This window comes from Euleptes europaea, chromosome 12 (assembly GCF_029931775.1).
Source record: "Euleptes europaea isolate rEulEur1 chromosome 12, rEulEur1.hap1, whole genome shotgun sequence".
NCBI classification, from domain to species: Eukaryota; Metazoa; Chordata; class Lepidosauria; order Squamata; family Sphaerodactylidae; genus Euleptes; species Euleptes europaea.
In genome coordinates this window covers 63,541,407-63,613,495 of record NC_079323.1, presented here as the reverse complement: position 1 = coordinate 63,613,495, position 72,089 = coordinate 63,541,407, and the positions used below count along the sequence as shown (strand labels likewise).

Genomic DNA, 72,089 nt, shown 5'->3' with positions numbered 1-72,089 from the left:
TCAACAGGGCTTTCTCCCAGGTAAGTGTTCTTAGGATTGCAGCCTTTGTCATGCTCTGTGGACATTTTAGTCTGCTGCTTAAAACCTATTGTAACATAACTTCCAATATATTAAATTAATATTGCAAAAATGCTTTAGGGATCTGAAAGAATGACCTTCTCCCCACTGTTTTGTGTAGTTGCATTGCTGTAGCTGGCTGCTTAGTGGGCTTGCCTGTCTGGTACCTGTCCAAACCACTGGAATTTGTGACATACCCCCACTTGGTTGGGTGGAACCTGAAGGAAACCGGTTTGCAGTTTATGTTTGTCCAGACAAAGAGGATTGGGTTTTACCCCTGGATAGCAAGAGATAGGCCTTTTCCGCATGCACAGCTTACCACAGAATTTCCACATGGTCAACCTGCGAGGCTTGGAATCACATTCCATGATGTAGCTCCGCATGCCTCCTTTTGCAACACTGTTTTCTGTTTTCCTGTTCACTTCTAAATCAGTTTTATCCTTATAAAGAAAATAAAAATAAAAAAAATAAAAAAAATAAATCAGTTTTATCCTGTCTGCACTGGTTTTCCAAAAAGCAATGTTTTCTGTTGGGGGGCATCATGTCATTCGTGACATTGTGGATGATCACGCTGGATGCTCCCCCTTCCCCCTAATTTTTGTGTGTTTTTGCACACATGCTGTGCCGCTGATGCGCATGACCATTCAAGGAGAAAGACACTATTTGAGAAGTGGCAAATCCCTGTGTTTAAGTTGCTGCCTACAGAAACACGTTCCCATTTATCGAGACCATTCTAACCCACTGTGATTGGTCCCAGGGAGTCCACAAGGTGATTCCAACAATGTCCTGGGAAGGCCGCTTCTCTTGTGTACATGTGTCTCATCTGCCATTTTGCATTTGGAAAAGTTTGTACTCAAATTGGATGCCCCAAACTGAAGTACAATCCACCATTGGGCACATCTGCACCCCCCCCTCAAAACAACTAGAAGCCCAGTGTGTTCATCTACTTTGCTTTGCACTCAAGCACCATCGAACTATCAAACTATTGCCAACCTTACAATGCACCCTTATTAATTTAGTTCTCTTTGTGTCAAGAGTCCATGTGCTTGACTTCAGCATAAGAGCCATGGACTGCAGTAACCTTTACTCCCAAAGAAGAGCTGGGTCATGATTCAAACTGTGCTCCCTTCACATGTCCAGACTGTGGCAATTGTTTTTGTCTTCCCACCCTCTTGTGGCAAGATTAAAAGCCCCTGTTCAAACAGATTGCAAAGTTCGAGGCCGTGGAGCCTTTCTTTTTCTGCCGGCGCCAGTTTTGTAAATGCTTTAAGGAACAAATAGAACTGGGGATAGGGAGGAGAAATGGTGACATTGTATGTGTGTGGAGGGCTCTGGAAATTCACACCTTGCCATCCACACAGAGAACAAACAAACGTACAGTCTTTTCAGGAAGAAGGTTTAGCGGGGAAAAGCAGTGAAGCAGGGGAAGATGGATAACTAATACCCTCCACATTGTCACACAAACAGCTTCCTGTATGCAGGCACAACTTTTCAAAAAAGTTCGACTAAAATAGTCTGTATTTCTTTTGGGACTTTTAAGCCTGAGTATACATGGGTCAAACCTAGGGATGCCAGCCTCCAGGTGGAACCTGGGGATCCCCCGGAATACCAGCTCATCCCTAGATTACAGAGATCAGTTCCCCTGGAGAAAAATGATGCTTTGGAGGGTGGACTATGGCATTGTACCCTACTGAGGTCCTTGTCCTTCCCAGGCTCCATCCCCAAATCTCCAGGAGTTTCCCAACCTGGATCTGACTACCATACCCCCCTCCCATCGCCCACCAGTGGCTGGGGGGACCTTGCAACTCTAGTCAAACTTGGCACCATATTCCCAGAAATGGAAACAAGCAAAGAACATTTAAATAATACACTTATATTTAGAATAGGGATAACATAAAGAAAAGTGGAGAGATGAAGACAATTTAAAATTAAGCAATTGGTCCAGCAGAATATCATATACACTCAGAAGAAGCTCATACACAATCTAGTCCTATCTAAAGATACCTTTTTGTGAGGGGATGCTTTCTGAATGAGAAATAAAAAGGTTTGCCTGACTAACAAGAATAAAGGGGAGGCTATGATCTAGGATTCCTTGAAGATCACGGGGGCGAGGGGGGGGGAGAGACAGATGGTCCTTGAGCAACACAGGGTCCTGGTTATGTTCATCGCTGAGTCTTAAGGGTGGCCAAACCAAACTACTGAGCAAAAGAGCAGTTTTTATACTTTTTATCTGTTAGACAATTGGGGGTTTGAATTTGGGAGGGAAAATTCAGTTTTTGCTGGTTCCTTTAAGGGGCTGCTGAGAAGCTGGCAGGGTGTGTGGGGAACTTGATTGAATTAAAAGGACTAGTTTGGGTGGTGGTAGAAACTGACCTACTTAATGAGCTGCCTCTCTGGGGGACTTCAGTGGCCATTTCCCCTTGTGTAATACACCAGAGGTACAAGATTCTAAGGGTAGAGGGGCCTCCTGGGTATGCTCTCCTGGGGGGGGGGGGTGTCTTCCGGGCAACAACATAATGACTGAGCACATGAGGAGGAAGGATAGCAGACATGAAGGTGGTGGCCCCACCCCTGCATACTCACCAAGGTCTCTGCATAGTGTGAACTTGCAGAGGAAGTGTCTGCGAGTATCCTTCCTCCTCCATGACCAGGGATGTTGGTTTCTTAATGTTGCTGATCACAAGGAGGGAGAATACACATGAACACTCCCTCCATATGTAGGCACTGTGCTCATGAGCTGGCGATCGTGTGGAGGCCACACGCTTGTGCCCACTCTCCCTCTCTGTGTGTTCAGTCAACATGTAGAGGGCTTGTGTGGAAGCCGCCATCCATGCTGCAAGCTGGGAGACAAACTGCACCTAAATGTCCATATGGAAACAGCCACATATTCATAAAGTCCAGGCCATTTAGGACTTCAATGGTAATTACCACCTAAAATTTACCTAAGCATTTAAGTGTCAACCTGTACAACTACAATGATTGATTCAATTACTGTTCCCTCTGGGCCATTCTTCCTAAAAAGGTTCCCCAAATTCTGCACCATCTGCAGCCTCCAAATCCTCTTCAAGGACAGCCCGTTACATCAGTCCAAAGTGAAGGTAACTGAAGCGGGATGTGGTAAAATCTGAGTCCATGAGTGGGATTGCAGCTGCTTTAACATCCAAAGCAGGCAAAGAGCAGATGTGGAATCAAACAAGAAGGTCAGAAGGACCTCATCGAGCCTGAGAACCTGATCTTCCAGGGGCAGGGTGACTGTGACCTCCTCTAGAACAGGCAAACCCACTGTCCCCAGGTCCCTGACTATGGGCTTGATCAAGGCCCAGAGGCATGATGATCTAAGCAAACAGGCGTAGGTAAATGTAAAAAGTCAAGATAAGGAAATGTTATCTTCGAAAAATTGTTCATTATGAACTTGCAATTTGTGAGCACCTCAGAAGTCACATAGAGATGTCAGGACCAGATTACAGAGATATTCTGAGAGTAGCTTTAAAAGAGTTTTGAGGGTGGCTGAATATCGAGGGTGGCATAACCCCAACTTTACCACATGGCCAGTCATTATAGAACAGCTGCCTGTGTGGATACAGCTGCTACACCATAAGATTATAAATGGCCTTCTAAAGCACTTGACCATCAGAAGCCTCTTTAAACCTCAGTGTTACTGAATACTTTGCAGCGGCTCTATAACAATCAGGAACATGATGCCGGGGAAATATAATGCCGGCACCAGGATGTGCAAATGGTAAAATCTCTTGAAGAAAGAGTTTCAACAAGGAAGTGTTTTGTTCTGAGTAGCTCTGATTTTTCAAGAGAAAGTTCACATATAAATCCTCCTGACAGGATTGTTGTGTACTTTCTAGGCCACATGACAGACTTGTTCAAATAATTGTCTTTCTACCATGGCACCTGAAAAAAGGTTTTTATTCAGAGCAAGGAAAAGGACATAATTATAGAAACTACTTTAGAAAATACATTTTCTAAAATATAATTGAATCAAACTCCCCTGATTTTATTCAGTAACCCAATTTTTAAAAACGATATCAACTATTAAGTAGCCAAAACCCCAAAGCCTGGGTGAAACAATGTAGAAGCCAGTGAGGGTTTGTGCGTCTCTTTGTTTGTTGTGCGTATCTTTGTTAAGGAGAAATCGGTTTGCTTGGCTGCCTTCAAGGGACAGCAAAACCAGTGCCTAATAACACAGGTCTTGTGCAGAATTACACAATTTCAGGAGATAACTCTGCATAGGATTGCACTATAGTCACTTTCCCTACTGAGAAATAAACATGTTTGATTTAATCCCTGTAGAGAAGATACATCTACTTTTGCTCTCTTTTCCATACCCAGATGGCATGAGCAGTTTTGGTATAAACGTGTAATGTCCTCCTTATTGTCCCACCTCTGCCCGCTACCATTGTTTATGCTTTTGTGACTTATGAATGCACTGCCAGTTGTCCAGTTGTCAAAGGGCAGATAAAACATACACATCCAACATGGATAGGGTTGCCAACCTCCAGGTGGTGGCTGGAGATCTCCTGCTATTACAACTGATCGCCAGGCCACAGAGATCAGTTCCCCTGGAGAAAAGGGCCACTTTGGAAGGTGAACTGTATGGCATTGAAGTCCCTCCCTTCTCCATACCTGACCCTTCTCATGCTCCACCCTACACATCTCCAGGAATTTCCCAACCTGGAGCTGGAAACCCTAAACAATGGGATGAGGAAAACATATCCTACCCCCAGCTCCCTCCTACACTTTTGCCTTTGTTTAGCAATTTACCATGGGGATGAAAGCCAAGATTTTATGAGCACACAGACTTCCAACCAGTCATGTCAATGGTATGACCTCACCAGCTAGGGCTGCCAACCTCCAGGTACTAGCTGGAGATCTCCTGCTATTACAACTGATCTTCCTGGGAGAGTACAACCCCATCTGGGAGGGAAGGCAGCAAATAAGGTTTTGCAAATAATCACCACAACAGAGGAGGATCTAAAATGATCTCTGACTTAGCCTGAGTTTTTCTCTACTACTATTCTAGCCACTTTCTATTCCCCAGTTCTTCAGGGAACAGGATTGTGATGTCTCTTTACATGTGGGAAAGGACATTTAGGCTTAATCTAGTATCCATGTGGCTTCCTAGTAGGGAGATGGGGGGGAGTACTTACAGTAGGGGTGACCTTTTCCCCATCCTAGCCACTTCCACAAGGATTATTTGTTCCAAGTTTGATGCTGTTGGCTTTCCCCCCACCTCACCACAGCATTGTGGTGTATTCGTCTGCCTCGTGGGGTTTCCCTGACCTTTATCCAATCTTTTCCAACCTGCTTTGCTGCAAAGTTTTTGGAAAGATGACTGCAAAGCCTGGATGGCTGCCCTGTGGGTGGGAAAGTTTGGATTTTCCCAGCCCCACCTACACAACAGCCATTTCCCTGCCCCTGTCCTCATTGTAGCCATTCCTCCACTACCACCCGGGGGGGGGCTTTGTTTTTGTTTTAATCAGCTTTTCAATATTGTTATAATGATATAACAGCATGTGTATGAGGGTCTCAGAATTTTCAGCTTTCATTTTTAAAAAGTAAGTTTTTTGTCCCTTTTGTTGTGAAGTTATAAGGGTAAAGGCATATATCGCCAACAAAAGGGGCTAGAGACTTAAAAAAAATGAAAGATGGAAGTTCAGAGAATCTGATTCACAGATTATTATACTGGTATAATGATACTTAATTGATGATTAAAAATACACTGAAAATGCACTGGTGGCATGGTGTATGTGTATGTGTGGGAGGAGGCCACTGCTGGGGGACTTAGGCAGGGAAACTATGGGGAAACCTGACATGCGGGGCTGCATTGTTGCTGAGCTGTATTGGTAGCTACAGCAGCAATGAGGAAACTATACAAGCTTCTCTCCATATGGAAACCCCCCACATCTACTCATTACTCTGCTGATTTGTAACAACTGTTTTAATTATTGGTCACTAGGATACCTTGTCTTACAGAATTAAAATGTTTGTGTGGAGTTAACAGCCAGTCATAAAATGGCTTGCTTTATCAGAAGCCAGATTTACTTGGGCTGCTGTGGTCACAAATGTAATCAAACAACCTGTTCAACTGGATCTACAGCTGCGTAGATTTAATGTGATGCAGACCTGGTAGGAGAAACTGACCTCAAGAGAACAGAATTCCAACCACAGGCTATATGCATGTATTGGAACTAAATAAAGATTCCTTAAATCTTAAGCCTTTCCAATATGAAAACACACACACACGGGGAATGACTGTAAGTACTAAAGAGATGTTTTTGATAAACTTTCTAACCACTTCATTAATAGTTATCCATTACTGGTAGCTGTTGCTATAATTAGATTATCTATTTCAGCCTTGGTTTTAGCTAGCTGTTTGTGGCATCTCTCTTTCATTGAACTGAAAACAAAGGAACAAACATTTCCGGTGTTCCTTGTATCCTCAATCAGTTCTCAAGATCTCAATCATACTGAAAAGTCCTAGCAGAACATTAAAAAATTAGAGGAGGAAACATACAATATATACAATTATCCATACAATTCATACAATAACACCAAGTTTAACAAAATCCAATATTTCCATTTTCATTGATACTTTTGGTTTGATTTTGTCCCAGTATGTGATGAAGGAGGACCAAACTTGAGTGAATTTACTTAGTGAATCTCTGTCACCTTCCCAAATATTTCTGTATTCAGAGATTTCCCCCATAAAATCATTTATCATACTTTCATTAGCCATTTGTGTGTTTCAGGTGCAAAGCATTTTTGAATTGACATTTTAGGTAGCATTTCTCTAGTTATTTCTACATCTGGAAAGGGGGGGGGGGAGGCAAGGCAAAGAAAAGTTTGCTGTTCTGTAAAATTAGGTTGCATCTAATTTTGGACAGGGTTGCTACTTATATTTTGGTCAGGGTTGTATGCATTAACTGTGCCGCATCTGACAGAAATTCACCATGCAGCTTTTACCATCATAGAATCATAGAATTATAGAGTTGGAAGGGACCACCAGGGTCATCTAGTCCAACCCCCTGCACAATGCAGGACATTCACAACTATCTCCCCCCACCCAGTGACCAGAAGATGGCCAAGATGCCTTCCCTCTCATCATCTGCCTAAGGTCACAGAATCAGCATTGCTGACAGATGGCCATCTAGCCTCTGCTTAAAAACCTCCAGGGAAGGAGAGCTAACCCCCTCCCGAGGAAGCCTGTTCCACCGAGGAACTGCTCCAACTGTTAGAAAATTCTTCCTAATGTCAAGATGGAAACTGTTTTGATTTAATTTCAACCCGTTGGTTCTGGTCAGACCTCCTGGGGCAACAGAAAACAACTCGGCACCATCCTCTATAAGACAGCCTTTCAAGTACTTGAAGATGGTTATCATATCCCCTCTCAGTCTTCTCTTCAGGCTAAACATATCCAGCTCCTTCAACCTTTCCTCATAGGACTTGGTCTCCAGACCCAGCATGATCCTTGTTGCCCTCCTCTGGACATGTTCCAGATTGTCTACATCTTTCTTAAACTGTGGTGCCCAAAACTGAACACAGTACTCTAGGTGAGGTCTAACCAGAGCAGAGTAAAGCGATATCATCACGTCACATGATCTGGACACGATACTTCTGTTGATGCAGCCCAAGACCACATTTGCCTTTTTAGCTACCGCATCACACTGCTGACTCATGTTCAGTGTTTGGTCTACTAAGACCCCAAGATCCTTTTCACACACACTACTGCTCAGACAAGTCTCCCCCATCCTATAATTATGCATTTGATTTTTCCTACCTAAATGCAGAACTTTACATTTGTCTTTGTTGAAGTGCATTTTATTAGTTTTAGCCCAATTCTCCAGCCTGTCAAGATCATCCTGTATCTTGGCTCTGTCTTCTACCGAATTTGCTACCCCTCCTAATTTAGTATCATCTGCAAATTTAATAAGCATCCCCTCTATTCCATCCAAATAATTTATAAAGATGTTGAACAACACAGGGCCCAGGACAGATCCCTGAGGAACTCCACTAGTCACTTCTCTCCAAGTGGATGAGGAACCATTAACTAGCACCCTTTGGGTCCGATCTGTCAACCAGTTACAGATCCACCTAACAGTAATAGGATCTAAACCACGTTTTCCTAATTTGTCCACAAGAATACTTTGTGGAACTTGAGGCTCAGGGATGCGCTGTTGGTCAGCAAGATGCTCTTTATTTCATTCATCCTTATAATAACACTGAGGCTAGAACAAAAGGATTTTATTCAAGCGCAATCTTAAAGGTACTTTCCTAAGAGTAAGCCCCACTGAGTAGACTTGCATAGGATTTTGTGGTGTAGACTCTGAAAAATCTCTTGTACCTTTAAGAGATTTTGGTAAATGGGACAACAGCTTGAAGAAGTGAAACTTTCTCATCTGAGTGATGGGGAAAGCCAAAACACATCTGCCAATCCTTGGTATGATGTTTGCAAAATAGGAAGAATAATGACAGTCTTGTAAAGATAAATAAAGAACATTTTTCTGATCAAAAGTACTATATAAACCACACACAGTACTTACTGGATATGAGATATTTATCTTAAAAAAAATGGAAAGAGGATGCTCCTGTTCTATACAGCTGAGACTTTCCACAAACACCAAAAATTACGTGCTGTCAGCTTTGTCTTCCTGTATGCATCACACACTATTTTAGCAACTCTTCCTTGATAGTAAATATACACTCATTCATATAAACAACTGTGTTCATGGATAATTACTATGCATACTCATCCTTGCATCCCATTGTTTGAATGTTACAGACATCTGCTATTCATTACAGTAGTTTTTGAGAAAGAATGGTGCAAGTCCAAATGGTTAGAGTAATTGCTCTCATTTTATTTATTTATTTATTTATTTAATTTGGATTTATAGCCTGCCCTCATTCCCAGCCAAGGCAGGTAACAACCTTTTAATACATAAAATCATATAAATAATTAAAACCAGTTATTAAAACATCGTATTAAAACTGTAACAAGAAGGCCTTAAAACAACTCATATACCCCATGCAACCGGGTTTTGGCAGGTCAACCCCCACAGATACCCAAGTGGGGGGATGGATGGGGAGGCCCTTAACAATGGGAAAACTTGCAGCTGCCCTCAGAGGAGCCTACAGGAGAATTGTTACTGCCTTGGAAGATACAAGTTCCATTTAATTATAATAGCTAATAATCATTGATAGACTTTCCCTATGAGTTTGTTTAAACCCATTTTAAAGCGCTCTAATCGTCCAGTCCTGAAGGGGGGGTGAATGCCCATAGGAGCTGGCATGACCCCTATGCCGGCATCCGTGCCTCTTGCCCTGTGCAAACTGGCACAGAAGCTGATGTAGGGCTGGCCCCCCTGGACCACAACAGCAGCGCGGCACTCAGATGCCGGCATGGCCACCCACTGGCATTTGCCCAGAGTATCTCCTCATGCCAGCATCCTGAGAGGAGTTCCGGGGATGTTCATGGGGATGGTTTGCCAGTGCCTTCCTCAGTCATCTTCCCTTTACCCCCAGCAAGCTGGGTATTCATTTTACTGACCTCGGAAGGATGGAAGGCTGAGTCGACCTCGAGCTGGCTACTTGAAACCAATTTCCGCTGGGATCGAACTCAGTTGTGAGCAGAGCTTGGACTGCAGTACTGCAGTACTGACCACTCTGCGCCACGGGGCTAGAGTTGGAAGAATTGTCACAATTAAGGAACAGAACGGCAATGGCTGGGGTTGGCTGGGTGGCACCAAGGGCAGTGTGGGCTCCATGCCATGCGACAAGGGCTGGGGGGCAGCAGCAAGGGTGAGCGTGGCAGGGGCAGCAGAGATGCCTTCCTACCCCCTGCCACCAAAGTCTCTGGCAGCAAGCTGCGGTGTTGTTGTTGTTTTCTATTATGGTGCTGTCTTAACGAAAAAACACTTAAAAAGTAATGAATTAAGCGAGATATCATTAAAGCAAAATCATAAAACAAAACAAAAAATGCTACGGTTCCCTGCCAGTAACTTCCCTCCCCATGGCCACCACCGCTGCTGCAAGCCTGCACATACATTACCAGCCTCCCTGCCCTCTGGAAGGGCTTGGATGAAGGCGAGACAAGCAAGAATGGGCAGGGGAAGAGAAACACTGGAGCTTCTTCTATTCATGGATTTCGACACATTTTGCCTCATGGTGATTCTGGGGAAAAGTTTAAAATCACAACAAAAGAGGTCCCTAGAAATGTGGGGCATGTGCGTGGTGACCACAGGGTGACCCCTGAGGGACAGAAAATCCATGAATAACTCAAATGAAGCCCCAGGGCAGTTCCACAGGGAATGAGCAGATAATAACTACACACTGAGAATATTGCCATAGAGCTATCCACCATGACCCCAAGTCTCTGCCAGTTCACATGTCAGCAGCATATATGTAAGGTTAGGATTTCTTGTCCCAGTGTACACCGCTTTACAATTACGTACACTGATCCTGCCTGTAGCCTGAGACTTTCAGGGTAGGCCTTCTATATGTGACAACACTACAGCAAGGAAGACTGCTAAGCAATGTGAGAGGATCTTCTCCAGCACACACCCCAGCTTTGGAACTCCCTGCCCCTGGAGACCCAGCTGGCCCTCTCACTGATCCACTTTCCAGATGGCCTTCACCAGGGATTAAGCCCTTCCCAACTGAGGCTGTCATACTTTGGACATATTATGAGAAGAGTCACTGGAAAAGACAATCATGCTAGGAAAAGTTGAAGGCAGCAGGAAAAGAGGAAGACCCAACAAGAGATGGATTAACTCTATAAAGGAAGCCATGGCCCTCAATTTGCAAGATCTGAGCGAGGCTGTCAAAGGTAGGACATTTTGGAGGACATTGATTCACAGGGTTGCCATGAGTTGGAAACGACTTGACGGCACTTAACACACAACTGATTGCTTTATCCCAGGTTTTTGTGGTTTAATTGGCTTGGGGGTTTAGTAGGTTTTTAGTGTGGGTTTCTTAAATACAATAAGTGTTTTTATTGCTGCTGTTTTAAGTTTTAAGCCATTGATATATTCATGGTTTTAATTTTATTTCTGATGTAAACTGCCCTGAGTAAATATTTTTCTTGTAGAAGGGCAGGTCTTAGCTTCAGCCTTTTGAATTACTAATGGCAAACAGGCTATGTTTCTGTTTATACTTACATGAGAATAAGCCCCATTGAACTCAACAGAATTAAAAATGAAAATGCAGAGAATTGTTTACTGTCACAGGTAAGTGTAGGGAATGGTGACTTGTAACATTTAAACAAATTATGTATGAAAGAAGCTAAAACATTTTTCTTCTCTAGGGTAGTGTCAATTATAGAATTCTGACAGTACCCTAGAGATTAGGAAATCTTTCCATCCTTCTAAGAACCTGAACCTCTTCTTTGTGAGTCCTAAAGCAGAATTGAGAAGACTTGAAGGGTTCTAGTTATTTCTGAAAAGTAAAATAGATGAGGAAATTGAAATGGTTCTGTTTTGTATAAAGGGGGGGGGAATAAAGGCATGACTGAGGCAAACATCATGGAGTAATAATTCCATATCTAAGCTTGCTAATACTCTTTTAAATATTTGGTTTAACTTAAGGGGAGGGATTGTGGTTCAGTGGTAGAGATTCTGTTCGGCATGCAGAAAGTCCCAGGTTCAATCCCAGACATCTCAAGTTAAAATGAGCAAGTGGTAAGGAATGTGAACCAGGAGCCCCGTGGTGCAGAGTGGTAAGCTGCAGTATTGCAGACCAAAGCTCTGCTCATGATCTGAGTTCGATCCCAACAGAAGTTGGTTTCAGGTAGCCAGTTCAAGGTTGACTCAGCCTTCCATCCTTCCGAGGTCGGTGAAATGAGTACCCAGCTTGCTGGGGGGTAAAGGGAAGATGACTGGGGAAGGCACTGGCAAACCACCCCGTAAACAAAGTCTGCCTAGTAAACGTCGAGATGTGACATCACCCCATGGGTCAGGAAAGACCCGGTGCTTGCACAGGGGACCTTTACCTTTTTAAGTAATGTGAAAGACTTCCACCTGAGATCTTGGAGAGCTGTTGCCTGACAGCTCATTCCTGAGGGGGAGGGAGCTGCGCCGGGGGCGAGTGGGGAGGAACAATGGTGCAGCAAGGCCGCCTCCTAAGTTGTTTGGTGTGGCGCAGAATGGCAAGGAAAATAGCAAAAAAGCACAAAATAAACAGGTGGTGCAGGATGGTGTGGGAGTGCTGGGGCGATGGGCAAGGAGGCAGGCATGTGGGGGTGGGCCACTGGCGAGGTAGGGAGGAATGTGGGTTTGGGCAGAGGTTGTGGGCATGTACACATGGCCATTTGCCCTGCCCCCACTCCAGAGAGTTTTGTGGGAAGGGAGGGGCGGGCTGTCGGGGCCAGCGGAGGATTTGGGCAGCAGGCTCCAGACAGTAGTCCTCCCGGGACCGACCAGGAGGCTGCATGGGAGTGATCTCAGCAGGTGGGGGGGGCAGCCTCTCTGGGCCACTCACTCCAAGCCACTATGTGCCCCTGACTCACCAGCCACCACTGCCCAAAGCTTGCAGGTGACAGCGGGGTTGTGGGGCATGGGTGCACAACCAACGGGTTAGCGTCGGGCTCATGGGGGTGTGGAGGGGGGCTGTGGGGGGCAGGGACCACCGTGTGTGTCAGGACATCCAGGGCTCCCAGCACCCGTGCCTGCGCCTCTGGATCAGTCCAAGCATTGTGACCAGGTGGCCCCTGGAGGCAGCTACATCAGCGGCCAAGGTCTCCATCCACAAGTCAGCCTGCTCGGGTCATTTCCCGCCACTCACAGTGGGCCTCCAGCCACTCCCTCTCAATAGTGGCCCATATGGAGGAGAAGGTTGGTGGGATGGGATGAGCTGGTCTGGGACCCCACACCCGGGATCCAGGGGCTGGCTCAGCCTCCCCTTCACTGACAGGAGGGTTGGGCCCAAGGCAGGAGGGGCTGGCTGTCAGCTCTTCTCATGGGTGGTGGTGGTGAGGCCCTCTCGGTGGCCATCAATCCATCAATCAACCTTTATTGGCATATACTCAGAGACGTAGCACAAACAGTGCACAATATTCTCGGTCCATACATTTTCAATTTAAATATAGTTAAAACTTTGGTCCTAGTTTTGACAACTTCCATCAGAAATTCCGCCACCTTTGAAGTGACTTCAGGAATAGAATCATTCAATAAAAACCGGCATACTGAGGATTCTTGGCTAGATTTCATTTTATCAGTCAAGGGTAGAATTGTGTTTTTTTTTAATGTTATTTGCTTAAATGCTGATTCCCTTGTTGCTTGGCACTGAAGGCTGACACTCCGGAAGTAAATTAGTTAGATTTAACACTGAAATGCTTCAAGGAAAGTGTTAGTATAAATGTGATAGAAGCACATCCAATGGTAATTTTAGTAACAAATGAGCAGTTAGATAGTAGCATAAATACATACATTGTTTCTATTAGTGACAAAATAGGACCTTTAAAAATGGGGAGTTGTAATATTAGATGGAACAGTACTGAAATCTTTGGCAATTATGGTAAACAGCCTTTTCTTCAGCAGTTGTAAAGAGATCTGCACCAAAACTTACATGATTATAATGGCACTGGAAAGAAAATTTCTGTAAAACACCTGTTTCAAGAGTTTAGAATTAGCAAAATGGTATCAGTCTAGTTTAACTGGTTTGCTGATCATACTACGGGCACTTCCCACCAGCCTGTCTGCATCAGTCCAAAATCAGGCCACAGAACTGATAACGGTTATAGAGTAACAAGTGTGGACTGTCCGTAGTGATGACTTCCTGCTTTAACATGGTAATTCTGGGTCAAGAAGATACTTGTAATTCTAATTTTTCTGGCTGTGCACTACCGTATACATAATTGGGAACCTATTGGTGGCTGCCTGGTAGACTCCAACAAGAGTGCTCATATGGTGTGGAGGTTTGAGTGTCAAGCTAGAATCTGGGAGACTCAGATTCGAATCCTACTCTGCCATGGAAGCTTTCTGGGTGATCTTGGGCCAGTCACACACAGCCTAACCCACCTCACAGGGTTGTTGTGAGGATAATATGGAGGATAAAAGCACAATGTAAATTGGATTGGGTAAGTTGGTGAGAAAGGTGGGGTATAAAGGAAGCGAAATAAAAACAAGAACATTTATTCTTTCCTTCCGGCAGTGCTCCCGTGCCTTCAGTAACTGCATTACCTGGGGCTCTGGTGTGTGTGTGTGTGTGGGGGGGGGGAGTGGGTATACTTTTCTGGGGTGCATTGCCTGGTATGATCTTATTTGTGTAATTTCAGAAATAAAGCACAAATTTCTCATTTGATTGATGAGATTGTATTGTGGGATCAGTCCATGAGCATGTGATTTTATAAACTAGTGCTGGGCTCAGAGAGATCATACTTGGGCTCTTTATAGAGCAAACAGAAATTTAACAGGGAAAGTTTTTTTTCCCAGTGCACCATGCTGGGAAAGCTTCATGTGCTAAATTTCTATCAATAGCAAATTCAAATTTCTGTTCTATTCATAACCCCGCCAGAAAAAACTGCTAAACCTCTTTGACCTTCATTTTTCACAGTTAACTTCAAAGGATCTAAGGTTGCAATCCCATTCATATTTACCAGGAAGTAAACACCACTAAATTCAGTGTGGCTTATTTCTGAATAAACATGCACATGAATGGGCTGTAAGTTAAGAACAAATACACCCATTTATAATCATCCTGCTTATGCATACGTCACTTAAACCGGAGATGTGATTGTACTTAACCTAACCTAGCCACCACTGTACCACTGAAGTCATTGTGCGCTTATATAAAACTGTATTTATTTATTGTACTGTCTCCCCCCATCCAATTTTATTCCTACAACCAGCCTGTGCAGTAAATTAAGCTGGAGAGATAGTGACTGAATCAAGACTTAGTGTCAGAGAAGGAACAAGGATGGTAGTCATATTTGCTTTACTGCAAATAAATAGAAACATGTGTTTTGTGAATGATACAAAAGGTAAGTCTCCTCTCCTGACATTTCTGGTTGACTTCCTTACCTGTATTTTTCAAATGATCTCACTGTGAACTCCACATCATGTTTAGGAAATGAGATCATATGAATTTCCACACCCATCCATGTGAGAGGGAATACAAAATTAATCAAACAATCCTTGTCACTTTTATGTCCGTAATATGAGTTATGCCTACTGCAAACTCATAACTGCTCAAACAAAAAAACTTGAAAAAAATCAAAAGAAACTTTTTAAATGATAGTAATTTTTTAAATTTTAATTAATCCTTATTATCTATTCTGCCTGAAACCCACGACCTACACAGTGGGGTTCAATCCTACAGCATGTTTATTCAGAAGTACATGCTACTAAACCTATTTGTATTCATTTATTTACTTCATTTATACTGCTTTTCCCCCAATAAGAACCCAAAGCAGCTTCCATCATTCTTCTCTCCTCCATCTTTAACCCTACCTCAAACCTGTGAGGTTGGTGGGGCTGAGAGTATGTATCTTGCCCAACGTCACCCAGCAAGCTTCCATTACTTCACAGTTCCCAGCAGCAGACGGGGACATTAAAAGACCTCTGCTACTGGTTGAGCCAAGCGGCTTTTGCAGTGCTGGCAGCACAGCAGCATCTGCTTGGTTCAGATGAAGGCTGTGATGATGATGGCAATGGGCGTGACAGACTTATGTGTATTTGTAAAGTGCCATCAAGTCGCAGCTGATTTATGGCCACTCCTTCTGGGTTTTTCAAGGCAAGAGACTACCAGAGGTGGTTTGCCGCTGCCTTCCTCAGCACAGTGACCCTGGTCTTCCTTAGTGGTCTCCCATCCAAGTACTAACCCTGCTTAGCTCCTGAGATCGGATGCGATTGGGCTCGCCTGGGCCATCCAGGCCAGACTTTTACAAGGCTTGCAAGTTAATACTGCTAGGCCAATGTTATCAGAGCACCCGAAGCAGCCTTATACCAAATCAAACCACTGGTCCATCAAGGTCAGTATTATCTAAATCACTGGTTCCCAACCTGGGGTCCGTGGACCCCCAGGGGTCCACGAGAACTAAATTAAGGTCCATGAAACAAAGTTATAAACCCATAATAAATTAATATTTTCAATTAAAGGTTCTCTATTATAAAAATATATATTCAAATATTATTCTAAGTTTAATGTTTAACTAACAGTTATGATTAAAGTTTATTTTCAAATTCTCGGAATTTTTATTTTGAACCTTGGGGTCCCTGCACCGAACAAAAAAGTCCTAGTGGTCCCTGGTCAAAAAAAGGTTGGGAACCACTGATCTAAATAGAGACACCGTCCTTCCGTGTTCCTCCTCTGAAGATGCCGGCCACAGCTGGTGGCGAAACGTCAGGAAAGAACACACCGAGACCACGGTCACACAGCCCGGATCCCCTACGAGAACCAATCAGTATTATCTACCCCGACTAGCAGTGGTTTTCCAGAGTCTCAAACAGGGCTTATGCACAAACACACCTATAAAAGCACATTCCAGTCATCCGCTCAAAGCTTTGCTACGATGAACTGATGCGTATTTCAGATACCACCAGCCTCCTTCGGTGGGTACCCGAGCCTCCTACAGCACTCTTGGCAGAACGGAATCCCCCCCTTGCAGATGTTGGGCTGCTCCAAAACCCGTTTACTCAGAGTTCAGCTGGGGGTTTGCCTGGGAAGCTGCTTGCAGGCCTCTTCTTTTGTTGGCCGGGTCAGCCCTGGTTAGTATTTGGATGGGAGACCACCGAGGAAGTCCAGGGTTGCTGTGCAGGGGAAGGCCCTGGCAAACCACCTCTGTTAGGCTCTTGCCATGAAAACCCCAAAACAGGGGTCGCCATAAGTCGGCTGCGACTTGAAGGCACTTTACACACACACACATGAGGAAGGTAGGCGGTCTGGCGAGGCTTCCCGCAAATGGCCCCGCTCGCCCCTCCTCCCTCTCTCGGTCCCTGCAGGTGAGTAAGAGGCGCTTAATCCCGCCTGCCTGCCAGCGGGGTGAAGTGATAAAGGGCGGCGGGAGGCTGGCCGCAGGAAACGGCCTCCTCCTCCCGCTGCCTGCCCGGAGGGAATTGCTTTGGGCTTCCTCCTCTGACCCCGGGGCAGGGCGCAGGAGGCAGCTCCCCGTGCAAGGAAGGCAGGCAGGCGGCGTGGTGCGCCTGGGTTGCGCCGGAGCCCCAACGAGCCGGCTGGCCCCGCCTCGGGTAAGCGCCGCGTCCGGCTTTGGGGGGCCTCGAGCAGCCGAGGGGCTCCCGCCGCCTTTCCCTCCCCTTTGCAGGCGACTGCTGCCCGCTGCGAAGACCCCTCCTCGCTCACCCAGCCGGCTAGGGGCACCCGAGAGGGGAAGCGCAGCGCTCTCGGTGCGAAACGCCGCCTTTCTTGGCACAAGCCGCCCGGTTGCGAACGCGCCCCTCGCCTTGTCGGACTGTTCCCGGGGGTTTCTGCGGAGAGGCGGCCGCTCTGTTGCTGCAGCCGGAGCTCGTTGCCTACCCTCTCTCTTTCTCTGTAGTCGGAAAGGGCAAGGGGCCAGGAGCACCTGAAAGACTCACCAACATGTTTTCTGGCAGGGTGGGAGCTTTCGTGAGCCGCAGCTCCCTTCTTCAGATCTGAAATAGAAAAGGGCCAGAGGCCAGGAGCACCTTCAAGACTCACCAAAATATTTTCTGGCAGGGTAGGAGCTTTCGTGAGCCGCAGGCTCTGGCCCTTTTCTACTAGATCAGATCAAGGTACTTCTTTTTGCAATTTTGCATTTTGTGAGTTTTTGCATTTCGTGAGCTGCGGCTCACAAAAGCTCCAACCCTACCAGAAAATATTTTGGTGAGTCTTTCAGGTGCTCCTGGACTCTGGTCCTTTTCTGCTAGATCAGATCAAGGTACTTCTTTTTGCAATTTTGCATTTTGTGAGCTTTTTGCATTTTGTGAGCTTTGGCTCCCGAAAGCTCCCACCCTGCCAGAAAATATTTTGGTGAGTCTTGGAGGTGCTCCTGGCCTCTTGCCCTTTTCTACTAGATCAGATCAAGGTACTTCTTTTTGCAATTTTGCATTTTGTGAGTTTTTGCATTTCGTGAGCTGCGGCTCACAAAAGCTCCAACCCTACCAGAAAATATTTTGGTGAGTCTTTCAGGTGCTCCTGGACTCTGGTCCTTTTCTGCTAGGTCAGATCAAGGTACTTCTTTTTGCAATTTTGCATTTTGTGAGCTTTTTGCATTTCGTGAGCTGCGGCTCACGAAAGCTCCAACCCTGCCAGAAAATATTTTGGTGAGTTTTGAAGGTGCTCCTGGACTCTGGCCCTTTTCTGCTACTGCAGACAAACACGGCTACCCACTGTGAACTCTCTCTGTGTGTGTTTAAAGGCTACTAGGCAAATGCATAGGAGACAGAGGCATGAGCAGTTCAAGTTGGGCGTTGCGGCCAGAACAACTGCAGTCTTTTCCTCTATAGCTGATCTTAGGTGATGTGGCGTGTCTCGGTATTTTTTCTGTCTGGACTTTCTATTGTGTCGGTAGGAGTTTGATTAGGGCTGTAGTTCTGAAAAGCCGATAGGTCTTTGAACGGTCGGCATATCAAATATTACCTTGGTGGCCTCCAACCGATGGAGGATAGAAATGATCAACCGGGGCTGGTCATGACCTGCACAGGTGTTTGCTTGTGATGGTCTGTTAGGGAATGGTTTGGTGGCTAAACCCACATCAGAGCCAGTACGGACACTCATTTGCTTTTAGTTTGCAGTCAGCGGGTTTGCTAGTGACCAAGAAGAGGGTGGTAGTATCTGTCGGTTTTCAATAACATAAGTAGACTTGACCTTTCAGAGGAGGTTAGTGCCTGGTTCTAAATACAAAGGTTAATGAATGTATAATAAATGGAAATCATATTATTTAAGCTTAAACTACCATGTTCAACTAATTTGAATAATTAGGACTAAATCTATTTTGTGGCAGTAGGGGTATAAGATCTTGGAATGAGGACACAGCCTTGACAGTCATCTCACGAGAGGGGTCTCTTGTGAGATCAAACCCACACCAAGGTGTTGACAAGTAGGAACCAGCAAGGATGGGAGGCACCTCATTTCCCCCTCCTCTACAATTTTCTCTTTCCCTTTCCTGAAAGACCCCATAACCTCTTCGCTTTTCCTTCTCTCCTCCTAGTGTTTCCAGCAGGTGGGATTGGAGATCTCCTGGAATCACAACAGACCTCCCAACTACAGAAATCAGTTCCCCTTTAGGATTGCTAGCTCCAAGTTGGGAAATTCCTGGAGATTTGTTGGTGGAGCTTTAAGAGGATGAGGTTTGGGGAGGGAAGTGACCTCAGCAGGGTATAATGCCATACAGCCCACCCTGCAAAGCTGCCATTTTCTTCAGGGGAACTGATCAGTCAGCTGGATCAGTTCCCCTGGAGGAAATAGCTGCTTTGGAGGGTGCAATCTATGGCATTATACCTCTGACTTTTGTCTTCGGGGTTTCTGGGGGTTTTCCTGTTGTTGTTCTGTCTCTCACAGCTACAGTAAACCTACCATTAAAATTATGGACTGGTCACTTCTTCATCAGAGGTCAAACGGGCAAATTCAGCGGGGGATCAAACACTTTCCCCCCCTCACTGTATGTAAAACACTGGTGTCTGATTTTCAGCGTTTACCCTGTCATGTCTGAGGCTTTGGAGGATGTACACTAGTACTGGGTAGTGGTTGGTGCAGGCAGTGATAAAAATGCTACTGTAAGGCTGCAGTCCTGAGGGGGGCAGTCTGAAGCTCCTTAGGAGTCGGCATGACCCCTCACCGGCATCTGTGCCACTTTACCATGGCTCAAAGTGGCTCCTACACAGGCCCGGTGGCAAACATGCCGGCACTGGGGAGTTGCGGCGCTGGGCTGACCTCCACCAACAGTGCAGCCACGCCGGCAGGGAATTCCCAGAAGGGAAAGCCCACACTGGCATGGGGGGCGTTCCCAGGGTTGGGGCTGACATTAGTCAGCTTCCAGACCCTTTTCAGCCTGTGAATGCCCCTTGCTGCTACTGCATTGCTGTGCCATCTTTTTTGGTGGCACAGCCCTGTTCTTTTCTATGGGGGATTTTTTTGCCTTTTCCATTTCCCCCTTTTAAAATTTTCAAACAGTACAGGAACTTGTTACAAGGTACAGCATTCAGTTCCTTGATCTCCCCTAAAATTGTATATCAACACTAGCACTTCAGAGTCTACTGAGCATGCGTACAGTTCTAATGGGAATGAGGCTTTTGGAATGCACGTGTAAAATCACTTCAAATGTGTTTCCTATTCCAGTTTGTGGAAACTTCTATAATTGTGGTCAGTTCCCGTAGTCATCAGGGGTTGAGATTTGATTGGGGTTTTTTTTCCTCTTTTGTTGGGGGGTATTATTCCTTTCCTAGGGTGTAGAGTATTGGTTGCTGTTACCATCTAATATTGGGTATAATGTGTTTGATAGAAGGAAAGGCTTTTGGTCACACTTACAGATGGAAGTGCCTTTGTACTGTGCTTTGCCCTTTGCTTCTAGGTGAGAATAAGCTCCAGTCCTTCTCCTTATCAAATATATTCTTCCTATTAATATATAATGCTAGGGATTTCTCCTATATCTCCTAGAATAGGAATGATAAAGGTAGAAATATCAATTTTTCTGACTTTAACAAAAAAATGACATAATGATATAACTGGCAGAAATGTATTGCGTGAAGGGTTTGTTTAATTCTACAATTGCACAGTGGGAAGAGGCTTCCCCTGTTGCATATATGCTTATCATGCAGTATATTTGGGAGGGAGGGGGAACTGAGCCCTATGGTATACAAATAATATAAAATGTAAAACTATCCTTTAGATAGCTAGAGGCATATTCCTATGTAAAATAGCTGTGACCGCCAACAGCCTTGCTTTAAATTAAATGCACGATAACATGAAGAGTTTAAGCTTGTAATGCCTAACCAAGTGTATTTATAATAGTTATAAGAATTGGTATTCTGTGGAGTTGAATTATATCCTTCAGTGGTGATATGTGACAATCTAATTGTGGAATTCTAAATTGCGAAGAAACAACACTTGTTTAAACTGTCTGCATATAACTCACATAGTAAAATATTTTATTTGGAGAGGGATGACTTCTCTACCACTGAATGAGATCTGTTGCTTCATACATAAGTCATGCTTCAAACTAGACAAGTGTTCCAAAGATAAGTAATGAAAGTGAAGTCATAGCATAGACAATATAGTTAAGATTGAGTTGGTTAGATGTAGTTCTGGGACTATTGTTCCTGATGGTTAACAGAAAAAAGGGGAAAGGAATGGATCCTCAAGCAATCCTGTGTAACAAGACTAAAGAAAAGGACCCTACACAAGTTCAGTGGATAACAATTAGGGTCCTTTTTTTTAGTCTTGTTACACAGGATTGCTTGAGGATCCATTCCTTTCCCCTTTTTTCTGTTAACCATCAGGAACAATAGATAATTATAAAAACATTAAAAATAAGTCCCGTGGCTTCAAAAGCTCATTTTGTAACCATTAGATTTGAAGGTATAATAATTGTCCATTTTATTTGTTGCCAAATTAAGCTTGTACAGTAATCTTAACTTCAGAGTGAATACACAGACAACAGCTGTATGGTAGCTACCTGAGAAATGGGGGCAAATGTAGACACCCAAGTGGATGGTGGTGGAGATTTTTGGTGAGAAAATAGTGTGCGCCTCGCTTTAGATTGCTGCCATATTCTGATAAGCAAAAGATCTTGAAAAATAATTGGAACTACTAACAATTTATACATGTAGCATCCTTTACAAACCTCAGCTCTTTCTGGTCTTTAGCTTTCCTGACATAGAGCTTAGTACCACTGAGTTACATCAAAGAAATTCTCTGACATAAAAACCACAGAAAACTGAAAAATGTTAGTACAGATTTTTAGATTCACTTTACTGTAATGTATGTTGCCCTATCACATTTTATCACAGTAGTTTTTTGGCCGTGTATTCAGTCATAGTCAAAGGATAGTATAATTTTGGGAAATGCTTTCCTTCTGGAGCCATTTGTTTTCATAAGCTTCTCTTACCCATATAAGAACATAAGAAAGGCCCTGCTGGATCAGACCAAGGCCCATCAAGTACAGCAGTCTATTCACACAGTGGCCAACCAGGTGCCTCTAGGAAGCCACAAACAAGACGACTGCAGCAGCACCATCCTTCCTGTGTCCTCCGCACCCAAAATAATAGGCATTCTCCTCTGATACTAGAGAGAATAGGCATGCAGTATGACCAGTATCCATTCTATTTCCTTTTATCTGTTTTGAATCTCTCGCTCTCCAGCTTTAGCAGATGACCCGTGTTCTAGTATTATGGGAGAGGGAGAAAAACTTCTCCCTGTCCACTCTCTCCAAACCATGCATAATGTTATAGACCTCTATCATGTCTCCCCTCAGCCGCCTTCTTTCCAAGCTAAGCAGCCCTAAGCATCTTAATCGCTCCTCATAGGACAGTTGCTCCAGTCCCCTAATCATTTTGGTTGTTCTTTTGTGCGCCTTCTCAAGCTCTGTAATATCCTTTTTTTAGGTGTGGTGACCAGAACTGTACACAGTATTCCAAGCGTGGTCTCACCATAGATTTGTACAAGGGCAGTATGATATCAGCAGTTTTATTCTCTGTTCCTCGTCTAATTATGGCCAGCATGGAATTTGCCTTTTTTTACAGCAGCCGCACACTGGGTTGACATCTTCATTGAGCTATCCACTACCACCCCAAGATCCCTTTCTTGGTCTATCGCTGCCAGCACAGATCCCATCAGTGTATATGTGAAGTTGGGATTTTTTGCCCCAATATGCATCACTTTACACTTCCTCACATTGAATCTCATTTGCCATTTTAATGCCCATTCTTCCAGTACGCAGAGATCCTTCTGGAGCTCTTCACAGTCCGATTTTGTTTTAACCACCCTAAATAATTTGGTGTCATCTGCAAACTTGTCTACTTCACCTTTTAACCCCAACTCCAGGTCATTGATGAACAGGTTGAAAAGCACCGGTCCCAACACAGATCCCTGAGGCACCCCACTGCTCACATCCCGCCATTGGGAGAACTGACCATTGATTCCTACTCTCTGCTTCCTATTTTTCAGCCAGTTCTCAATCCATAAGAGGATTTGTCCTCATCCCGTGACTGTGAAGTTTGCTTAGCAGTCTTTGGTGGGGGACTTTGTCAAAAGCTTTTTGGCAATCCAAATACACAATATCCACAGGCTCATTCCTGTCCACATGCTTATTGACGCTTTCAAAAAACTAATAGGTTAGTGAGACAGGACCTACCCTTACAGAAGCCATGTTGGGTTTTGCCCAGCAGACCTTGCCCTTCTATATGCTTGACAATTCTATCTTTAATAATGCTTTCCACTAATTTACCCAGAACAGACGTTAAGCTAACTGGCTTGTAATTTCCTGGGTCCCCCCGGAACCTTTTTTATAAATGGGTGTTACACTGGCCATTCTCCAGTCCTCTGGTACAGAGGCTGATCGAAGGGACATATTACATATCTTTGTTAGAAGTTCAGCAATTTCCGATTTGAGTTCTTGAAGAACTCTAGGATGAATACCGTCTGGTCCCTGTGACTTGTTAGTTTGCAGTTTGTCTAGACGTTCTAGGACTTCCTGCCTTGTTACCACTATTTACCTCAGTTCCTCATTTTCCCCTCTCCAAGAGAAGGAGAAGGAATCTGCCCTGTATCTTCAACAGTGAAGACAGATGAGAAGAATTCATTTAGTTTTTCAGCAATCGCTTTATCCTCCCTTAGAGTTCCTTTACTCTCCTTGTCATCCAATGGTCCAACCGCTTCACTAGCTGGTTTCCAACTCCTAATATACTTAAAGAATTTCTTATCATTTGTTTTGATGTGTTTAGCAATAAGCCCCTCAAAATCTTTTTTTTATACTGGAGTAACTATGCGGAGGGTTGCACCATCGGTATGTTTTAAGTGCACCATTACGTTTTATATCTAGCCTCTTATACAACTTGCAACATCATCTGTTGCATGTTTACTCAGAAGTAAGTCCCAGTGTATTCAGTAGGGCCACTTCCAGGTAAGTGTTCATAGAGTTGTACTGCAAATCACCCAAGTTTAGATCTAAATTAAAAGCTATGTCTCTAACCTTGGACAGAAATGGAGAAACATCTTAATATAGATCTGTCCCTTATTTTGGGTATTTATACTCTTTGATTTGACTGTCTTCACATTGGTGTTGATAAGGAAAATCTACTACAAAACTGTTCTTGTTTTAATAGTAGAACATTCTAGTAAAAATAAACGATGGGAGTACAATGACCATCTTGAGAAGCATCCTTGGGCCCTGTAAGTGGAACAGCAGCAGTTTCCACCTTATGGAATGGCCTGCCAGAAATGTTTGGAGAGCCTTCTCCAGAAACATTTTGTAAGTTGTGTAAGGTAGCATGCATTTAGAAATTGTTTTTGGAAATGACTAGACAGGAGACTTTTGGCTTTATGTTCTTCCTTGAATCTTTCAGGCAGAAGTTGGTGCTTTTTAGAGTTATGGAGCCAATAGCATACATTTTGGTGGCGAGGTATGGGTTACTTATTTTACACTAGTTTTTTGGGGGGAAATCTGAGTATTGCTTTTTTGTGACAATTGGTGAAATTTTAGCATTTTGTTTATACGCTTTACTCTTTCTTAGCTGCTTCATGCTATCAAATAATGGGTGTGTATATATACTGTTTTTTAGGTCCTTGTTTTTCTGGAGCTGCACTTTTCTTGCCACTTTCGTGGAGCGTAAGATGCTGGGGATAATCATGTGTTCTACATTCAGATGTTTTGCATTCAGACTTTCCTCTCCCTTGTTCCCAATCCTTTAATGGCATTCTCCATTTTGCTTTTCTCTGTTATCAAGCCTCCCATTGTCTGCCAGGAAATTAAGGACCCCAAGGTGGCAAACAATCACAACATTAAAAAACACTTTTTATATATTTTATAAATATATAAAACAATACAACATGTAAATATATAGATGAAGACACATAAACAGGATGGAGGGCCACTGAAAGTTAATGATTGAAATGCAAAGCAAAACCAAACCACTGTCGGAAGATAATGATAGAGGGGGCAAAGTTACCCTTTGAAACTTGTTAGGCTTTCTCGAAGCTCTGGCCTTACCTGATTCTCACAGCCCCACAATGATGTTTTATACAACACTTCTTCTATATCATTGAGCTGTAAGAGCAGTTCCACTGTTAAGGCTCCTTGGGCTAAATAGAATGCTCTTCAGGAAGCAGTTTTGGAAAACCAAGAAGTGGCAGCTTGCTTTAGATAAGATTTTAAATGGGAAAAAAGGGTTTGAGTGACTTGGATACTATGAATTAGAGCAAGTATAATAAAACTTATGAATGCTGTTCTTATAGAATTTAAATTAATGTGGAAAGTACTTTTTAAGGTGAGTTCCCCTGAGTCCAGTCATGCACCCATCATGTGCCGGGCCTATTGTGTTGTTCTTCCCTGAGATGCCTCTACTTTTAATGTTTGTTTCTGTTTCACTCATTTTGTTGCTGTGTGTGGATGGAGAGAAAAGACATACGTAGTTTCCTGAGATGTGAACCTCAAAGTAAATTAGAATGCAGATTATTGCTCTCTTGACATGTACTATTGATTTCCATAGCTAGCTTACTGCTGAATCTGTCATCTCCTCCTTCCATCTCTTATGTTAGAAGTGTATTTTGGATTCACACATAGTAGGTATGAATCTGCCCAGAGATACATGGAGTTGTGTTGTTTTTCCATCAAAATGATATTTTTTGTCAAAATGCATTTTTATTGTACATTAAATTTGTAGTAGGAAAGTTCCCTATTTGAATGGACATTTTAAGCTTTTAGAATGGCACATATTCTCTGGTATTTTGGGTGTATGTGATATACGTCATATCTGCTTTGACAGTGCTGATTTCCATTAAAATTTCAAGGGTTCTTTTCAAACATCGCACTAAACCATTCTTTGAGCTCTCTCACACACACCAGTCAAACGGTGGTTCAGAGCTCCTTCTCTGCACTTTGTTTTTCTTTCATTCATTGATCATAACTGCACTCCCATCTTTATGGTGAAGTAGCCTGTGGAGGCTTTGAAATAACATTGATAACATCCCCATACATCATGCAAAGCTTCTTTAAGCGTAGCTTGGCATGGTAACTAAAATGAGGTGCTGTTAGTATATTCTCTCTCTCGTAGTTGCATGCACCTGGGTACTTTCACACCTGTTCGAAGATGTTGGACAGCATCCAAACCAATACCAAATAGCTCTGTACTTTCCATCTGCTCTGATTGCCAGCATTGACAACAAAATAATTAATTCAAGAAGGTTCCCTCCTCTGCTTCTCCCTCTTCTGCTGCACACTACTGTCAGCGAGGGCACCCAGTCGGGCCTCGGATAAGCAAGCTCCATGTTCTTCCCCCCCCTCCCGGTCTCGTGGGAAAGTCTCTTCAGTTTGGGAGGAAGGTGTGAAGGCCGGAGGCACTAATACTTCCACTTCAAAGCAAGCCTTCCTACTGTAAATCTGCTTTCTGTTCTCAAGGTGTCAATTCTGCCAGAACCCTGGCATCTCTAGAAGCTTGAAAGAACCCTGATGTTTTGCATTTCAAAGCCATTACGTGTAATCAATTCTAGTGTGTGTCCCCTATAAAGACGACCTGTATTTCCCCCATCTGTATTCTGACCTTAAGTTTGTATGGACCTCCTGAACTCGTTTTGCTTTCTTAATAAAACTTTTAACTTGCTGCACCGTCTGGAGTGAGGTTTTCTATTACTGATATGCAACGAGGTACTGAAGTCATGACAACTACTTTGGAGCAGAAGAAATGGAAAGAAAGTAGCTGGTGAATGCAGTGACTTCAGTCCAGTAAACCTAAAGGTAGAACAACTAGACATATAACAAGTACTTTGTAGATACAAGAGTAGGTTATTTTGATGCCTCCAGGAAGCTTAAATGAAACTCTCAGTAAGCAACGTATCTTGTGCTGGCATAAATTGATATGAATTATTTACTATTTTGAGACAGTTATTGACATTTGATTAAAAAGGGGATGACCCCAGTAAATCCCTATAAAAGTGATATGACAAAGTAAAACCATTAAATGATTTCCATGCCACTTCAAACAAACTACAATAAAGAAACCAGCTTTGTGCGGTTGCCATGGTTGATGCCAAAGGAACCTGAAAGATCCAAAACAGGTTGTTGTAATGGAGCAGGTATATGGAGATGTACCAGGTGGGCGGCATCCTCTGCTCTGCTTAGCATTGGTCCTACAGCATGCATCACTGCAAGTACCTTTGGAGCTGCTCTGTTACTATGGAGTACTCTCACTGTATTTTGCAAGGAGGGGGTGATGGGAAATGGCTTGCCAGCTGTGTAAGATCCAGGTGGCTGAGCTGTTGTTGCAGGTTATCAAAAGCCTGAGCGCACCCAGAGGTTGTGAGCCTTTTGGCAACAGCGTGTGGACCATGGCTTTCCACCTTTGCCCTAGATAGACCACCCCAGTGGATCCTAGGCATGCTCAGGGTGTTTAGTGCACTTTTTGTTTTTTTTGTTTACACTGCATTTTTGTAAGCTTTTTGGGGAACTTATTGGGGGGAAAAGCATGATAACAAAATCTTTAAATAAACTGCTCCATAACAAAATTGTGAGGGCCATCTGTTTCTGGCTCTTATCTGTTGCCATCTCTACCCCTTTGAACTCGTACAAGCAGTTCGCACCTCCATGTATCTTCCTGAGTCCCCCGCCTCGTTCATGGCGCCCAGGTGCCACCTCTCCTCCCCTGCTGTGCTTTCTGCCTTCACTCCCTCGGGCCGAGTCCGGCCTTGAAATGCTGATAGCCCTCACTGTCTCTTCGGGTCTGTTTGATGTTTTGTGCTGCACCACTTTGCCTTGTAACCTCCCATGCCTTGCGTGTGAACCTTCATGCCCTGTAGTAGATAAATACTGTAACCCCGATAAGCTAGCCACTCGCAACTTTGAATCCATGAGACTGTCTTCTCTATCTGAAGCCTTCAATAAATCTTTTGTTTCTGCATTCAAGTCTGAGCAATTGATTTGGCGAGGTTTGCCCAGCTAGGTTGGGGACTCTCACATTAAGTTGCGAGTCCTTGCCTCTTCGTTCTGCACCTGTGCCATACGGGACAGCAATGCCAGGCGACGAGGATAAGACTACTCCTCCGGCCTCGCCGGACGGAAGCGGCGTGCCGGAGAAGCCGGACCCAAAGGATGAGGAAGCCAAGCGGAAGGTACCAGGCATGCTGCACCCGGGACCGGGTCCGGGCACAAGACCCAAGAACACCTTTAACACTTGGCTGGATTCTCCGAAAGGTTGGTCACTCTCCCGGACCGAGGCAAAGCACCGCCGCTTGGCCTTGACGGGTACGGGATTCGAGGATGACCCCGCTCGCAGGGACGCTCTGATGGATGAGGAGCGGAGACAGTGGCAGGAGGAACGCCAAGCCATGGTGGAACGCATAGATGCCATGCAGGTTGTGATGCAGGAGATGGCTGCTGCCATGGACGCGCTGAAGGTTCAGCCTCCGCCCGGTAACCCTCCGGATGGGACACCGGCGGCTCCCCCCGCGCCTCCTCCCAGCACTCCGGCCCGCCGGGACCTGAAAATCACGTATGATGGGTCGGGGGACCAGTTGACCTTTTTCATGGTCCAAGTGGACATTTTTATGCGGGAGCAGGGCCGGACCTTTACCTCCGAAGAGTCCCAGGTCCAGTATGTGGCCTCCCTCCTGCAAGGCGAAGCGGCCGCGTGGATGGTGTTACAGTACGAGCTCCGCTCCCCTGTGCTACGGAGTTTGGATGACTTTATGATCGCCCTCCGAAACCGGTTCGAGGACCCGAATCTGGGGGAGCGGGCCAAAGCCGCTCTGATGCAACTGCGCCAAGGGACTAAGTCGGTGGCGCAGTATGCGAGCGAGTTCCAGTCCTTATCGAGTCGGATTCTGGACTGGAGTGAAGCTACCCGTGTGCAGTGTTTTAGAGAGGGCCTGAACCCGGACCTGCAGCATTGGGCCTTTATGCAAGGTAACCCCCCTGATGTTGAGGGTTGGGTGCGCCACGCCGCCGACATCGAAAATAGGAAGCAGCTCCTGAACTTGTCCAAGCAACGTTCCGGCCGCGACTTTAAACCGAAAGGGGACAGATCAAGTGGGGTCCGTGACCCTCGTACCCCAGGCGGTAGCGGCCCCACGTCAGTGGAGCGCCGCAAACGCTTCGAGGCAGGGGTGTGCTTGGTCTGTGGAGGAAAAGGTCACTTCGCCTCCCAATGCCCGTCCCGCTCCGGGCGCCCTGCTTCCATTCGTCCCATCCCGAATAAACCAGAGAAGGCTCCCGCAGAGGGTCAACCTCGACGCCGAAGCAACGCTCCGGGACGACGGAGCACTCCCTCGGCGCTACACGCGCACGCCTTGGATGGGGCCGCCAACTCGACGGGTCCATCGGGACCCCGGATTACCAATGCAACCTCTGACTCTGCCGAGTCACGGATTACAAATACCTCCTCCCCCTCGTCCAGCGAGGAGGAAGAGTGGGAAACGCCGGCAAAAAACGCCGTCGGTCTGCTGTAAGGGGGGCTCCTCAGCAGACCGCTCCGTCCGTTGTGCAAGGAGCTCCACCGATGGTAAGCGCCCAAGAGGATAATGTTTATATCCGGGTCCACCTCTCCTTACCAAAAGGGGGTCCAGTTTTAGAGTTCCCCGCACTAGTGGACTCGGGATGCGCCCGCACTTTGATTAGTGAGGAGGCGGCCCGGAGGTTGCAGGTCCGCCGCAAACGTCTCTCGGGTCCTCTCCGTTTTTCCCAGATGGACGGGAGTGACTTTAAGAAGGGGCCCGTCACTCACCGAACTACCGCGGTAGTCATGACTGTAGGGGAGCATTGGGAACAACTGTACTTTACCATTGCCCCCATAGTTGCCCCCGTAGTTTTGGGGATGAACTGGCTGCGGGGCCACAACCCCTCCATTGATTGGGTCAAACGAATCCTGACTTTCCCAGAGAATCCCTGCGCCATGCATGACAGGGATCGTATGCCCGGTACCCCGGCGGCCGCCCTAGTGGGTTCCCCGGGACCCGTTCCCAATACCCCCAACTTGCCCTCGGAATACTCCCAGTACTCTGATGTTTTTGATGTGCGGGAGTGTGACGAACTGCCCCCGCACCGGGAGACCGACTGTGCGATTGAAATTGTTGGAGACGGCAAGTTATCCAAGGGAAAGGTATACCCCATGAGCCCCAGTGAAAAAGCAGTGTTGCGGGACTATTTGGACACCAACTTGGCGAGGGGTTTCATCCGCCCTCCAAAGCTCCGTACTCCGCCCCAGCCTTTTTTGTCAAAAAGAAAACGGGTGACTTAAGACTGTGTATAGACTTTCGGAGACTCAACGCTGTCACGCAGTCTAACGCTTACCCCCTCCCTCTCATTCCAGACCTGCTAGCACAATTGAAGGAGGGCCGGATTTTCACCAAACTGGATTTAGTGGAAGCCTATCACCGCATCCGCATAAAAGAGGGGGACGAACCCAAAACGGCTTTTTCGAGCTGTTTTGGCATGTTTGAGTATTTAGTGATGCCGTTCGGACTTTCTGGGCCTCCGAGTGTGTTTATGCAATTAATCAATGAAGTGCTACATGATTTGTTATTTAGGGGGGTGGTGGTATTTTTGGATGACATACTCATTTATTCTGAAACCATGGAAGAGCATGTCCGGCTGGTGCGTGAAGTCCTCCAGCGGTTACGGGACCACAAGTTATATGCTAAGGTGTCTAAATGTGAATTCCACCAGCCTTCCATTACCTTTTTAGGCTATGTAATCTCCCACCAGGGGTTAGAAATGGATCCCGGAAAGGTTCAGGCAGTGCGGGATTGGGAACCCCCTACCACGCGCAAGCAACTGCAACAGTTCTTGGGGTTTGCCAACTTCTACCGCAATTTCATCCCCAACTTTGCACGGGTGGCCCTTCCCCTCACTTCCCTCCTGCGCACCAAGGGAAAGGGTGCTAATGCCGCTTTGCCTTCGGCCCGCTTGCAGTGGTCCCCTCCCTGCCAACAGGCTTTTGAGGACTTGAAGCTACTCTTCTCGTCCGAGCCGGTCCTGGCTCACCCGGACTGTACCAAACCGTTTGTGGTCCAGGTGGACGCCTCCGATGTGGCTATGGGAGGGGCACTTCTGCAGCGGGATGAAAACGGCGCCTTAAGGCCATGCGCCTATTTCTCCAAGAAGTTTACCCAGTCTGAAATCAACTGGGCCATCTGGGAGAAAGAAGCCGCGGCAGTCAAGCATGCTCTCACTGTGTGGAGGCATTTTCTAGAGGGGGCGGAGTTCCTGTTCGAAGTGTGCACCGATCACAAGAATCTGGAAGCCCTCAAAGGGGCTAGAAAGCTTAACGCCAAACAAATACGTTGGGCTCAGTTCACCCTCAAACACGTGCCCGGCAAGGAAAACGCTCTAGCGGATGCTCTATCCCGACTCCCCCAGTACCGCAACGATTTTGATCGTCCAGTGGACTCGCTATTCACTCCAGAGCAAAGGGGAGAGATCCTTGGTTTGGCGGTCTCCACCCGGTCACAAACCCGCCACCCCAGTGGCCCCTCGCTCAAGGGAATTCCGGAGGCTTTTCAGCAACGCCTCCGAGAAGCGTCCCTACAGGAAGCGGAGCAGCAGACGCTCCCATCCGGTATAGAGCAACAGGAATCCTGGTGGGTGCAGGGAGGGAAACTCTATGTCCCAGCCTCCCTTCGCAAGGAGGTTTTGGGACTGGTCCACGGAGCCAAGCTGGCCGGTCACTTTGGGTTTGTCAAGACGTTACATTTAGTGAGACGACAATTCTGGTGGCCGGGCATGAGGGCGGACGTGGAACTGTACGTGCGCAGTTGTCCCATATGCGCCACCGCCAAGAACAGGGGGGGTAAAACCCCAGGGCTTTTGAAACCCCTGGAGACCCCCACCCGGCCATGGGAGGTAATCGCCATGGATTTCATCACCGATCTACCCCCCAGCAGGGGCAAAACCGTACTGTGGGTTATTACAGATCTCTTTTCCAAGCAGGTCCACTTTGTCCCCTGCACGGGACTCCCGTCGGCACAGGGGTTGGCCAAAATGTTTGTCACCCATGTCCTCAGACTTCACTCGATCCCTAGGAAGGTCCTCTCCGACAGGGGGGTTCAGTTCGTCGCCAAATTCTGGCGGGCCTTCTTGAAACTCATGGGGGTGGGAGAACAGGGTCTCTCGTCTGCCTACCACCCTCAAACTGATGGTCAAACCGAACGGGTGAATGCCGTGGTCGAGTGCTACCTCCAATGCTATGTCAATTACCATCAGGATGACTGGGTGGACTTGTTACCTTTCGCCGAATATGCGTACAACAATGCCCCCCACTCCTCCTAAACTAAAGGGTTTAGTCCTTTTCGAGTGGTGTACGGGACTGATTTCGGCCCTTTTGGTGCCGCCCCCGTCACCCCCGAACTCGAGGCAGTGCCTGAGATGCAGGAATGGGTACGGGCGGTCAGTTCCACTTGGCCCTGGCTACAGAAAAACCTTGAACGGGCCAAGCGGAAATACAAGGAGCAGGCCGACAAACACCGAACGCAGGGATGGGAACTCCGGGTGGGAGAACAGGTTTACCTTTCCACCAAAAATCTGCGTTCCCTCCGACCCTGTAAAAAACTCAATGACCGCTATGTGGGTCCCTTTCCCATTACCCGGGTGATTAACGAGGTGACTGTGGAGCTGGATCTACCCAAAACTCTTCGGGGCGTGCACCCCGTTTTTCACATTAGTCTACTCAAACCTTTCGTTTCCGCTCCCCAGTTCCACCCCCCTTCCAAACCTGAAGTACCCACTGTTGTGGGAGGGGATACCCACATGGAAGTGTCCAAGGTATTAGATTCCAAGTGGAAAAAGGGAAAACTGTTTTACTTTGTACGGTGGAAACATCTGGGCGCTGCACACGATGAATGGGTCGCAGCCCCCCATATGGCAGCCCCCCGATTCGTACACGAATTCCATTGTGCCTACCCCGAGAAGCCTCGGCCTCCCGAACTCGCGGGAGGGGGGCCTTAAGGGGGGCAGAATGTGAGGGCCATCTGTTTCTGGCTCTTATCTGTTGCCATCTCTACCCCTTTGAACTCGTACAAGCAGTTCGCACCTCCATGTATCTTCCTGAGTCCCCCGCCTCGTTCATGGCGCCCAGGTGCCACCTCTCCTCCCCTGCTGTGCTTTCTGCCTTCACTCCCTCGGGCCGAGTCCGGCCTTGAAATGCTGATAGCCCTCACTGTCTCTTCGGGTCTGTTTGATGTTTTGTGCTGCACCACTTTGCCTTGTAACCTCCCATGCCTTGCGTGTGAACCTTCATGCCCTGTAGTAGATAAATACTGTAACCCCGATAAGCTAGCCACTCGCAACTTTGAATCCATGAGACTGTCTTCTCTATCTGAAGCCTTCAATAAATCTTTTGTTTCTGCATTCAAGTCTGAGCAATTGATTTGGCGAGGTTTGCCCAGCTAGGTTGGGGACTCTCACAAAAATCTTTAAATAAACTGCTCCATGACAACTTTGAAGTGAGGCCTACAGTTTAGGGAAATAATAAGGCTTTTGGAATGAATCTGCAATGTTAAAAACTTGAGTGAGCCCTTAAAAGCTTCACAATGCAATAATCACGTGACTTGAAAAGATTATCTGATGCATGTCAAAGCTCTGAGTAATTGTAAGGGTTGTAACATATTTTTACTAAAGGTACGTGTTCTTAGTCATTTCACTGGTTTGTTTGCTTGATTTCTCTTGCAAAAAAAAAAACCCAGGCACAACTATAAGTTACTGACCTGAATATTTACTGACTCAAAGAAAAAGCAATTAAGAAGGTTAGGGCTTCAGCACGTTTTGTGAAAAAACGTGTACATGGCATGATGCAGGAAACAGGCTGTGTTTAAGCTGTGAGGAGCTTTTTCGTAACCTCTTTTTTTTTTAATACTGCAGAATGTTACCCTATACTTCCCTGTCCTTCTGTAGCATGATTAATTTGGATGAAAGAAGAATATGTAGTATTTGTCAGTTTGTAAACTGAAAAATGTCCGTTGAAAAATTTGTCAGTTTGAAAAATGTAAAATTCTGGAAAGTTGAGTTCTGTACCTTGTATAGATAATGTAAATCCAAATGTATACATAAGTAGCATAAATGTTTGTTCTGCTGCTTTTGCTAGTCTAGAAAAGAGAAAGATGTGGTGCAAGGCACTAAAGCCACTCTTCCCAACTGCATCCTAGATTACAGTGCAGAATCTAACCCATCAAAAAAAGTTTCAGCCATTTAAAATAATAGTCAATATTAATTTAACATTGATATCCCACTTCTAAGTACAGTATCAAGATATATGAAGATGCATTATGCCTCTTTATTAAAAATGAATGGCTACTTAGATAGTGTGTGTTTTAATGATTTCAGAATTACAGGTAAAGTACTGAGGGAAATCCTTATGTGTTTCACTGTTGAGAAATGCATACATGACTAATAAGCAGGTATTTAGGGCAGATAGCGTGTGACAGCATTTGTAAAGCAAGTTTCAAAACTCAAAAAACATAATCTGTGAAAGGTTGCTGAGGTGGGGTTTCCAACAAGGCAAAATTATAGTACTGCACTGCTGAGTAAAAACTGATAGGGCAGGGGAAAAAAGAGGCTCATTATATTCTGGTACAGTTACCCTGAGAGAGCACGAGTATATCCACCCGTTACTTTTATCATTATGATACCTTAGCTCTGGCAGGCCATTTTCAGGTTTCTAATTATTTATGTATCACTTTTAACCCTCATGGGTACTTATCAGATTGTTCTCCTCTCTTCTACTTTATCCTTACAACAATATTGTGAGGTAGGTTAGGCTAAGAGTGTGATGGAACCAAGGGCACTTGGTGAATTTCCATGGCAGAGCTGGGGTTTGAACCTGGTTACCACAGGCCCTAGTCCCGTGTTGGTGAACCTATGGCATGTGTGTCGAACTTGGCACGCGGAGCCATCTCTGTGGGCATGCCAGCAGCGCCCCCCCAACTCACTGCCACCCAGCTGGTTGGCGGGGGTTTGAAGCGCTTCCCGCCCCTTCCACCTTCCCTGAACGCCCAAGGGCCCTCCTGGTTTCCAGCCCCACCCCTTTCCTCTCCGGCGGGTGGTCTGGCCAGGGAGCCCGTGTGGTGTCCGTCCAGGCTGGCCGACCCGAGAGCTACCTCCCCCCGGGGCCTCCTTCAGGCCTCCCCGCTTTGGCTCCCCTCTCCCTTGTTGTAAGGGCTGCCTTGTGCTGGAGCCGTCGGCATCTGTGCGCTGGCCCGCTGGGGCGTTGCCCTGCCCCGGGTCGCTCCTGGCCTCGCCTCTCAGCCCCGGCATGCTGGCCAGGAGAATGCATTTCCGGCCCGCCCTCCCGTCGGAGATGGCTGTCGGGGGGCCCGTCACTCGGCCCTCCCTGCTCGGCCCGGCACTGCGGCTTGGCTCCGTCCACGCCGTGCTCCCGCCGTGCTGCGCTGCCTGTTCCCCGGGCTCGGAGGTAAGTGGGGCGCGGGGCCCGTCAGTGTCCGCCCAGGGCAGTCCTGGGTCGGGTCTTGAGGGAAGGTAGGAAGGAGCCCAGGCGGCAGCGAGGAGGAGGAGGTCTTGGATTTGCCACTCAGATGCACATTTTCCCCATCCAGATTCTCAAAACTCTGCATGGGGGTTATTGGCCATTTGTGAATGGGAGGTTTTGCATTGGATTTGCCACTCAGATGCACATTTTCCCCATCCAGATTCTCAAATCTCTGCATGGGGGGTTATTGGCCATTTATGAATGGGAGGTTTTGCATTGGATTTGCCACTCAGGGGGGCTCAACAATAAGCCCCCCTGCAGAGTTTTGAGAATGCAGATGGGGAAAATGTACAGTGTTTGTCAGTCATTGTCATGATTTAATTTTATGGATGCCTTTTTTCCCTCCTCAGAGGCCATGTCTACCCACTGGCTTTCTTGGCATTAGACCTGGACTCTGAGGAGGGGGAAAAAGTCCCCCTTCAGAGGCCAGGTCTACCAATTGGCTTCTATGGGCCTCCAGAGGCCAGGTCTACTGCCAAGAAAGCCAATGGGTAGACCTGGCCTCCCAATGGGACTCAGCCGGAGGCCAGGTCTACCAATAAGCTTTTATGGCTGTAGACCAGGCCTCCAGACGAGGACTCCAGACGGGGAGGGGGAAATGGCAGGGACTTACAATTTAATTTTTATCAATAAATAAGATCATTATTAAGTATGATATCAAGTTTTATTCAATGTACCTACCTATAGTTTAAGTTTAAGAAATTTGGCTTTCAAAAGAAATCTCAGTCATTGTACTGTTGATATTTGGCTCTGTTGACTAATGAGTTTGCCGACCACTGGCCTAGGGCTGTGCCGTGTTGCCGTGGTGCGCATTGGCACTCGCATCACTGCCCTAGTCCGACATTCTAACCACTATACCACAGCGACATCAAATGAGCCACATTAAATAGCAACACCTCAGGTCAGAATAGCAATGCTTTTGCTTTTGTTCACAGATATTGGTTGAGGTCTTGTGCCGGTGGATGTGTTTGGACACTTTCCAGGGCACATGTGGAGGTGTACTTTGAGATGCTCTAGGATGCACCCCAAACCTTGTGGTTAACCTAAAGGGTTTGGGGCAAATACTAGTGTCACTTGTAACATGATGATAGCACTTCTGGCTTGGTGTCGCAAGTGACATTGTGTGCAAGTGTAACCCCCTTTCCCCCCAATGTGTGAAGTGCTGGCAGGGACTGGGGGGGAATTTCCAGGAGATAACCCCCCTGCACATATACATCAGAAAATACGTGCATTGAGGGATAGTCTGACACCACTCCCAGCCAGGAATGCTGTCTTCCTTGTCCCAGGGAGGTTCTGGTCCGTTCACGCGATAGAGGCCCCAGGCCTTGCTGACTGACCTGCTTCCTGAATTTGCTAGCCCAGCTGTGTCTCCCTCATCCCCTTCACTTTGGCCTCTTACCTTCCAGTCTCTGTGCTAGGTTTGCCAGCTTTGAGTTTGGAAATTCCTGGAGATTTGGAAGTGAAGCCTGGGGAGGGTGGAAATTGCGGCGGTGAGGAAGCTCCACAGGGGTGTGATACCATAATGTTCACCTTCCAAATAAGGCTGTCAGGTACCCCCGGCAACTGGCCATGCTTCTGTGCCATGCTTCCTGGCTCTTTTGGCCTATTCTTGAGCAAGGCTTTAAGAGGCCTGTACTCTTGAGGAGGCTGGTGGTCTCTGGCAAATGCAGGTATTTTCTGTAGCTAGAAATACTTTACTTAACCAAAGGACTCGATTTTTGCTTGCTCCCTTGAAGCTTCTCTGCCTGAATAATAACATTCCTCCCTTAGTCTCTGGTTGTTTCTTCCCACCCATCTCTTAAAGGAACCTTATCATATCTTTTAATCACATAGGACAAACTATTCCTTCTACCACCATACCTAAGAATAAATCATGGGTGGGACACAAAATCAGCATGATTTTTTTAGATATTTCAACAGTGTTCTGTCAGTCTTGTGGTGTTTTGTGCTGCCTTGTTGATGATCATCTTAGGACTTGCTTAGGACTTTTGCTCTAAAGGAGAGACATTGTTCCACTTATGTAGCTTTTGTATTTTGCATAGGTTGGGGTGGCCTTTTGTGTCCCATTTCCTCCTTGTTTCTTGGGATGAGTTGCAGATGCTGTTTGTTCCTCCTGTCTGTGATGTTGCTGCAAAGTATGACTTTGCAGCTTCTTCCTTAACAACTGTTGCTTCCTTTGTGCATACCACATCATCACGAATGAGCACTTGGTCATCTGACTACAATGGTTGTAAATCCTTTGATCCCTTGTCATAATATTTTTGCATATTGTTCATCTGTTCTTTCTGTTTATATATTTCTGAGTGTCCCACGTCTTCTGTTTCTAGCAAGCAGGGCAATCTGGTTCAAATTGGTCTTCAAACAGCAGTTGGAGCTGGAGCTTCTGCATGCCCCAGTGTTGATGCCCTAAACCTTAATAAAGCCAAATATGGATCAGTACCATCGTCATGTGCTTTACTGAGTAATGTTTTAACTATTTGTACTCCATTTTCTATGAGACCATTAGACTGTGGATATCTGGGGATCAAGTTGATGTGTTGAAAAACTCTCTTCTGTACACTAGCAAAGTTCTTGAACTCCTGACATGCCAACTGAGGGTTGTTATCTTTCTGAACAATCTCAGGACTACCATATCCAGCAAGCACAGGTGTGATTTTTCCAGTGGACAGGGAGGCTGTGCCGTGGTATCTATAAGTAAAGGTCAGCCCACCAGTTAAGCCCTGCTTTCTGTGCCCTTGCACAGACTAGAGATGGCATTTTCTGTGATCGCCTTTGGAACATCCTCCCCCCTTGAAGTTTGTCTGGCACCTATTTTACTTTCTTTTAGGCACCAAGCTAAAACACATCTTTTTACCCAGGCTTTTAATTATGGGTTTCATCTTCTTCTTTTTAATGGTCTGCTTCTGTTTTATGGATAGTTTGATCTTGCTTATGTGTCCAGTGACAAGTGTTTTAACAGCTTGTGTTTTAATATTGTGGTTTTTAATTGTAAGCTGCACTCAACAGGACTCTGAAGAGGCAATATCGCAATGTTCTATATAAAGCTGTCTCTGGGTAGTAAGAAAATAGTCCAGTTAGGGCATACTTCTTCCCAGCCTATGCAGATCTTTGCCGACTTCTGTCCATTCTGCTGTACCACCAGAATGAGTTGTTCTGACTGATGGGGCACTATTTCTAGCACACAGTACATCCTTGCACCAGTTTTTCCCATGTCATGGTTAATTTTCAAAACAAATTGAAAATTTGTAACAAAACAATTCTGCTCTCTTTGCAGAATATGAAAGTGACGAGTCTTTCCTCTTTTAACAAGATTTGCCCAGCACAGAAAGTTTTTCCTGAAAGTGATTACATGGTGCTGGTATTTGATGTCTAGGCCAACCAATTGTAATAATATTTATCACTTTTTGCAAAAGTCTGATCATTTAGAATTATGCTGCTCAAGATTTATGAATTAAGTTTATTCTGAGGGAGGAAGGAAAAAAAGAAAAGTCTGATCATGAGCAGTATTGCCTTCCATCTTACTTGATGTTGCATCTGAGACTGGATACATTTTTCTAATCAAATATACACAAATGATCTCAGTTTATACGTCTTGCCTCTTAATTCTAGGAATGTACCAGCTGCAACAAGATCTTTTCCTGGCACTGTTTTCTTGTATGAAAAAGTCTCCTTTTTACTTGGTATAGAACACTCCTCAAACTTGTTTATCACTATATCATATTTAGACTTCTCATCTGGAGTGAAAAGATACTAAACAAATCATCAGCTTGGGGCCCTGCGAGGTTCAAAAATAGGGCCGACTTCCACTTTGGGCTACTCCACAGCTCCACTGGCTTCCATGAACAAGTCAAATTGCTGTTTGAATCTTTTCCAGTTGTTTGCAGCATGATTTGAGACAAATTTTGTGTATCTGGAACTCTAAGCTGCTCAATCCTGCTTCTTGTTCACGCTTTCCAACTTCACAACCACTTTGTAAATATGCACACACTCCTGGTACCATGTGGTGTTCTCTGGCTGGTAGTTAATTCAGGGATATTTATTCTGTAATTAACAATACTTCATTGACACTACTAACCAGAGGACTCCTTTTGTAGAGAGCCTTTCTGCTTGCTTTGTTGAAGCTCCTTTGCCTGATAACCATACTCCTTCCTACCAATCTCTTAAAGAAGGACTATTCTCACAAGGCTAGCACTGGCAGGCATTGTCCCACAGCTTGACCCTGCCTTTCTCTCCTCTCTGTACCCAGCTTGCTGTTTGCATTCCTGGGTGCCCTCATTATGCCCCCAGGCTGGGGTGCCCTGGGGCTGGGTGCTTTGGGGCTTGACAGTCAAGGCTACCTTTCCCTTTTTTACTCTCAGCAGTCACCAGTGACAGAAGCTTGGTCCAGCTAGATGCAGGAGGAGAAAGGAAGGGAGTGAAGGTGTTAGCAATGGCTTCAAGTGGAGTCCAGAAGGAAATGATGAAGGAGAGACTGTTGTGAGTTAATGTGTGAGGTGGCTACTGCAGAGCTGAACCACATTGAGAAGAAGCCATGCCACTGGCAGTACTAGATAGATTAAAGAAAAGAGGACCCATAGGCACTCCAGTGCCTGACAATAGGCAAAACCTGAAGCCAGGTTTAGGGCTTCTATTGTGTATATCTAATCACTTCATTTTTCCCGCCTCAGATGAATAAAAAAATAAATGTGAAATCTTTTTAAAATCATCAGTATTTGATAATCATCAATATTTGATACTCTACATTTAATACTGAGATCTAATTTGGAGTGTGAGGGAGAAAGAAGTGAATGGGCTATGTTGATTAACCTAGCAGGTCAATAAGGACAATATGAACCGATGCTTCCAATGATGCTGATGGCCTAGCCTGGTGAACTTCATGAGGCAATCCCAAAATTACTCCTGTTCCTGATCAAAGACAGGTACTACTTCCTCAGAATGAAAAGCTTTGATCACTTCAAACACTGAAATGTAGTACTGTTTGTCAGCGCTGCTGTGGCCCCTCCGTGCGTGTGGAGTTGCCTCGCCTTAAAAAAGGGCCCGTAGCTCAGCAACCAACCCTGGCTTATTTGGAGAGATCCTTTGTAAGCATGATTGGTAACAGTATCCTGTGCAGAGGGTGTCAGCCACCCGTACTTGTGTTGCTTTAAAGTGCTTTAGTTCTGATAGGCATGGTCTTCCATTCTGATGAATGGAATGTTGAGCCACTTTGGATTTTGTGTATGTGAGTGTGTGCTTATATGTGATACATACTTTCTAAAATACTTACATACTTTAAAAATATGTACATTTTTACTTTTGTAATAAAGAAATACTTTTATTTTTTGTCCATAGGTATAAACTTGCCAGAAGTGCATTGCTGAAAATCAAGATGGCATCAGACTTGGTAAGTGATCTGTGTTCCAGTTGAGGCTATCGTGGGTAGATGTGTTCTGGGGAAAAATTACTTTCTGAAAAGTGGGTGTTACTGTTTAAATCTCTACATTGATCCATAAAATGAGCATGACAAAACCTCTAAAACTGGATACACTGGACTATTTTATTGCACTATTGCATTTAAGTTAGACAGAAAGTAGTACACTAAAGTACTGCTTATGCTTCAAAGGTGTAAAGACTGTGGTAAATTAACAAGCTGTGGTAAATTAACAAGCTGTGGTAAATTAACAAGCTATTGGTAAATTAACAAGCTGTGGTAAATTAACAAGCTATTCCAGCAAGTATACAAACTAAGCCTGCTGCCCTTTATTGGGGAAATCCCCATGGTTGAGGAATAATCAATAATGAAAACTGTGTTCCCACTTGCAATAGCTGTAGTTTTGGTCCTGGGTGCAAAATGCTGATAGCTTTATTTGTGTAGCTTTAATTCAGCATGTTGGTTTGTCTATTGAATAGAATCAATAGTAAAGGTCTGTAATTCTGGAACAGTTGCACTGACATCAAAAGGTTCTACTTGATATTAGGGTTGCCAACCTCCAGGTGGCAGCTGGAGATCTCCTGCTATTACAATTGATCTCCAGGTGACAGATCAGTTCAGTGGAGAAAATGGCCACTCTGGAAGGTGGACTCCATGGCATTATGCCCCATTGACGCCCCTCCCCTCCCCAAAACACGCCCTTTCTAGGTTCCAACTCCAAAATCTCCTGGCATTTCTCAACCTGGAATTGACAACCCTATATTATAAAGAGATTCTGAAATTATTGTAGCTAGAGGGTTTATGGAAAAAATGTTGTGCATGCACTTAGAAAACAAATTTAACATTACTTGGTGATTAATCAAAACTTTTCTAAAATTCATCAAGCATTCTCATGAAAAGCTGTTCGCCTCAAGACTGAAACCATTTAGCATTTAGTGCTGAAGTTGAGTTCTAGATTATAAAAAATAATTTTGTTCAGCTTAACCTATTTTACAATTATTTTTAAAGTGTGCATTCCTAATATCACCTCTTCTATGCTAGGCTGACTTCAGTGGACTACTGCAGGTTGCTCCTTTTATTAAATGTGACGTGCTCCTTACATTTTCAGTTTTTGTAGTAACACTTTTTCATTCCATTGTTTTTAGAGGCCACCTCCATATTATGAAAATTATGCTTATCAGCCAGAAAATCTTACTGCTCCCAGTCACACAAGTGGCTTTTATGTGTGCCAACAGTATACATCTCCGTATTGTCCTGCAACAGTACCTCATTATGTCCCAAGAGTTTGCACTCAACCCTCAACTCCAGCAACTACAATAGTGCATCCCATTTCTTCATCTGGAAAAATCTGTACAGCAAGTAAGCATTGCATTGAAGCTGTGATAATCACATTTAATGTAAATCACACCTGTCTGCAGATAAAACTATATTCCAGTTTCCTAGTTTCATGCATTAAAAAATTCCACAGCTTTGATGATGATCCTGTTATCAGAGTTGTGTAAGAGACATAAGCCTTGATCTGGATGGCCCAGGCTAGCCCCATCTTGTCAGATCTCAGAAGCTAAGCAGGGTCAGACCTGGTTAGTAATTGGATGGGAGACCACCAAAGAAGTTCAGGGTCGCTGTGCAGAGGCAGGGAATTGGAAGCCACCTCTGAACATCTCTTGCCTTGAAAATCATACTGGGTCACCATAAGTTGGCTGTGACTTGACAGCACTTTCCACCACCATCAGGAGACCTAATGTAGGAGCTTGGCCCACACTGGGATGGATACTTTACTTCATACTATTCTCCCCAGTAGAGTGATAACATTATTTCTTAGGGTAGGGGCTTTGAAACCCGCCCTGAGCCTGGCCTTGACTAGGGAGGGTGGGTTAGAAATTTAAAAAATAAATAAATAAGATAAACTCATTCAGAGGGGAGATCATAGCACACACCTCCTTCTAATATACAAATAGAGGGCATAGGTAGGGCTTGTTAACTTCATTGGCCAGCTAGGTCCAATTTCTTTGTAATGCCAGGGCAGCTTCTTGGAAACATACCTACAGAAGGGCAGGAATTTTTTAAAATAAATTTTATTTTGTACATAAACAGAACAATACTCAATAAAAATAGATAAGAAAAAATAGATAAGAAAAAACAGTTGTAACTACTATTTCCTAGCTCATGCCCTTTTGGAATGCCACTTTTATGAGGAACTTAGATCACGTTAATATCTCTCCCCTTTTAACATATAAATCTAATGCCTCTGTGTCTGACATAATACCCTTTTTATTAAGTGACAGGGATCCCAAGGCTACATTGTCAGTGGCAAGATTTATTTCAGTCCTTATATATTGCAAATTTTATTTTTTTTAAAATTCTGAATTTCAGCATGCATTTCTTTCCTGTGTTTCTTTGTCTTTTTACACATCCACCACATATGATGTAAAGAGGTGGATGGTACTTTCTATTTATCATCATCATCATTCCTTTATTGGCATAAAAACATAATACAGAAGGGTACAAAAGGAATGGAGATACTAAATAGTTGAAAGACAGCTACATAGAATACATTGTTGATACTGCCATCTAATTAACTGTTTGGCGGGCTTTTAAAACTTTAAAAGAATCTGAGACATTCTGTCTATTAACCAGCAAGGGGCTTAAAAGTTCGTTACAAGATTCTGTGTAGAAACTACAATAAAATAAAACATGAGCATCCGTTTCAATACAATTGTTTCCACAAGGGCAAAGCCTGTCAGAAAGAGGGATTTTCTGAATTCTGCTTTCGATACTTTCTATTTCCTACATTTCACTTTATAATTCCCAGTGGGTAGCCGTGTTAGTCTGTCTGCAGTAGTAGAAAAGGGCAAGAGTCCAATAGCACCTTAAAGGCTAACTTTAAGCTCATACCCTACCAGAAAATATTTTTGTTAGTCTTTAAGGTGCTACTGGACTCTTGCCCATTTCCCTTTATAGTTCTTCTCCATCTTCTCAATATCTGTGGAGTGATATGCCACTAATAAAACATCATATACCAATTTCCTCTTAGTCCTTGACTGGCTGTAACTTTTATGTCTTTTGTCCATAAGGTTTCCCATTGTTGAAAAGATACTTCATCCTGAAAATTTTGCATCCATCTAACCATGCATGTTTAAATTGTTCTGTTTCTGTGTCAAATTGAAATAATAGCTTATAAATCCGTCCTAACTTTCTTTCTGTTGCCATCACACTTTCAGATTCAGTCAACTCCCTTATCACACCTCTTGCTGTGTGAAAAAGTGCAGCAAATTTTATCAGTGTGCTTTACACACACAGGCAACTTCTTTGTTCTTTTAATTGCAGGACTTAGGAAAGCCCTGTGCTTCAGTCTGTCAGTTATAATTCTGCTAGTAGGAGCTGCAATTGCAGGCGTCCTCATCTGGTACTTTGGTAAGGACTTACTTGTACTTGTAGAATTTTTTCTGTCAAAGAACTCACTGTACAACTGAGCCTGAATGGGGAATTTTTCTCGTTGCTGGTTGTGTTCTTATGATTTGTTTAATTTATGAGCACTGCCTTGGGCCTCCTGGCAGTATTGCTTTATCTCCCTTCCTTTTTTCTGTGTGGCCTGGAAGTTAGAACATCTTAGTGCTGTCACAGTAGAAATCTGAGGAAGATGGCACTGTTCACTAATCTTCATATTTATAATGGAGTACACGCCATTCTAAGTATGTATTTCAATATGAAAAGTTCTAGCCCTCAGTGTTCAGTTTGGCATAGGCTTGGTTTTGCTGCCCTATGGGGAATTGCTTTCTGATTTAATTGCTGTTTTGTTGTGAGCAGCCTTGGCTGCGCTTACTGTATTTCACGGTTATCCTTGAGGCTTAAGTTAATGAATAACAGTTCCCTTGATGACTGCCTCTCATAAAATAGGCCACACAGTAGAAGATATTAAACCAAACTGCTCTTTCCTGTAAATATTGCCACTTGACTATCACTGTGAGTAGTCAGTGTACACTGTTTTGATTACTTAAAATCTTAGCAAATTACTGCGTTTATTACTCTTTATATGGTAATATTTTTATTGACTTGACCTAAAAGTCAGGAATGTTAATGGTATTGGGAGCTCCAATAAGCATGCTCATTTGTTTATACAGTGCTACGAAAGACAGGTGGCTCTGTCATACAACTGCAGTATTTCTTCACTAGTTTCATAGCTTTTGGGGTGGGGGGAGGGAGACAGGTTAAAAACAACAACAGCAATAAGACTAACTGTACATTTTCAGTGGCAGACAGTTGTTTTGGATCCAAAATACGATGTGGCATTCTAGCAGAGTATGTTTCACCATCTCAGTGGTGTGATGGAGTAAACGATTGCCCTAATGGTGAAGATGAAAATCGTTGTGGTAAGTGTATACAGTGACTTTTTTTAATTAGAAGGATTTTCTCTGTGATGCTTCTGCTTTTTCTATTCTATTTAATCAGTGTGATTATTGCGAATGATTTATGCAGTGCTCAGTCTAATCTATATATGGATCCTGTGCAGCAGTTGCTGGAGTCTTGTAGAAGAAAACTTACCACTGTCTCAAGAGGACTCACTTCAGGTACACATGCACAGAGCATGGGCATGTTTTCACTTATGATACAACACAGTTTTTGTCACCTGTTGCAATAATGGCATGAGTATGGAAAAGTTGTTGGATAGGGTCGTTGTTGCGCCCTTACTTGTAACATTAGCAGTCCAATGTGAGCAAACAGGTTAGGATTTGCTCTCTCTATTTCTTGCAGTGTATCAGTGTAGTGCCTTATCCTCCCAAACAGCTTTAAAAAAAATCATTATGAAGCTATTTAAACTGGAAATTTAACATTTCTCTGAAGTGAGTTCTCTGGTCAATGGCAGTTTTACTCTTGTGCTTGGTTAGAGGTGGTTTCAGAATCACCTAGAGGTAACAGAAGTTACCTTGTAGACCAGCAGTCAAGCTGTGAAATGCATATGTATGAGCCTTTAGATAGGACAAACATATGCTAGAGCATGTGTCAACAATATACTTGCCACTGAGAGTTACGCTAAAAAAGTTACAAGAACTGGAGAGTTGAAGGTAACTTGTTTTGTTGCTTGCAACTAATATGACCATAATTTGCACAGATACTTTTAAAATAAAATTCACAAATATTAATTAGCCATAAAACTTAACTTCATAGACTGAAGTCATGAATTGGAGGCAGGATTTCACATCCTTGTTTACAGTTCTGTAATATTTTGTCACTGAAATGTCAAACTTATCTGAATGTGCCTTTGCTAAAAGACAAAATCTTTTTGAAAACACCAGATTTTAGTCCACAGGCTGCACAAGTGGCTGTTGTAGTTTCCCAGAGACGTGAAGAATAAACCATTAAGCATAAAACATTATACTATGAGCTCCCTCTTTTTTTAGTCTTCTAAAAATACTACATTTGGGTTTTCCAGTTAACAATCTTCTATTTTCTGTATGGAGATGTGTCCGCTGCAGACTTTTATAATGGTACAGCTGCTACAGGTTCCTTTTGAGTTGCTTCTGTTTCCAAGTCAAATATATGCATTCTCAGGTGCTAATTCACACAGTCTATAAATGAGCTTCCACGTGTTCAGATTATTGTACTATGCAAGATCCTGAGCATAATTCAGAAGGTGTATAGAAATAACATACACATCTTGTTCCAGCTTATTTTGGTGCACATTTCCTTCAGATGGTTGTAGCAAACTGCCTGAAACTGAAAGCTGCCTGTCTGTTGACTGGTTGCTGCAAGCTTCTGCAAAGCTGCCATAAATCAAGCTGCTGAGGTGCAATAAGATGTGCCCCACCCATCTAGAATAATCAGCTATCCAAATTGGTCGATGCCACTGCCTTTGCAGTCTCTTTGCAGGATCTGACTCAGCAGGTTGCTCAGGAGATGTGAAGTCAGGCTGTCCATCAGATGACTCAGTAGTGCTGTCACCTTCTGGAGAAGGTGATTCTGAGTGGGAATGAAAAGGTTAGCATTCCTTGGACAAGTCCACATCTGGTATTGGAAGACTAGCATTTGGAAAGCCTTTTCGAGTGAAGAATCACCAGCAAGGACAATGTCCAACAGATGGTTGAAATGACATCACCACACCTATCCTTCTGGATGAGATGGATCCTGTCACTTCCAAGAGTGTACATCAAACTTAATGAGGTCCATCTCAATAGTTCTTGACAAACAAGTCTTCTGTAGAGGAAATAACTGTAGATTAGTTGGTAAAACAGTTCACTTCTTTCTCTTTTGCAAGCTGCAGGTCCCTTGTAAGATGTCTCAGGTCCCTGAGGATATAAGCCTGAACCATATACATGCTCACTGTAACTGTTCTGAGTATTTTGTGGATAGTCACTTGCATCCACTGTGACTCAGATGCCATGGTTAGTTTAAGTCAATCTCAGGAAACTGTCTTGTTGTATGGATGACTGTTAATTGGTGAGGCTTGACGAAGTAGACAAACTCATTAGAAGTGTGGTCCAACATGTGTATGCTGAACTCTTGCCCTTTGTGGCAGATAGTATCTAGCTGGGTTGGGGTTGGTCAAGTAGATCCAGGAGATGATGATGATGATAAGCTTTTATTTCTATCTCACCCTCCCTCAGTGAGCTGGGCTCAGGGTGATTAACATCAGAGTTGAATACATTAAAATACCATCAATATGAACATTTTAAAACACTTAAAATGCTGAATTTAGGTCATATGAGATTCCATGCCACCTGAATTATTCCCTGTAGGGAGAGCTGTTTCTGTGGCAGCTGATGTCAGCTTAAGATAATATCTTGGGGAGAAGCGAGTGGACAGAACTCATGGCAAAGTATTTCAACATAAAGGAAGGGGAAGGGAGAATAAAGAGGGGAGGGGGAAGGGAAGTCCAGCTACTAGATGGTACTGTCACTGCCCTCAACCATAAGCCTGGCAGAACATCTCTGTTTTACAAGCCCTGCAGAACTCAGCTAGGTCCAGCAGGGCACAGGTCTCATTAAACAGAGTTCCACCAGGCTGGGGCCAGGGCTGAAAAAGCCCTGGCCCTAATTGAGGACAGCCAGACACTTTTAGGGCCAGGGATCTCCAGTAAGTTACTATTAGCTGATCTGAGTATTCTCTGGGGGGTATACCAAGAGAGGCGGTGCTGAAGGTACAGTGGTCCCAGACTATTAAGGGCTTTAAAGGTTAAAACCGACACCTTGAACTTGATCTGGAATTCAATCTGGGACAAGTGCAGCTGGTGAAGCACTGGTTGAATATGTACCGTCTAGGATATTCCCGTCAGGACTCGCACAGCTGCATTCTGGACCAGTTGCAATATCTGGAGAAGTCTCAAAGGTAGGCCAGCATAGAGTGAATTACAGTAGTCTAACCTAGAGGTGACTGTCACATGGATCACCATGGCTAGGTCAGTACAAGACAAGTAGGGGACCAGCTGCCAGACCTGGAGTAGGTGGGGATCTGGCAGTTTGTCTGACCTGGGCCTCCATAGATAGAGGGCATCCAGAATCATGCCCAGAGTCTTGACAAAAGCATCTGTACTTAGCTGCACCCCGTCCAGAGTGTGCAGATGGAAACTCCCATCCAAGGCTCCATGACCCATCCATAGGTCCTCTGTCTTTGACAGGATCAATTTCAGGCAGCTCTGCTTTAGCCATCTCACCATGGCCTTTAGACACCTGGCCAGATTTTCTGAGGCAATGTCCAGCTCAGCCGCCCATCATCAGATACAGCTGGCGTGATCAGCATACTGGTGACACCCAAGCCCAAAACTCTGAACTAACTGGGCAAGGGGGCACATATAGTTGCTAAAGAGCATTGGGGGAGGGGGATCGCCCCTTGCGGGACTCCACACAGCAACAAATGGCATGCTGAGAGCCTCTTCCCAATAGCCACCCTCTATCTCCAGCCATGGAGAAATTAAGACAGTCATTGAAGGGCTGACCCACGTACTCCAACGCCAGCGATGTGGTTGGTCAACTACTCATGGTCAACCATGTTGAATGCTGCTGTGAGCTCAAGTAACACAAGCAGTGCCGACCTGCCTCGATTGCCTCCAGAGATCGTCTATGAGAACAACCAGTGCAGTCTCCATCCCATGGCCACGTCGGAAGCCGAATAGAAATTGATCTAAGGTCGATGTTTCCTCCAGGAATTTCTATAGCTCCTCCACTGCCATCCTCTCTACTACATTGCCCAGGAATGTTAAATTCGAAACTAGATGGTAGTTGGCTAGATCGCGAGGATCTAATGATGGCTTTTTCAAGAGCTGTTTTACCACTCCTTCCTTTAGCATTCCTGGGAAGACCCCTGAAGTCAAGAACGATTTATAATGTCTTCCAGGGAAGCTTGTACCCCTCCCACACTGGCCTTGACCAGCCAAGAAGAGCACGGATCCAGGAGACAAGTGGTTGGCTTTGCAGATGACAGGATCCTGTCCACATGGTACTTTGGGAGATGCCTGAAATGGTCTAATATTGGACCCAAAGATGGCCAAGGGGTCTCTAGTTTACTCACTATATCGAAAGTAGGCAGGAGATTGTGGCAGAGAGACAAGACTTTATTCGCAAAAAAGCTCGCAAATGCCTCACAAATACAGGGTTGATGATTAAAACCACATGCCAAACACGTTTTTGCCCCCAGGCCTTCTTTAGTAGTCTAGTTACAACATATTACACACACATACACATAAATTAAACAAATAGAATGATTAGAATTTTGAATTAGCCTGGGTATGTACTTTAAAATGTATTCCAAATGGACTTAGTGCCTATGAAAATCGATTGCTGCTAAAGTATGTTCACACTTGTACAAACACACATCTGAGGAGTACAGTCTTAATATTTTCTTCTGAAGTGGGCTGACATTACATTCAAAGTGTGCATATCATGATAAAACAACATATAACTTTTAAAAATTAACCATTTAAAAACCAACCAGAACTTAAAACAGCACAAAATGTTTAATAGCTTAAAACGAGTCTCTTAAAATGAACTTTAAAAGATCAACCCCTAAATAAAAAAATAATAATAGGTGGTGTTTTTGGTTTTTATTGTATTTGTTTTTACTTTGTGTACCACGTCAAGCAGTCTCGGAAGAGATGGGGTCTGCATTTTCTAAATAAAGGTTGGGATTAATTTCCTGATATGGCAATCTATATGAAGGTCTGCTGGACTGGCTCATGATGACAGGGAAATGAATCATATGAACAGCAAAAAGGAATCTTGCCCATTAGTCTAGGTACAATTCCCTGTTCAGTGCATCTTTTGTGGCTTGTACCATTCACTTAGTTTGCTTGTTGTGTTGTGGTCTGAAAGGTGCAACAGTTATAGCTTGATGTGAAGATAACATTTTCCCAAGGTAAAACATATTGCCATTATTTGGGAAAAAATTGTGGCCAACATGTCAAATTCTGAATAACTGATGAAGAGCAGTAATGGTAGAATTTTGGCTTAGAATAATGGCTATTTTGTGTAAGAGTCTACAACAGTTCGAAGTTCTTACTCTGATAAGGGCCAGTGATGACCAAGGCATTGTCAGGTTACTTTAGGATAGGTGGAGGATCAGTGTATTAGCATTAGGACTGTAGATAAGCATTGAACATGGTGATCCAGCACTGCATATGGGAACACAAGCTTAGATATGTTGGCTTGTTTTTCGTTTAAAAAACCCCTCCCAAACCAAGAAATCACTTGTGATCATTTTGGATTTTGAAGATCCACCCATAAGCATAACTGATTTTGTGTGTGTGTGAAATCCAGTGCTTTCAGAAACCAGTCTGATAGTTTATTTCAGTTGTCAGTATCTGTGAGTAAAAAGCAATGTGCACATTACTGAACAGTAGCCTCTGCTTCTTGATGTCTTGAAAGGCTTCATTCAGTTTGTGAATCCACTTACACTGAACTCTTTTATTCAGAAATCAATGGTACTATGATGGCTTTATGTTTTGGGAAGTTATTTTGTAAGTTGAATAATCATAGGACAGCCTGATGTTCTTGTCTGAATTTTGATGGAAGGGTACCAAGTATTATGTTTTCATTTGGGTGGGTGCTGGTTGCATCAGTGTGGTACCCCAGGAAATTAATTCTGTAAGCTGCTAGCTGACACTTTCCTCCTTTTTGACTCTGGTGCCCGATTGATCAAACTTCTGTAGAACTTCTAATGGACTTATGATTAGTGCATCATCAAAGTATGGAACAAACCTGGAGAACTCTAGTAGCCATGTGTCTATAAAATGGCTGGAAAATCCCAGTTGTTACAGAATTAGGGCACTAGTTTTACCTTGCACGCCAAATGATACTCAGATCTGGTTCTTGGATCCAGTTGAATTACTTGACAAGCTTCAGGATTTTTTTTTTGGGGGGGGGAATCCTTACCTCACCTTCATGTATAGCATCTTCAGTTGTGTGTATGGAACTGGGCTTTCCAAAAATTTCTACTTTGATTTGGAAAGCCATTATCAGTTTTAAATATTGGCTATGTAATGCTGAGAACCTTCCAGCATTTACTTGATTGGCAGCTCAGGAGTGCTGTTGGCTCTGGTGGAATAAAACACACAACTGGCTCCTTTGCGATCTTTGACCTCTTTGGTAAGGAAGGAAAGAGTGTTAATTATGAACAACCTTTTAAAACAAAACTGAAACCTATTAATCCAAGATGCCAAATGGAAATTTTTCCCACTCCATCTGGGAATCAAATACTTAGGATGGGAATTCAAATTCAGCTATCTTGGTATGCTGACAGTACCTAAATTAAGATGGTCATGTATACTTGCATACCTACAGCACAGAGGAAGAGGCGTTTTGATGGGATTCCTCCAGAACAATGTTTTTGTAATTGCTCCTTGTCAGTGGTTGACTCATTATTGCATGTTCTCCTTCATTGTTCCAAACACACTGTTGCCAGGTAGAACTTTCTAGCAAAATGGCTGTTAAAATTCTGCTGCTCATAAAATAAGATTGTTTCTGAGTGGCTTTTGTAAAGCATGCATGGTTGATGTGGCAAAAAATTTCTTTGCTGTTTTTAACAGACATTTTCTTGCTTTATGGCTTTTGGACTGTCAAACCTGAATAAAGTGAATGTGTAAAGGAAGGAAGAAAAAGCACGCAGCTCTTTTCCCAGCTTGGTTTTGGGCCTAGCTCATCTCTTAGATGACTGGCAAACTAGCTGAAACAGAAAGCAGTTTATTGCTGTTAGTGTTAGAAAATGCTACAAAACTGCCATGAAACAAACCAGGTATAAATCTGGGTTCTGATTTGCCGTAGTGGGCCATAGTGAACCAGTATCTGAAATAAAGGATTTATTAAGGCATGACTCTACTTGGATGTAACTCAGCCCTTATGAAGGCTTTGAATTGATACAAGTAATGAAAGATAGAAGCACTTATGACAGCAGCAGTGAATAAATGGCATCATGAAAGTCCAAGGCAAATACAGTGTGGAGAGAGCAAAAAATGCAAGTGGTTGCTTAATAAAATCTCTAGACCTTTTAAGCCATCAGACAAAACTTTAGTATTCTAAAATCCTCACTAAGTTTCTAAAGCAGTTTTCACAGCTACCTGTCTGAGGTCCAGGGTAGCAGTAGTTGGGCAGAAGAGAGGAAGGAAGAGTGAAGTCCCCCACCAAAGACAAAGTCCCCCACCAAAGACTAATAAGCAAACTTCATAGTCATGGGATAAGAGAACAAGTCCTCTTATGGATTGAGAGCTGGCTGAAAAATAGGAAGCAGAGAGTAGGAATCAATGGTCAGTTCTCCCAATGGAGGGATGTGAGCAGTGGGGTGCCTCAGGGATCTGTGTGGGGACCGGTGCTTTTCAACCTGTTCATCAATGACCTGGAGTTGGGGTTAAAAGGTGAAGTAGCCAACTTTGCAGATGACACCAAATTATTTAGGGTGGTTAAAACAAAATCGGACTGTGAAGAGCTCCAGAAGGATCTCTGCAAACTGGAAGAATGGGCATTAAAATGGCAAATGAGATTCAATGTGAGTAAGTGTAAAGTGATGCATATTGGAGCAAAAAATCCCAACTTCACATATACACTGGTGGGATCTGTGCTGGCAGCAACAGACCAAGAAAGGGATCTTGGGGTGGTCGTGGATATCTCAATGAAGATGTCAACCCAGTGTGCGGCTACTGTAAAAAAGGCAAATTCCATGCTGGCTATAATTAGACGAGTAATAGAGAATAAAACTGCTGATATCATACTGCCCTTGTACAAATCTATGGTGAGACCACGCTTGGAATACTGTGTACAGTTCTGGTCACCACACCTAAAAAAGGATAGTACAGAGCTTGAGAAGGTGCAGAAAAGAGCAACCAAAATGATTAGGGGACTGGAGCAACTGTCCTATGGGGAGTGGTTAAGACGCTTAGGGCTGTTTAGCTTGGAAAGAAGGCGGCTAAGGGAAGACATGATAGAGGTCTATAAAAGTATGCATGGTTTGGAGAGAGTGGACAGGGAGACGTTTTTCTCCCTCTCCCATAATACTAGAACACTGGGTCATCTGCTAAAGCTGGAGGGTGAAAGATTCAAAACAGATAAAAGGAAGTATTTTTTTTCACACAACGCATAGTTAAATTGTGGAACTCCCTGCCCCAGGATGTGGTGATGGCTGCCAGCTTGGAGGGCTTTAAGAGGGGAGTGGACATATTCATGGAGGAAAGGGGTTTTCATGGCTATTAGTTAAAATGGATACTAGTCATGCTGCATACCTATTCTCTCTAGTATCAGAGGAGCATGCCTATTATTTTGGGTGATGGTGGAACACAGGCAGGATGGTGCTGCTGCACTCGTCTTGTTTGTGGCTTCCTAGAGGCACCTGGTTGGCCTCTGTGTGAACAGACTGCTGGACTTGATGGGCCTTGGTCTGATCCATCAGGGCCTTTCTTATGTTCTTATAAGAAGTCAAGGGAGAGTGGAAGGACCACCTTCCCCACCCCATGCTGAATTCTTTATCCCTTTGTTTTCTTCAGAAGAGTTACTCTATTTCTAAGGAGTGGGGAGAGAGATGGAGGCAATTTCTGCAAAGTCTCTTCCCCCCCCCCCCCGCTTACTCCACTTCACTCCTGGGGACAATATGACCCGTGTTTGTTCATGTTCCCATAAACAAGTATAATCTGTGTAAGGCCTTATTGCTTGGCTTGGATCCTCAGCTTGGTATTGGCTATGCTCCCCGTTCTAATAATTGAGGATCCATCATGTGCTTTCCCATATCCTCTAGCATCACCAGGCTGCTTTTTACAAGGAAATCCTCTCTGTCAGGCATTGCTGGTGAGAGGGCCTGTGGGGGCATTCCTCTGGCATTTATTCAGGCATGTCAAGATTTCTGGACAGGCAGAATATCACTTGTAAAGTGTTGTGTGAATCAGCACTTAATTTTCTTAGAAACTTTGAGGATTGTGAAAATCATGGACAGTAACTCTCAAGGTCACTGACAAACTTTTTTTTAATTGTAGTTAGACTTTATGGACCAAGATTTCTCCTGGAAGTCTATTCATCAGAAAGCAAAGATTGGTACCCTGTATGCTATGATGACTGGAGTGATGACTATGGGAGGATTGCTTGTGCAGACATGGGATATAATAAGTAAGTATAATCCTACACCAAAAGTCATGTAATACTTTTAGTGGGGTCAACCAAATACCTCAAAACATTGTATAAACTTTTTGGAGTTATCTAGAACTTTTAATCAGGCTGGAAGTTTTTTTTTTTTTAAACCAAATACAGTGATACTTTCGTTAAAGACCTGAGTGCAGATGTTGTTGGAGTTGCGCTTCCTTTGAAACCTTTGTTCATAGCAGGGTCTACTCCTGGGTCTGCTTCTGTTCCTGGATTGCCAGCTGGCAACTGAGGCCAACAACATTCTTTAACCACTTCTATTTGGTCTACAAAGAGCATATCTTCCTTGACAGGAGGGATCTGGCCATGGTTACTCGTGTGTTAGAGGCATTTGGACTAGACTACTGTAACACTGTCTCTTGAGATACTTTTGGAGAATATTTAGAAACTTATAGCACATAGCTTCTAGACTATTGATTGGGGGAAGATGAAAATAGTCACATGAGCAGAGTATAGCAAAGCAGTTTAAAGTTCTTGTATCAATAGTTTTTTCACATATGTTTTGCTGCAATTGCTTGAAGAGATCAAATTGTTAATATTTCCCAGCCATCTTGCTATTGTCTTGTTAACATGTATTGATGAATGCATTTTAAATTCCATGGCTGTGGAATAGTACTAAGATAATGTAATCTGTCTCTATTCTTTTCCCTGTTACTTTAATAGTTTATTCAAAATCAGTGCAAATACTAATTGGCTTAGTGTTTATGTCAACAAAAGGTTGTGAACCAGTGTACTGACTTGTTGCAGTGTTATTTCGGAGGGTATCTCTTAATGATAGTTTCCTGTGTACCTTCATCATTCTAATTTCCTTACTAGCTACAGTAACAAAAACCCCAAGAGTAACAATGTTATTTTAATACATTTTTAATGGTCTTGAAAAGTAGTATCTGTATGAAGATGATGTGTCAAAGTAAAGAACAAACTTTTGTTAAGAAAAGGAATAACACTCATATTGCTGGGACTAAAACATTTAAGCAGAGCTTCTCAAAGTATTTTTGGACTTAAACCTTCTTCCAAATAAGGTGTATATTTAAAACATCACTGTTTGATACACAGTTATTTTTTGGCATGCAGTACTGCATGTTTGAAACTCAGTGTATCAGGGTGAATGAATATTACATTATTTTAGTAAAAATTCCACACCCTTTTGTGGGGATCCTGATATAATCAGATCATTCTAAATATCTGGGAAATGTAAGTAGAATATGAAATACTCAAGCTTTGGTCTGCTGTACTAAAAAACAAACGGTTTAGGACTGGGAACCAAAACAGTTTTGTCTACCCACCTTTGGAGCCTATTGTGTTGTACTGGCACACTGAATTATCTCAAAGCCACCTCCTACTAGTACAGCAATATGGACATTAGTACATGGGCATTGGTACAAGCTGCTATATGCATTGGAACTGGGTGAATGAGGATGGGGATTAGATATCTGTGGCACTCTAAATGCTGCTGAGTTATGGGAAAGGCTCAGTATAAATATTTAAATAAGAAATTTCAATGAACATATAGTTGGGTTACATCAATATAGCTCTGCTTCCCTGAGAGGTGGTGACACCATGCTGTTTTCATCAGCATTGCAGTGACCATACAGAATGAATTAGGCATCATTTGCGGATTTGTCAGGGTGTGCTGTATCATGTTTCATCCAGGTGGTGGTGGAGGTGTTTTTGGATGGGGTATTTTTTTAAAATCAACTTTATTACATACAGAAAAATTACATACGTACATAAAATTGGGGGAAATAAAAAGAAAATCAATTGGGGGTATTTTCATGAATGTTAACCACCATGATTGCAGCAACATTTTTAGCACCGGACCTGAGCAGTGACTGTACAATAATGGTGGCAGAAGAAACAAAACTGGAAATCTATTACTGCAGGGGGTTTTTTTCAGCCATTGGGTGCTATTGTACAGGAGTCAGAGCTGGTGGGAAAGGAGCTGTACCTTGAGGAGGTTTTTTTCTGGCTAAAGCTGACTTTTGTGATAGAATAGGAAATAGCTGGTTTTTGACTTGTTTTCATTTTTGCCTTTTACAGGGACACATATTTCAACAGCAAGGCAACAAAACACACTTCTCCATTCACAAGCTTTATGAGGCTAAATACAAGTTCTGAGGATACAGACTTGTACAAGAAACTGTTTAACAGGTGATAATTCTATACCTCTGCTTGTGGCTCCTGGAATCATTATGGGCAAGCATGCGAGAGAAATGAATGTTAATGCTGTTTGATTAAAACAACAACTATAAAATACCTTTGCCCCTAAGGGTCTTTTGAGCTTATACTTAATGCAGCCTGTAAATTCCAAATGTATTTTTCTGCTAAGTCCTGTTAAGCACATGAAAGCACAGCAACCATTGTTCAGGCACTGGTTATAAATGTCAATACATCAGTGTACTCATGAAAGTACTTTGCTGTAACTTGGAGCTCTGATAAACCAGTCAAAATGTGAAGGATACTTCCCAAAACTCTTCTGCTTGGGTTTTTAATGTCACACCAAAATGGGAATTTCCTTCATACTTCTCAGATATTTTTAAAGAGTCAGTTTGTAGTCATTACCTGTAACAATAATTGTGTGCCTGTCTTTGCCCTGCCACCTGCCATGTTTAGTAGCATGAAGATATTCTTTTGCATTTCACCATTAGAACTGGGTAATATCTTCTCTGGTTCTGCTGACAACATAAGGATAGACATAAATGCAGATACACAGGGTGAATTATCATTCCCTTTACAATTATACTCAGCAGCATGGATGCCCTGCCAATGTGGCCTTGCTAATGATCCCATGCTGTTAGGTTATATGCATAAATAGTGCAACGATGTGCATGTGGGTGTTGCTTACATGATTGGCACTCTGCTGGGAGAGATTGTGCTGACTGTGTGGGAAAGATACACATTTTTCATCCTGGCTATGTAATTGCAATGTTTGCTTGCATACCCCTCTAGCATAGGATTGCATCACACTAAAATGGTTCCTACATTGCTAAGCTGGCCTGTGTGAGCAGGCTTACATAGTCACATATTGTTTAAATCTTATTCAACCTAATTTTTCTATTGCAGCAAGCAGTGTTCATCAGGAAATGTGGTCTCATTAAGATGCATAAGTAAGTGTTGCAATACTACTAAACTTATTTTGATTGATTTTTACTTATTCCCATAACTGAGAATATTATTTGTCAGCAGATGAATGTAAAAAATGAGGGAAATAGGGTATGATAAAATAACATTTGATGTCTGCTCTAATTCATTTTAAGATTCAAGGATCCATCCTTATAAATCCTGTGTAAAAGTTTGCTGTATAATATTACCACCATTATCTTCAATAAGTAGTATAATAATCTCTTCCACTAAACTGAGGATAATTTTTTCTGAGATTCTTTACACTTGTTTTTCTCTTGCTGAATTAATGTAGACAATGGTGCTCTAGATGTGGACCAAGGAGACCTTGGTCTTTGATTTCATCTGTCTTTGATTTCATTGGCAGGACTTGGTCAACCCTTTATCTCAAAGCTCAGCCTACTTAACCCAATTCACAGGGTGGTTCTAATTTAAGTTATACTACCTAATTTTCAGTCCAATATATATACTATGTTATGCTACCTAATATGTATACCTACCTAATGTATAGATATGGATACCTACCTAATATATATACCCCTAAGTTAAACTACCTAATTTTCATTCCAATATATATACTATTCTATATCCCCCCCACCAATATACTGGATGATAGTAATGAGACAGGCATAGATGTAGAAAGATGAATGTGCCCATAGCACCTTCTGATTCTGTTATAAATATTTTGCTTAATTGTGTTTTAACAGAATGTGGTTTTTCAAGTAAAAATCCAAATCCGCGGAACAGAATCGTGGGTGGAAATTTAGCTGCCCTTAAGGAATGGCCATGGCAAGTCAGCCTTCATGTCCAAAGAAATCACCTATGTGGTGGGTCCATTATCACTCCTGAATGGATTGTTACAGCAGCTCACTGTGTAGAGGGGTAAGTTCTGAGCAATTTCTGCCAACGGGTCTTTTAAATATATTAATAGCATTTCATAAAAATGTGCTCTTTGGAAAGTGGTATGTGTAGTTCAGTTAACTGTGAAAGGCATTTTAAAATTTCATTAGCTTATGAAAGTAGCTGTTCAGTTTTCGCACAGAGATATGAGTCATATGTACTACTTCCTTGCCATTAGACCTACTGAAATAGTGTGGAAGATGCCTGTGTAGAATGTTTGTAGTGCTTGCAGTTCCCTCTTTTAAAATGTTCTGAATGTATTTGCTGCCCTCTCTCCTCTATAGAGGGTCCTGGCATAAGTGGAATCACTCCTCAAAAGGATGCCAGAGCTTGGCATTAGGAGCTGATGCTGCAGTAACATATGAAATGCTGAAGAAGAAATACTGATCATTAACTTTATCTTTTCTTTTTTCTTTTTTGGTAGGTCATTCTCTCAGCCATCCTACTGGACAGCTTATGCTGGAATTCTGTTGCAGCACGAAATGCTTCGTCCGTTGGGACACAGAGTCGCCAAAATAATCTCTCATCCAAACTATGATTCAGAGTCTAAAAACAATGATGTTGCTCTCATGAAGTTGCAGTCTCCTCTGAGTTTTGGTGGTATGCGTTATATTTACCTTTTAAAAACACATATTTTGCCTTACTATTCTATGCAATCTCAAAGGCTATTAAGCAGAAAGGCGGGACAATATTTTAAACAAAATTATAACTACACTTAATCAGAATGAAATAATTAGGACTGACCCTTCTCTGCTGGTATTGATTAATACTGTCTAATGGCTGTAATGGTTTTTTACAATGGGGTCATCATAATAAGCGTATATTCTGTGGGATCTCCATTGGTTTGGATCATGTTGGAAAAGCTTGAGAAGCTACTGTCTTTTCACAGCAGCTCTGCTGTACCCAAAAAATCTTCAGCTGGGGGTCAGGATCCTGGTATACAGAATATTCCACAGCACAGGGAGTGCTAGCAAGGATCAAGAACTGGATGAAATTGCTCTCCCTTCCCTCTTCTGTCAGTACTGGAACAAGTAACGGAGCTTTCTGCCACCGAAAGGGGAAGGTGATTTCACCCTCACTTCTTTCTGCAGCCTTCTATGCTGTTATGCAATTTGTTTATCAGACTCCCCCAGCAGAGTGAAGTGTTTGACACCCTAAGAAAGACTAATAACATACTAGAGTCCCACTGCCTTTTGCCTTGCATTGACTATCTGTCCCTTATAGGTTCAGTCAGTGGATTTAAGTGATTTGATAGAAAACAGCTACTAGGATAATAGTGTTAGGGGGAATTGCTTTGTGTGTGTATACACTCAGTATGAATACTGCACAAGAAATTAGTATGTGTATGCAATGCAAATCACAGTTACAGAAAAAATGGTCACTACATAAGGGGGATCTGGAATGGTATAGTATAGCTCGATCTCACCAGATCTCTGTAGCTAAGCTGGCTCAGTACTTGGAAGGAAGACCTCCAAGGAAGACTGTGCAGAGGAAGGCAGTGGCAAACCACCCCTGCTTAATCACTTGGCTTGAAAACCCCACCAGGGGTTGCTATATGTCAGCTGCGAATTCACAGCACTTTACACACATATACTTAAAGAGCAATCCTGTGCAGGGTTAGTTCAGTCTCCCATTGAAGTAATTTGTTTTATGCACCATGATTGTAGCCTAGGTTTGCCTTGTTAGTGTTATAGACAGATTTACATTAGACCAAATTTTAAAAGGGTTGGGATTATGGGGATATACAATATTAGCTAGATAACAATTTTTTGTTCCTACATATGTATACCTAAAGAAATGGCAGTGAATGGTAGAAATGGTAGCAAAATGGGAATATATTCTTAACTTTTGCATGTATCCCTATTCTATGCAATCGTGGTCTCACTCAGGTCAGTCACACAACAGCCATGCAATTTGCAAACCACCAGAAACTGTAAATCTGATCTCTAAGAACAATACTAATGTATGCAAAGTAACTTCGGTGTTTATATAAACTCAAGAGAATCCACCCAAGCCAATGGTGGTTGGTGAAAATATTGTGGAAAGAGATCTGTCAGAAAAAATACCTTCTGTTGCAAGTTTTGTTTTGTCTTGCAGTCCTGATGGAAAAGGTTTTATGATCTCCTGACTCCCTTTCCTCCTAGTATGAACTGTTCTTAAAATCTCTGAACCAAGCAAACAGATATCAAACTAATAATGGCTAATATAGTCAAGTATTATTTCCAATGGGTTGCTATAACAACAAAAATGAATGGTTAATAAATTCATACCCCTACTTATGAATTACAGTTTGTGCTGTAAAAGCAAAGGCTGGTTTCTTTTTAGCTAGCTAGCTGAGCCTTCTAAATGAAACTAAATTTCGTTTGCAAAATTACCCCCATGATATCTTTCATAACTCAAAGATATACATATACTATCTATAAATATGGCTTATTACTTTGAACTCCCACAGCTACCTAGGAAGGTGGTGAGCTTCCCCTCACTGGCAGTCTTTAAGCAGAGGCTGGACACACACTTGTTAGGGATGCTCTAGGCTGATCCTGCATTGAGCAGGGGGTTGGGCTAGATGTCCTATATAGCCCCTTCCATCTCTATGATTCTAAGTTTGATACTACCTAAAAGGGCACTGCAACTTTAAGTTAAAAGCCATGCAACTTTCATATAATAAAATCACAATCTAGACATGGTGGGCAGCATCAACAAAACACTGCAGCATGGCACAAGAACAGTAGTGTAAAAAAACAAAGCAGTGTAACAATTAGATTTCAACAACCTAAAACCATAAAAATAAGTTACTGTTGAACGGTCTTGAGGGAAGGATTTACTGAGCTCCTTTTTCAAGGGGCAGGCCTGCCCTCTCTCTCTCTGAAAAGCCACAGTGATTGTCCAGCTTCTGAAGAAGGACCCTGCAGAGCACTGGAGATGCTGTTGGAAGGCAGCTTTGCCCCTCCTCCATGTGGAAGTGTTTTTCACTTGCTCTAGGAGTTGGTATACCTCACTATTAATGTGATAACATCATTCACATCTGCTCCATAAACATCTCTACTGTAAGCGGAATGCATTTTTTAAACTCATTTCCCTAAGCCGAATCCGCATTGAAGTATTTCCCTTCCTTTCCTTCTCATTGTTTTGTGTAGATAGGCAAAAGGTCTCACAAGTGTTTTTTTGTTCCAGGGCATCTACTAACAGTTCCCTTACTTTCTAGGGGTTAGTCACATCTGCATTTCTACTCAAGGTGCATAACTGGTGATAACAGTGAACTTTCTGTCTAATTCTGTATTCCTAAAGAGTTACTGATTAACAACGTGTTCTTGTTTCTCAGACTCTATAGGGCCAGTTTGTTTGCCCAACCCAGGAATGATGTTTGAGCCTGAACAGCAATGCTGGATATCTGGATGGGGAGCACAACGCCAAGGAGGTAAAACTGATTGCCCTCAAATCCAGGGTTTTGCTTTAACTGTGCATGGGTTAAATCAAACACTTCTGTGCATTTTAGGCCCCCAATGGGGCATGTTGCACAGTTTTAGTAGAGTTAAAATAGTTGACTTTGCTGCAGCGAATAAGCTGATATTTTCCGGTGGGTGATTTACTGGAACAAGGTAATCTTTAGCTAGTTACTCCTTTTTCCCAGCTTCATTGCTCACCAGCAAAAAATGAGCACATAAACACTGAGCATTTTAAAGTACTGTAGTTGCTTTAGGTTCTGTGGAGGAAAGGTGAGGTACAAATATTTTAAATACCTTTAAAATTCATACTTCCACTTATTGGTCAATCAAATGTGTTAACTACTTACAAGAGCAAGCCATAAAATAATAAAACAATTTAATACAAAATGTAAATATAAAGTAGCTATAAGACCTACATGAACATCCATGAGTTCTTTCCTAAATTGTTGGGCAGGGCACCAAAACAAGCTGACATGTATTACATTTATTGCAGTCATAGTAAAATCTCAATTTCATCAGTATAATCAATTTCCGTTGCCAGATTTAACAACTCTCCAAGTAGTTTCTTCCTTGGCAGTCATAGGTGAGGAACACAATACTGACAAGTTCTCTGTTCCAAGAGAATGAGGATTAGAGAGACATTTGTTAGAGATAAGGACAGGGAGATGTATGGGGCAGATGTATGTCTGTATTCTACCTGCCAGAGGCAGTACCACCAGGGATTTTTTGTATCACCCTTGGATGGGTATTATTTGAAACCACAAGGATCTAAACAAATAATGTACTGAATTCTTTTAAATAAAGCAAAACTTTCCATAAGGTGCTGCTATTTTATTTAAATATATTTGATATTTTTATATATGTTTTTCAGTTCCATTGCATGTGTGTAGACACTGTAGATGAGCACTTTAGCAGCTGGGATTTGAATGTACAGTATTACAGTATCCTTGTCTTTTTTAATTTTAGGGAGTACCTCAAAGGGACTCAATGCTGCATTTGTACATTTGATAGAATCCTCTCGATGTAATTCTAGATACGTTTATAATGGACGCATTCTGCCTGCTATGATTTGTGCTGGTTATCTAGACGGAAAAGTGGATTCTTGTCAGGTAGTATCTTTATTTTAGCTGTTGAGAATCAAACACTTTAAAGTTTTGGACTTATGAAACATTCAAGTGATCTTTAGTAGGGTGTGTGAAATTCATGGGGGGGATCTCCATCTCCCCCCCCCCCACTGCTGAGCTGGTCCGAGTCCAGGACCAACCACTCGCCTTGGAGCCCGACTGCAACAGTGGCGGTTTCTGGGAACCACTCCAAGCCTGGACTCCAGGACTTAGCTGCACCTGGACTCTAGGGCTTAGCTGCAGCTGCTGCCAGTCTCCACCACAGCTCCCAATCACTGCTGCAGAAGCAAAGTGTGTTGTCTGTGAATGGACTGATAATGCTTTTTAATTTAAATTTTTTACTTTAATTTTGGGAAACTTTAAACATTCAGATTTTTCTGCAAACCTGGGAAGTCCCCAAAGTTTGCAATATCTGTGTCACACAGATTTAGGTATCTGCATATGAGAGCACATGTCACTATTATGTAGATACTATCGTGATGTATTGTTGAAGGCTTTCATGGTCAGAGTTCATTGGTTCTCGTAGGTTATCCGGGCTGTGTAACCGTGGTCTTGGTATTTTCTTTCCTGATGTTTCGCCAGCAGCTGAGGCCGGCATCTTCAGAGGAGTAACACTGAAGGACAGTGTCTCTCAGTGTCAAGTGTGTAGGAATAGTAATATATAGTCAGAAAAGGGTTGGGTTTGAGCTGAATCATTGTCCTGCAAAAAGTAACAAAGGTAATGTGCTAACCATTGTCCTGTAAGTATCAAGATAATGTGCTAATGAGGGTGTGGTATGTTAATATGGAACCATTGTATCCTGAAGTGATCTGTTAATGACTATATATTACTCTTCCTACACACTTGACACTGAGAGACACTGTCCTTGCAATATTTTCCAAAAATTAAAAATGTCGATATTCCTTGGGTATCTTCTGACAGTGAGTCCTTCAGTAATGGCACCACCACTGAGAGCTCTACATTATGCCCTAATAGATGTTACATCACTCAAAGGTGGAATATTAAACACCTTCTCCTTACCTAAGCTTTTGAGTTGGATAGTGCAAATTGCGAGGAGAACTTGGTGCAAAGGACCAATTTTATTTGGAGATTTACATGTTAAAAAGTTTCTTTGATAAAGTAAGTAGACAGATAATGAATACAAAAGCAATAAAAAGGAAACACACACACACATACTTTTACTCCTCAAAGGAGACTTTTAGTTGCTTGGAGATTAATAGCTGCTCTTCTGTTGTTGACAAGCCATGTCTCTGGAGGCAATATAGGGCTTGGGTGAATGACTAAGCAGCCCTTGCACAGACCTCCCAGCACAAGTTGGGAAGAAGCACGTGAGTCAGATCATGCATCTGATCTGTGTTCCTGCCCTACTGTTGAATGGGGGTAGGGGGGCTGTGGGGGTGAAGCAAAGAAGAACTTGGGTGGGGGGAGAGAAGAAAAAGCTGCCTCTGCTGGAGTGGGCCATCTCCACAGGCTTTCAGGACTTTGGCTACTGAGCCTCTATGCCCCTGGGGGATTTGCATAAGAAATGGAAAAGGGAGCAAGGGGGGGTGGGAAATACGTGTTTATAAAATGTCATGTCACTGCACAGTGCTATGGACCGATTCAGAGACATGCTGCCTACTACAGAGCCAGAAGCCTCCACTTGATGTCATCAAAAGTCAGAAGACCCTGTATAGTCTACCAGAGGAGTTGCTTATTCATTAGTTCAAGGCTGTCCCACACAAAACCCATGGAGTTCAGGGTTAACATGTTACATTTTGGATCTTTCTGTACTTTTGGAATATTTGCTTATACATAATGAGATATCTCAGTGATGGGACCCAAGCCTAAACACAAAATTCATTTATGTACCTTATACACATAACCTGAAAGTAATTTTATACAATATTTTAAATAATTTTGTGCATGTGAGGCATCGTGGGGAACCTGCCATTGATGCAACTGGCCTGCACACATGCCGTTCTATTACCCTTTGTTGGTGCACTTTTTTTTTTTTTTTGAGTATTTTGGATATGGGATTGCCGAATAAGGGATACTCAACCTGTAATACTTACTCCGTTATTATTCAAGTGGCTACATTCTATTCTCCCCAACCCCAAAAAAGGACCTTGGTTTTTTGCGTCTTGCAGTAGTGAATAGTTTCTGGATGCTTTTGCTCTCCAAAAGGCTGTAGCTGCTCATTTGGAATGTATGAAATAAGACTCTTGTGGAACCTTAAAGTAAAATTTATTGTAGTATATATTTTGTTCACCAAAGCTTACTTCATCAGATGCTCTGGCTCATTAATGCTATTTGTTAAGTCCTTAAGGTATGCAAGACTTAAATGTTTTTACAGCAACAGACTAACACTGCTACCTCCCTGGAATTGTAAAGTGTCTCCCATTCTTCTATTTTTTATTGTATAAACTGCCAAAATCTTTTAACTTGGCAGAAACTACTGCATGCTTCACGTTACCATTACAGTAAAACCTTTGGCGAGTGATAAACTCAAGTAACAAATCTTGTACAAATGAGAACTCCCCATATCCCAGAGGAACTCTGGGAAAACTACTTGACCACCCTTTTACTTAACTTAAATGATATTGCTTAAACAGACAAAAGAACACAAGCTGCATTACTCTAATATAATCCCCAGAATTAACCCTTTTTACATTTTATTACTGCCCGCAAAAATTTAGCCACTAATAATGTTATTCTTTTATTGGTACCAAATAACAACCATTGAATTTAACTTTGCGGAGAGAGATAAAATTTATAAAGTAGGAGTTGCCCTAAATATTTTTGTCTCAGATCATCCCAATGACAACAGTACAGCAAAATATGTTCCAGGGTCTCTCTATGGCCACATACGCAGCTTTTATCTGATTAGGGAATGCATGCAAAGCATCCTTTGGTAACCCTAAACGGGAAGGCATTCAGCTTAGCCAACATAAACTCTCTTCTATATTGATATACCGTTAAATGAAAGACATGTTGTGGAATGGATTTAGACAGGGTTAAACCATAAGTAGCCACAGAGCAAACTCGCCATGCCCTCTCCTGCATACTACTAAAATCAAGAGATGTCACCCTAGATTTAATTTCATTCAGCTGAAATGCCTCATTAGGGTTAAAACCCAGCCACTGCAATCTGTTTGCTATGACTTTTTTCCAGGAGAATGATAAGGCTTATAAACCCCTCTTTACACATTTGTCTTATGGTGTAATAGAAAGACTGTTTGCCATGCAAGAGCCTCCAGGGATTTCTGGCCCAATTCTGCTCTAAGGGCTACCCTGGAAATACAGTTTGGCATCACTGGAATGAAATGGAGAAATTGCATTAGTGATTGATCAATGCCTTCATCAACCACATCCATCAAGAGTCCAATACAGCACAGTAATTGGGGAGTCACCTTGGCATGGAAAGCTATGGTGAAATTCAGATTTTTCCTATTATATCAGGATTTTCTTCCTGATCTTTTAAAATGGACCAAGATTGACCCTTTTGTGTCTTCTTGGACAGGGATAGTAGACAAAAAGACTTTCAAACTTACAGATTTCCTACCCAAGTTTTCCCTCAGACCTTCCTCTAGTAATGAACAAGATACTCACAGATTTAGAATGTAGGGATCATTGTGAATTATGTGGTGATGCCAAACGGAAATGTGCTCCCTTCTTCCTGGGGACAGATTACCCCATCTTTTCCAGTGCTTCCAGACTATCTAGAATTCCTAAGTATTCCAATCTTTCAAAATATTATCTTCTTGGCCAGACATAATGCCCTACCTCTCAACAAATTGTTTGGCCGATTCTTAGACATTCCAATTGATCAGAGAATCTGTCCATATGGAAAGGCATTTTTTATTCAGTTGTGATTTATATTCTTTAAGATCGTCTTTTATCATTCCGTTGATTTCACACTTTCCATTTTGTTCTCATGATTACCATTTAATTTATCTGCTGTCTGGTGAGGATAAGGCTGTTACATTATCTGTAGTTTATTACGTCAAAAGTTATAACCAAGTTATGCCTAAATGCTCATCTGCATACAGGTGCTCTTTTTGCACTGGAACTGGCTGAATCCACCATCCTGTGTCAGAATTCCTAAGATGCCCACAGGCTCAAAAAGGTTGGGGGGGGGGCTGCACTATACATAATAACAGATAAAGGCTTCAGGTGAGGTTGCCGCAGCAAAATGGGTTAGAGGGATCCTCTCAATCTGCAGGTCTTGCTAACTGGTAGGTATGTCTTTTGACCCAAGGTTAGGGCCATCTGCTATAGCTGTACTATGCACTAAACTTTGAGAGATGGATTTTATTTGATAACCATCTTAGTTATAGCTACAATTGAAAGGTTTGTTTGATGTCAATTGTTATTTTTGTAAAATTGAATGAGAAAGTCACAATAAACTTATTGCTTGTGTTTTTATTTTAGGGTGACAGTGGTGGTCCATTGGTAACTGAGAAACATGACCTTTGGTGGTTAGTGGGTGACACGAGTTGGGGAACAGGCTGTGCCAGTGTCAATAAACCTGGAGTTTATGGTAATATGACTCAGTTCGCCGACTGGATTTACAGAAATATGCAGGTAACTTTTTATTGTGAAATAAGTTTTGATAGCAGTTTCTGAACTTGGGTTTACTTGGCCGTTGTCGAAGATAATATTTGCTGCAGTAGCTTCAAATTGCTCAATAGGTTGATGGTCAAGATGATTTGCAGGAGGGACCTTGCCGCTTTGTTGTTTATCTAAGCTACTCTGAATAACAAAGGAGAAATGCAGGGTTTACAGGCTCATGGCAACTTAGCTTACAGACAAGAAAGCTGAGAGTTGCATTGGTGGTTTTGCCTCGCAGCTTGTATTCCTTGATAGCTGCTGGCGGCTCACTTTTTTGGATATTCTGCAGTAAGATGGAAGCCCTAGAACTGTGACAGACTGTACAGTTTCATGTGGGTGGGAATATTGTGGCCCATCTGACATTCCACCTCTTCCTTTCAATGGCTGATAGAGTGCCAGCATCATGTTAACCCCAAAGGGCATCCCAAGCTTGCTGCATCAAAGAAAACTGGGAAAGGCTAGGTGACCTAGGCACTTTTCAGAACTTTCTGGCATTCCCAGCAATGTTTGTTCATCTTCCTCCAACCCTGTTGCTCAGGTTGCTTCATCCCTTCTTCATTCATGTGTATGCGGGGAAGATAATTATTTCCTAGAATATATTCAGACTTCTAAGGACTGGCACAACCTTTTTAATTTTTTCGCCTGGAGAAGTTAATAGATGTTAGCTGCAGAAGTGATACTGTGTGGGGTGATACTGGGGAAGGGAGCCAAGAGGATTATGGGAGGGAGTAACCGATCCCCACCCCTAAATAAGTTCTATCTTCTGGATGGTGGTGGTGGGGAACAGGAAGAAAGACAGTTCATGAGGTGCATTGCCACTTTCTTTACATCCCCAAAAGTAACAGAGGTCTGTTACTTTTGCTTCTCCTGGCATGATGAAGATTAATATGATTTAATGGATCAGGTTATTATTTGAGGTTGATTACATGATCAAGATACAGAGCTGGTTATTTTGAAAAAGTTCCTATGTATGTGGATGAATAATTACAAAGTTTTTCACTTCTTTGCTCTTGCTGCTGCCTTTACTTAGTGACAGGTCACCATGTTCCAGCAGCTTATAGTTCCGTAAAACAAATGACATTCCTGCATTTTTTAACATAGTTAAGTATCCAGGGGGAGAAAGAGAAGCCATTTGTTGATGGTTATTTGCTTCTGCTTTGATTCCACCCGGAATACTAAAAATGTTCACATGGCTTCAATGGTTACACAGTTAACTGATTATATAAGTGGTCTTGGACAGGGGGTGCTGAAACTGTTTTGTGTTTTCTTAACAGGCAAACAGATGATGGTGGTGTTCTGTCCTGCATCCCTTCCGTGGAATGAACGATCTTTTCCATTAATGGCAGATCTTTGTAATTCATTTTAATAAGTACCTTTTAAAAAGAATTCTAGTCCTCAGGTTTGCAAACTGATAGCATTTGCACTGACATCCAGCCTATTAAAGGTTTAATGGAAACTTCTCTTTTTAATGTGGTGCCTCAGATGGCTAACAGTCTGTGAATCAAACTAATTATTGAACTTTCCTTCATTTCAGAGGATCACCAGTCAGGTTTTTTTTAAATCCCAAACTATAATAACCACTTTTGTAAATTGTAAATTGCAGTTTTCTATTAATGTATTAGAATACAAGAACAGAATCTTGTTACTTGTTTTCTTGATGTTATTTAATGTTTAGTATATCCATGATGTAAGTTTCTGGGCTGCTGGCTAGTCCAGGATTTCAGGAGTGGTGGGAAAACCACATGGTGAATCCGTGGACATGATGTCTGAGGATTCTTCTCCAAAGTCCCACTGAGAGAAGGAAAATTCCTCAGATATATATGTTCAAGTATTACTTAGCGTTCAAAAGGCTGGAATAATGGTTGTTCTGGCTTGTATTAGATGCATCTTCAGGCAAAGCAAGCAGCAAATAATGAAGAATTCATGGCTTCCCAACTGTGCTGAAAAAAGTAATACGCATTTAATCATGTGACTACCTCATTTTATAAAACATTGATAATTATTTGTGTTGAGCAGGAAAATGTCTTAATCTTGTTTTTTCACTGATGTATTTATGTAAGATATAAGGTTTTAAAATGAAGGCAGAAATGACAGTTAAATTTATCACAGACCTAGAAAATCTGATTAGTACAATAGCAATAAACCTGTCGAACTAGGCTTTGTTTTGAATATAATGGACTGAAATGACAAGACAGTGCTGCTACTGAAATGTACTTCAATATTCCTGTTGTGGAGAGACTTCTGCTTCAGGTAAAATGTATGTACTCAAGTTCCATTGAAATGATGACTTATTTTAAAGTAAACATAGTAATCAAATGTAAGGATAATCTATATAAACGATGCATAATTGTTACATGGGTTTTGCTACCATTTTAAGTAGCAAATGTTTGTGTTTTAGCTACAGAATTTGAATCATAACACATATCTTGCATACAAATAAACTTTTTGCTAATTTTTCTTTCTTGTTATTTTGCATTCTTGAACACTCTTTTGTTAAGAATTCTGCAGATGGTTGGTAGTCCATTTTATATTTGCAATTGCTGTGCACACCTTTTCCATGCAAAGGCCAGAATCAAGGGTTCTTCCCTACACAATCATTGTGTATTGCAGCAGAATGCACGCTATTTATAGTTGGAAACTGACCTGGAGTCCTAATTGTTCTACTCTAACCATATGGCATTACTCTACTCTAACCATATGGCATTACTGTATAGTAAGCTGAGAGAAGTAGAATTTCTCTAGGATCTTGAAGTAATAACTTAACAGAAAAAAAAGCAGGAGGGGTGATATTTCCTATGGACAGGGAACCTCCAGCATTGTTATATGTCCATGGAAATTCCTGGGGTAGGGAAAGCTACAGTAAGCCCTGACATAACTAGAGCTGACACTGAGCATAATGTATAGGAATACCCTTGAAGATAATTACAGATGGGTAGCCATGTTAGTCTGTAACAGCAGAATAAAGCTGGGGTCCAGTGGTATTTTGAAGACCAACAATTTGTTCAATATAAACTTTCACGAGTCAAAAATCACTTCATCAGATGCCCAGGAGTGTAAATCTATTAGGACAATTACATATACAACAGAATGGGATTGGGATGGTAAACAAGATCCAATTCAAAGAGTAATCAGTTCACTCAGCATGAGTGTAAGACACTCCTAAATGTATGTGTAAGACACTCCTAAATAGGCAAGATGTGCAGGATTAAATGAGATCAGCTGTATTTCTAAATTCTTATTGTGCCTGCTTAAGTAATTAACATCTGAAAGGGGTGGTATATGTAAAACATTTGCCTCAGATATGTTCCAAAGTAGAGGGGCACCAGTTTCTGAGCAGAACCAAGTAGACATATGATGACATTAAAATTCAGAGTGTACATCTAGTGTATAGAGTGTACATGGCCCCACCTGTGGATACTTTGAGAAACTGAAGCCCTGAAGAGACAAGACTATCCTAAAAGTCCCAATTTTTCAGAAACATCTAATACATTTAAAAAATTGGATGGGATAACCCCACAAATAATAGAAGCAGCACCAATACATTTAAGAAATGCGCTCTGAGATTTCAGTAGCTACTGTGGGGAGTTGCTGGACAACCATAATAATATTGCCAGACTTTAAAGCTTGATTGCTGTAATTATTGGGGGAGCAGAGCCCTTTTCAGAACTATTTTGTTGTGTAGTCCTTCCGTGCTCCTCTCTCTCCTGCCCTAGGAGGGGGGGATTAATCAGGACCACACCCAGCAACAACCACAAGATATAACCTGCTACCATGTTTTCTCTGCTACCATGCAATTTGTGCAATTAGAGAAGCATTCCTTTTAAAGCAGACACATGGAAATTAAGGGTCTTTTGCCACATTAACCACCAAACTACAAGGCTATATTGAGAAGGCTATTCTTGTTATTAACCAATCTCTGTAGGTTAACAGCCCACTCACTGAAGATAAATCAGAAGTTTGTTTATTCCAACTGTCAAGTGAAAACCTTGTATCCCAGCCAAAGATCACTCATGTTTATCTTTAAGGTTTTTATTTAAAGTTTGTCTGATCACTCTTGAAATAAATAAATGTGATAGAATCATGATGATACAAAATACTTGCATTTGTAAATGAAATCAGAAACAAAAATACATATTCCCAGCTTTGCTAAATTTATTTCTGGCAAGTCTCCAACAAATCACAATTATCTTTCCATGGATGTAACATGACATTTTGCTGAAATAGTAAAATAAAT

The 72,089-nt window shown here is 43.0% G+C and overlaps 1 protein-coding gene across 1 annotated transcript; it reads left to right on the top strand.

Moving 5' to 3' along the window:
• The first annotated feature begins 41,019 nt into the window (after positions 1-41,019).
• On the top strand, positions 41,020-69,141 carry TMPRSS2 (transmembrane serine protease 2). Its single transcript, XM_056858232.1, has 13 exons — positions 41,020-41,040; positions 42,213-42,426; positions 44,395-44,481; positions 45,318-45,437; positions 54,509-54,638; positions 56,712-56,822; positions 57,735-57,778; positions 58,499-58,673; positions 59,116-59,291; positions 62,014-62,109; positions 63,104-63,246; positions 67,676-67,828; positions 69,130-69,141. Exons 1-13 carry the CDS (start codon positions 41,026-41,028, stop codon positions 69,139-69,141), a joined length of 1,476 nt encoding a protein of 491 aa, XP_056714210.1. The 5' UTR covers positions 41,020-41,025.
• The last annotated feature ends 2,948 nt before the right edge of the window (positions 69,142-72,089 follow it).

Bases quoted from the DNA above. Each gene is read 5' to 3' on its own strand.
- TMPRSS2 (XM_056858232.1), top strand. The intron at 44,482-45,317 runs GTAAGGACTTAC...GTACATTTTCAG, and splicing joins CGTCCTCATCTGGTACTTTG to TGGCAGACAGTTGTTTTGGA. The intron at 58,674-59,115 runs GTAAGTTCTGAG...CTTTTTTGGTAG, and splicing joins GCAGCTCACTGTGTAGAGGG to GTCATTCTCTCAGCCATCCT.